A 72,089-nucleotide genomic window follows, 5' to 3' on the forward strand; every position below is an offset into this window, starting at 1 on the left:
ACAAAAATATAAGATTTTTGCCTGTAGAAAATGTAAGGATATGCTTGGAACATTTTTGCGCCAGAAAACAATGATTGTTATTATTATTATAATTTATTTATTTTTGGTTTTTTGTGTTTTTTTTTTTTTTTTGTTGTTGAAAGAAATGGTTTTAATAATATTGTCTTCTGGCACAAGAATGACGATCCAAAATAAATGCAAGATTTAATTTGTGGTTGAATATCCCTCCCTGAGGCATGAAACCTTGTAATCTGAATGAAATACTATTTGGAGCAGCAGCTTCTCCATTAGCACCAACTTGTAATATGTTCTACTTTGTTGACTTCATAAGACCACTTGCAATATTTTTTTTTTCAAAGCTCCAGAAAATAATTATCAAGGATTCGATAGGGCTGCAAGTCGAACCTCTTCTACGTTCCAAATTTTTTTTACTCGAATGATGTGAGATTAAGTTAGTTGACTATTTTGTTTTCTTATACAGGTAAAGGCAGTCTATGTGAAGAATTTACCAGAAAAAATTACTCAGGATACGTTAAGAGAATTATTCGAACATCATGGAGAGATAACAAAAGTGGTGTTGCCACCTACAAAGTCTGGACAGGAAAAGAGCAGATTTGGTTTTGTGCTCTTTGCCGAGAGGTGTAGTGCCATGAAAGCACTCAAAAACACTGAGAAATATAAAGTAGATGGTGATTATTATTTAATGGATCTTACATTGTTTTTTTTTTTCTATTTTTTAAGTGACTGATAGATGAAGTTGGTTGGGTTTTATTCTCATTGACAGGGCAACTTCTCGAGTGTTCTCTTGCAAAGCCACAAGCCGACCAGAAATCTGATGGAGGACTCAATTCGCACAAGCCTTCTTTGCTTCCAAGCTATTCACCTCGAATGGGGTATGGGTTGGCAGGTGGTGCCCATGGTGGTATGGGTGCAGGGTATGGTGGTGCAAGCTTTGCTCAGGTGATTTTTTTTAGCTCATTAACAAAAGTTGTAGCATAGTTTCTGTTTGAATGTAAATAAATAGTAACTTGTGATTCCACTTGGGACACCGCCAAGTGGAGTACTATTATGTGTTTTTTACACTTCTGATCTTGAATTATGTTTATTTGTAGCCACTGATATATGGCAGGGGGCCCACTCTTACTGGCATGGCGATGATGCCAATGCTTTTGCCTGATGGACGGATCGGATGTCCTATAAGCACGTAGATTTTCACTTTATTTTTGCATGTCTATTTATACAATTTATTACGTCTTATGCCTTTGCCTCACTCACTCCACATGAGAGAAATGTCTATAACCCAAGGGATTGATAGCGTAAACTCGTTTTTTGATGGGTATGTGAATGCATCTACCATCATACAGGTATTGGTTAAGCAATGGATGAAGGGGTAAAATCTGTACATGTTTATAATGTGGCAATGGATGCTCTAAAAGAGGCTGTGAAGAAGGTCACAGCTGCAAAGAAGCAATCAACAAGTGCATATCAGTGAAGGAAATCAATTGGGCCACTGAATCTATTTTCTCCTCTTATTTAAATTTTCGAGATTTTGTTCTTCAGTTATCTCTTTTTTTTTTTCTTTGATTTAATGTAAAGTTGCGTCTATTTCAATTTCAAAATATTAATTCATGAATATTGATTCAGTTTTCTCTTCTTTGTTCTTTAATAATATGGATGCCCATCATATTCTTGTTCTATGATTTTTCTTTTGTTTTTTATTTTTTTGATTTTTATTATTATTATTTCGTTCATTGTGATTGGTGAATTAGATTGTTTGTTAAAGTTCAAATTCAACGGTCATACTCTATGGATTTATTTTTTTTGTTTTTTTAAGCCCATTCTCTAATAATTTGATGGTCCAGGGCCGTCAAAAAAAAAAATTCTACAAGAGAATATTTGACGGGCATATTTGATGGGAGGGTTTGTCAAAAAATTTCAAAATTTGACAGGCTAAGACCGTCAAATATGGGCTTTTTTCACATAGTGAGAGCATGTTTGAAAGGTGTTCAGAGTCACTCTGAGTTCCAAGTGAAGGGAAGAAAAAACTCATAGAGACACATATTAAGACAGTGCCACTAATTTTGGACAGTTGGTCTTGAACAGAAGGCATTGATGTGGTCAGATCTACTGGGAGTTTTGAAGAAATTGCAAGAATAGAGAGTGTAAGGGAGTTGAGCGAGAAAAATCTACATGGTATCCATGGTTTCCTACGAAATATATCACAAACCATACATAGAAGACATACAAAAGTACCTACCGCTATGTATAGGCCAATTATTGGCATTGGAGAAGAATAATTTTGATCATTCCCCACTACATTCAAACAATTTTGGTTCTCCATTTTTCCTTCTTTGGATTGACCAAATCAAGTTGTGTCATTCTTCTTCGTCTCGATCCTTCTCATATAACTTTGCTTTCCACACGATGAAGCTTACAGCACAGTTTTGTTGTTGATTCCTTCGATGTAGATCCACAAAATTGGATTTTCTTAATATTAATCTTGAGGGCAATACCTGTGACCAGAGAAGTAATTGTTTTTTTCAAATTTAAAACTACCTGATGCCAACTGTTATAGAAAATATTATGCTAGCGTCCTCACTCTAAGAAGAGTTTTTTATCCCAACCAGCCAACCCTTTGGCTTTATCGCAAGCTATACTCATATTTTTGTTTTTAGAGTAGAGATCCGGTGTTCCGTGCCTAACCAAGGTCAGATGGCACCCCATTTTATGCCATGTGGCATTTTTGAGACTCACTGACCATATGGATATGTGATCCATCCTTAGTGAACCTATGTACCAAAAATCATTGTGTTTGATAACTTGTATCCACTAGATCTAAGCTCTTGAAAAAGAGTTTAAATCCAACAATTAAAAATCATTTTTAAGACAATGCTAAAATCAATGGATGTGCAACACCAATCTAACTGATATTTTGTGTGTAGATTCATCAAAGGATGTACCACATATCCATACGATCAGTGGGTCCCCAAAAATGCTACGTGGCATAAAATGGGGTGCCACTTGAGCTTTATTGGGAATGGACACTGCTTTGAACCCCCACTCTTGTTTTTAATGGGAAAATGGCTTTTAAGGCCATATCTATGTTTCTAGGCTCCGGTCGTAAAGTACGTACCATTCAAGACCTTTTGCTTGAAACGTTATCCTATGAAAGACTTTTTCCTAATTAACTTTATCATACTTATTAGCAAAAAGTACACACAATATCTATTTTAATTAATAGATCTAAAATTAGTAAGTAGTATTCAATAACCTAAAATATCTAAATGTATCTTGAAAACACAGAAGAGACGTGTTTTCCATTGCAATAGAAGTAGACAAAATTCAGAAATTATGTCCATGGTGTTTGGCACCAATCTCTCAGCAAAATCTAAATAGTTATGAATGTTGCTCCTTTTTTTTTCTTCTTACAATTGTTCACCCATTTATGTTTTTTTTTTTTTTTTTTTTTTTCTGCTAACCGAGTGTCTGGGCCAGCTTGCACAAAGTAGTTTGACCACTATAGTGTTTTGAGGATACATTTAGATAGTAAGGCAAGGATACATTTGTTAATCGGTAGATACCCGAGAATTGAAGAAATTGATGATTGATCGAGGTTTGTATTGAAAACAATGTCCTTAAGACAATTTTTTTCCTGCAATTTGGTACTAACGGATCTATGAACAATTGTCTTCTAAGATACAATGATCACGCGTGCAGAGGCAACATATCAATCTACACGTTTAGCAAACCGAACGCTAAGTTTGTATTATTAAGGAATGCAAATGAGAAATTTAGAATGCAAGTTAAAACATAAAGAAAAGTTTTTTGAATGAAATAACCAAGGTCAAAATGACCTATTTATAGAAAAGAAGAGACATGGTGTCTCTTGAAAAGATAAGGTTTCTAAGAGACATGATATCTCTTTAAAAAAGAAATGTGTCTCTTAAAAGACAACCTAAAATCTAAAAGAGGTGTCTTCTTGAAGACAGCCTTTCTAGATGAACATGCACCCATGGAAAACGTGATAGGAATCAAGGGGTGCCTTTTTAAAAGAAAATCCGAATTAAGCCCAAGCCCAACACTTAAATGGGCAAAAGGGCCTGTCGTGTACACCCATGTAAAGCCAAATTGTCAAAATTTGCACCCCTTACGTGCGCACACGCATTAAGGATTTTTTGGACCAATGACTTAAATCTTTCTTAAGCCTATGGGCCCCTTGCACGTGCGTGGGCTTACTTAAATCTCTCTCTCATATTCACTTAAGTGTTACGAGAAGTTCTATATAAGAAATACACAAATTTCTTATTCCCATCAGATGTAGGACTAAAGAGTTTCACTAACAAACTCAATAGTTCTACAAACCATATATAACAAACCATGGCTAGTAGGGGTTGTTTGGAGTCGATTTCTCATTCACCTAAAAAGAATTGTTCATAAATAAATAAATGAAATTATTCTCTTCAAAGAGAAGAATAAGTTCCCAAGTGGTCCCACCTCAAACAAAGTGTGGGCCCCACTTCCAACATAACACAAAATGACCCACTTGATCACAAAAATCAGCAGATTTTTTCAACAATCCTCACATGAATGAAAATGACGACAACTAAATGATGATAAAATAAAATAAAACAAAGAGAGTACAAATAGGAAATAAGCTACATTGGGATAGGTAGCTTGTGATTTTGAACCTTAAAGTAAAAGCTATAGGATTTATTAACTAAACAATGAACACGATATCTTGAACTATTCAACCTTAAGTGTAAATCAAGACAATAGAATTCACATAGTTTCTTTCCCTACATAGTCGGTTCTCATGGTTGTGTTTATTTTGGCCTTGAACAATCTTGGATTTATGAGTACTATAGAGAATTTTAGCTATAAATTCTCATGGAAGTAGTCTAACTTCACACTTCACATAGGTGATTCCTATTAAGATTACCCTGTTGTACCCTACTTGTGAATCAAGTTATAAACATCATTAAAAACAAAGCTTACCCTAAAAACTGTTATAGGCAACACCGTTATATCATAGGAGTGGGTAGAAGGGTTTATCTACTTAGTACTATTGGTGAGTCACACACAATAGTTATCCTGTTGAACCTAGATCTTAAGATTTCTAGTCAATTAAGTTGGGTTGCCATTATGATGACCTTTTTGTGTAGGCTTTAATCCCATTCCCCTCGATGTGCAGTATATTTGTTCTCTTGTTAAACCTTTAGTGAGCGGATCTGCGAGGTTGTCCTTAGACTTTATATAATCAATAAAAATAACTCCATTTAAGAGTAGCTACTTAATAGTATTGTGTCTACGACGAATATGTTAAGACTTATCATTATACTTATTATTTTGTGTCATTGCTATCGCTGCTTGATTATCACAATGTACACAAATGGCGGGCACGGGGTTTTGACCATAATGGAATATCCTCTAAAAAATGTCAAAGTCACTCAGCATTTTCTCCCACTTTATCCAATACTATAAATTCTGATTTCATCGTGGCTCGGGCTATACATGTCTATTTAGAAGATTTCCAAGAAACAACTGCACTTCTAAAATCTGATATCCAACTAGCATCATACATAGTCCAGAGTAAATTTTAAGTATCTTAAAACTCTGACTAATGCCTTCTAATGATCTGATCTTGGATTACTTGTATATCTACTCAGTTTGTTAACTGAGTAAGCAATGTTTGGCCTTGTGCAGTTCATGAGAAACATTAAATTGCCAATTATATGAGAGTACTCAAATTGAGAGATACTCTATAGACATCTCATTTTTGCACTCTCCTGATTAACCAATTTGTCAACTCGATTACGACAGTTCTCGATGATGGAGAAATATTTTAAATTTGTTTATTTGTTACTAGATGTGTTTCCTAAGCTTAGATAAGATATTTATGCAAATAAACTTTAGAAACAACATTATACTAGGAAAATATGACCAAAATCATAAAAATCATCATATTGAGAAAAAAAAATTTACAAGAAAAATCATCAAAAAATGATCAAATAATCAAAATACCCTTGACACCAAAACATCCCTAGAGGCTACCTTACGCTTAGGAAAACCCTTTCAAACAAAAAAAGCAATAAACTAAAATCAAATAAATTATTTCATCAATTTTCATAAAATATGATAAAAATACCAAAATGTCCATCATAGGGTCCACGATCAAAAACCCATAAGTTTCACAAACTAATATTCTCATTGAATTCCTTACAAAAAATTGATTCTAAAATATTTCAAAATGTCAAAAAAGACATCCCGACTCAAAAGTCGTCTTTGAGGGTAAAACAATAAATTTTCAAACTTAAAATTCGAAAATCGAAAATTAATAATTAAAATATTAATTAACATAAAGTAAAATTTTAATAAATTCAATTAATTAAGTCCATGGGTCAAATTTTAAGTGATGGCCTATTTATTCAAGTGAGGTCCACCTAGAATTTAATAAAGAACCCTCCATTGGGGGTCCCAAAGAATTCATAATAGTTTAATAAATAACCCTCTATTGGGGGATTCTCCAAATTTTAAAAATTCTCATTTTACGTAAGTCAAAAAATAAAACATAACTAAAAACTAATTAAAATCTTATCTAAACAATTTAACATATTAGTTAGAGATAAACCTTATATCTAAGAAACCTAATCAAACCATAATCTTATCAACAAAACACTTTAAAAAGGAGGCTCCACCACCAAATTTTTCATGTTAAGAGAAAACCAAGGTCAAAAACATTCCAAAACCTTCCCTATTAATGATTCCGGAACGATTCCAGATTTAAAATTTTGGAAATTTTTTAATTTATAAATTAATGCAATGCCCCTTCAATTGCAATAATAAATTTCAGCAAAATAGTGACCAAAACCTTCGCTCTTATACACCTTCAAAATAAATAAATAAATAAAAAATGAATAGAAAGAAAATGGATGAATGATTACAAATTCAAACTAGTTCACCTTTGTTACACACGTTGGGGGATTATTTATCAGATAAGCTTTTTGGGAGACAAATGATTGGTTTGACTAATAGAAGGAAAAAAAAAAAAAAGAATTCGTATGACTAATAGAAGTTTGATTGCCTCCAACAAGTTTCAGATCATATATCAATTGATTGGATTTGAATTATGCATTTGATAAATTCACTCTCAGATTGGTTGAAACTTCTTTGGACTTATTTTGCAAGTTCTCATACCTTGAATCTCTTTTGACTCTACTCTAGGTCTGCATCACCTTTAATTGTAGTAGTAGCCAATTCTAAATCTTCATCTTCCTACAAAAAAGAGAACACATTATATGAAAAATCAACATTTCAAAAGAAATAGAAAAAGTTTCTACTTCATAACATAGAAATCGAACTTCCAGATTTTCTTTCTATTTTTTCGACTGAACCAAATAGTGAAATCCCCAAACCCCGAAGTTGTACCTTTTTTGCCCCTTAATCCTACAATTTTTGCCTGGCTAAAAGTTATCCAACCATGAACCTTGATTCTAGACCATATTTTTCATAAATGAGACCAAATAGTATGAGCAAACGAGCAATGGATGAGAACATTATTGGTGTATTCATGGCATATTTACACGACAAGAAACAATCTTATTTGATTTGATAGAACAAAGATAAAAAGAGTTGAGCAAGATAGGAAAAAGGTATGGCTCTTTGCTAACATTTTGAAGAAACGAAAGATGCAACTAGATGAAACTCTTTAACTATCAAGGAAAAAAGAAAACTAGATGGAAATCTCAAGATTGTTAAGCTTAGGTTATATTGGCTGCAGAAGAAACATCAATACAAGAAGATTTACTATTGGTTCCCCTTTTGGTAAACCTAGAACTACAAGTTGGATATATGGGTCCAAATCAATGAATATATATTTAGACAAATATACACAACAATGTATTTATGAAAGAACAGCAGATAAATCCTTACTCACATTTTTAAAAAAAATTTCCCTTCCAGTGCGATTTTGAAATATTTAAAAGGAAAAAATCAATGAAGTGAGTAATCCCAGTATGAGCGTGGTGTTGTAACTAACTCCAAATTTGTTTCACGAGATCTATGCTTTTGTTTATTTTTCTTTCAAGAAATTGGTGATGTTGATTAAGCATTAATTAATTGACTATTAACACATCCACATCAACTCAATGTGAAACACAATGTATTGCACAATCACTTGCCTCAAGTCGAGACAAAAAATAGAAGGAAAAAAAGGGAAATTTCCCAAATAATTATAGGCATTTTTGTTTTTGTTTTTTTTTTTCTAATAGTGTTACAAGTTTGACAAAAATATGACATAGTGTTGACACTTTGAGAATTATTTGTTAGAGTATGTGGTAGGTCTGTCAACACATGTAACACTTTCGATATTTTTGAAAACTACGATAATTATTTGGGTAATTTCCCAAAAAAAAAAAAAAAAAAAAAAGAAAGAAAGAGAAAAAGAAAAGAATTAGGATAAACTAACTCGAAAAAAGATACTTAAATGTATGGTGGCAATGATCCAGATTTGTCTTGGTCTCCAACCTGTCTCAATCCAAAAAAAAAAAAAATAGAATTCAGATTTAATTTGGACTTTTGGTTTTTTTCAGATCGGATTCGAATCAATTCCAATCCAATCCATTAAAAATAGATCTGATCATTTTTCTAAAAGATAACCTCTTTTAATTTTAACATCTCATCTCCTTCTCTTAAATCAATCAGAGCATCCTCCTCAACACCCATGTCTTCAACCTATTCTTCTACAAGTATGCTCCCATGCTTCTCTCTTTTGTAGTCTCAATCTCTCTTTGGTTTCCTTTTAAGGGTGAAGTTAGAGATGAAGAGGAAGAAATGGTTTTCCCATTACGTGTAAATTGGAAAATTCGACATAAAAAATTGACGGGCCAAGGCCTACGAAATTTAAAAACTGAATTTTGATGATCTAGGATCGTCTAGAGCTGTCGAATTTCTCTTATCCTTCATTAATTTGATAGATTCGACTTGTTGAAAAAAGAATTGACAATGAAAAATTCGACCTCTTGGTCTGTCAAATTTGGGTTTTTTTCATATTGTGTCTTCGACATTGAGAGAAGATGTAGTGAAAGGGCATTGTTGCTGATGAAACCCTTATGTTAATCATTAGATCTGTGAATATGGGATATGCAGGGGAAACACGTCATTGTGATCATTGGTATCTTCCAACTCTGATCTAAGGCTACCAATGATCTCTTCTTCACTTTGGTACCATTGTCAGTTCTCTCTAGGGTTCTCCCAAACCCTAGGTATCTCTCCCCGAAACTAGATTTCACAATTGGATCAAATTGATCTAGGATTGAGAAAAAGCTTGATTAGATTGAATTCGTTTCAAAAAGTTATTAATCCGATTGGATCAAAATGGATTTGGATCATAAGACAAAGGTTTCTATCAGTAAAAGATAGATACTGATCTGATACCAAATGGATTAATTATCAGCCCTACTCAAATATACTCAACTAATGTGGAAAGTATACAGAACCATGGTTTTTTCCTTATGTATCTCAAAGAAAAACTTTATGGTTCTATGTACATGCCATGTTAGTTGAGTATGTTTGAGTAATTTATTTTTTTGAGTCAAGTTATCACAACTCAAAAAAAAAAAAAAAAACGTTCCTTTCTATACTCTCTCCTCACCTTTCTCTTATGGCACAAAACTAGTCGGGTTTGGGGCGGATCTAAGTATAGTCATATTCAAATCCAATTTTTTATTCGGATCCAGATCTGTCTCCAACTCACATTAAGTTAGCTAAAACCATATCCGAACCATTTTACTTTTACTAAATCTAGATCCGACCGAATTACTTGATTTTGGTCGGTCGGGTCAAATAATTTTGGTTCATTCAACACTTTTTCGTTATGTTTCTCTTCTAATTGGTATACCATGTTAGGAAATTGTTTTAATAAATTTTTTTTTTTTTTGTGAAGTTCTATTTCCAAAATTAGTCGAGTTTAGTCATTCTTGGTTCAAGAATTCTCTCAAGCTCAAAGTCAGAGAACAATACAAAGATTGAAGACAATTCGATTCCATGTTAGGATGGTAAGTGACTTAGAGAATTATTAGAACCTTAGGTGATTAGAAGTTTCATAAAACAAGAGTCCATAGTTCTTGTACAGGTCGATTTTGTGATAACTCAACCTCGATCATGATTTCATCATTAAATCCATAAAATAATAGAAAAGAGAGAACACAAGGGTTTATATGGTTTGACAATTGTGACTATGTCCATGGGCTCGAGGAGCCATTCTACTATAAATCTCAAGGTTATATGAAGTCCTCTGCTCGGTCTACCCTCCTTCCTCCTCCTTTTTTCCTTGATTTTTTCCCTCCTCATTTTAAATAGAAAAATCTTTAAAAAAATCTTAATCTTACTTAAATTATAATTGACCCTATTACCCCTTATCCAAATTAGTAATTACATAAAAGACAAAGAATCTACTTAAATTGGGATTCTCCCATAATAAGATAAAGTAATCTTCAAAGGATGTCATGTGTCTACCTCATGATACGTGTGGATGGTACGAATGAACTGTCTATATGGGAAATGATTTTATCCCTCCACAATTTTCATGGTTTTAAAACTCGTTTTGACATCTCGTCCGTGAACGAGACCGAGTCGTCTCGGATGAACTTTCCGATACGTTTGAGACATCTTGGTTAACAATGAGAAAAATGAACGTGGGTTTTAAATCTCGTCTGATACATTGATTTGTGGGTCCATCTCGTTGCTAGAAGATACCGAGATGACTTGGATGATAAATCTCGAAATCAGAAGAGTTTTGAATCCGTGATAGTTCTTGATTTTTTTTTATAGAAAGAAAACAAAAATTGATTTTCAAGTTCTTATTGTATACCAATCAATCAACCATAGCAGTCTGATCAATCAATATTGGCTAAAAATAGATCGATCAATTGGATAGAGCTATAAATCAATCTATTGACCCTTCCTTTCAATCAATCAATTGTATTTGTTTTGTTCACGTGAAAAACTTTAATTTTGAAAAAAAAATCAATTGTATAAGAGCTAAGTTAACTTCTTTGGTTTAACAACCTAAGTGGTGATTCTGCTCAAAATTGAGTAACTATGTAATCTCATGAAGGTGGCACTATTTTGCGATCCCCATTATTATATCTCTATGTGTAATATTTCTAGACAAACTTGGGATGTTCTTGTGGTGACATATAAAGAAACTACCACTGTTAAAAATTTTAAATTTCAAGTGTTAATTACTAGGTTTGAAATAATTAGGATGCATGACAATGAGACTCTTTTTGAATTCTATGCCAAATTCAAACACATTTCAATTCTAGTCACAACCGAGGATAAGTCATTCTAGAGTCCAAAGTGGTCAAGAAAGTTATGTGATATCTTCCTGAAAGATTTCTTCCAAAAGTCACAACTATAAACGATAGCAAGAATATCAACTCTCTAATATTATATGAGCTTGTTGGCTCTCTATTGACATTTGAATGAAATCTTCATGCCTCCAAGAACACAAAAAGTATTACTTTTTAAAGTTTAACAACTGAGTTTTAAGAGTCAGATGAGGATGACTCTATCGATGACTAAGAATTAGCTTATTTGAGCAAATATTTTAAAACAATCCTCATGTCAAGAATGGGAAGCCCTTTAAAAAAAGTTAACCTTTCAGAGGTAAGCCAAAACCCATGACAAGTCTAGAAAATTTGGAAAGAAATAAAATACTAAATCTAGAATTAAATCAGTGCAATGCTAAAAATGTCAAAAACACATTTCTACTGACTGCCTTTCTAGGAAGGGGAAAGGGAAAGGAAAGCCCAAGGCATTATACACTACATGGGACGAATCAACTCAAGAAAGTGATTTTGAAGAGTCGAACTCTAGACAGGAGGCACGTAATTTCATTGCATTTACAATCTCTATTGACCTACTAGCGAGAACTAGATTTACATCATTCTGGCCGAAGTCATTGTGACACTCGATTCTTGGGGACAACTTGAACTGGACTGACCTATTTGTTGTCAGAGATGGGGTATATAATACCCGCATTCAATAATTTAAGGACCTCTCCTCTGATTATCTCTTGCAAAACTAGATTTAGTCTTCTCTGTGGTTCTCTCGAAGGTTTGGAATTTTCTTTGAAGTAGATCTGATGTATAACCATAGAAGGACTGATGCCTTTTATATTAGCTATGGTCCAACTAATAACTTCTCGATATTCATGTAGAACGTCAAATAACTGATTTTCTTGTGATTTTTCTAGATTGGGGGAAATAATGATAAGGAAGGTCTCAACCTTTCCCAAAAACACATATTTTAGCGTGTCAGGCAATTGCTTTAATTCAAGCTTCGGAATTTATTTAACTGATGGAGATGACAAGAGAGTGAAGAGACTCTGGATTTTGGCCTGCCAATCCATCACAGAGACAAACTCAAGAAGGGAGTTCACCTCCCGAATGGATTTTTCTGTATCAAACTAAAGGTCGAATTGGCCAAAATACTTTGCTAGCGGATCTTTGTTTTCCACTTCCTCAAATGTGCTACTGACTAGGGTGTCGATCATGTTGACTTCTTCCAAATCATCCATGTCAGTGAATTGAAATTTATTGTGGAAGACATTCATTTTGACCTTCATGTCCCAAGTGCTAAGGTCATGATCCCATTGCGACATTTGATAACCGCATCATATGTGACTAAAAATTGTATTCCTAAAATGACTGGACATGAGTATTTGGGTTGATGATAGGTTCAGTGTCAAGAACCACAAAGTCGACAGAGAAGTAGAAGTCTTTAACTTTGACGATCACATTCTCCACTATTCCCTTAGGAATCTTTACTGATCTGTCTATTAAACTTAGAGTGATATCAGTAGGTTTAAGTTCCCCCCAAGCCTAATTGTTGGTAGACAGAGAACGGAAGAAGATTCACACTAGCCCCAAGATCTAATAGACATTTCTCAATCATCATGTCTTCGATGTGCACAAAAATTGTAAGACAACCAGGGTCCTTGAATTTAGGTATGATTGTCTGCTGAATCAGACAAGAAGACTGGACTGTTATCATAGTCTCTCTTGATACATGAGTTCTACGTTTTACAGTAGTAAGATCTTTGAAAATTTTAGCGTACGAGAGAATTTGACGGATTGCGTCAAGGAAGGGAATATTGATCTGAACGTTTTTGAAAACTTCTAAAATTCCTTCCAATTGTTTCCTTTTTTTTGTCTAAGAGTCTATACGGGAATAGGGCATTGGGAATAGTTATACGACTTTCGACTAGCAGAGGTGTTTCTTTGAACTGGTCCACTTTTTCTGTTGAAGGTGCACTAGAGGCTGTTCCTTTGGGTAGAACTTCCTCAGGCATGTCTACTTTATTGTCCACTATTTTATCGGATCATAAGTATGGATGGCTTGAACAGAATTAGATGGACCTGCCTAATTGGTTATTTCATACTGCCTCCTTAGGACAGTTCTTCCTGGATTAAGCATTGTTTGACTGGGAAATTGCCTTTTGTCTCTTTCCCCTATAAATGAAGCTAATTGACCCAACTGAACCTCTAGTTTGTTAATTGCTTGCGCATTAAACTGATTGATCTGAGACTGGTTCTGGTTGGTCTGAATTTGTTGTTGTATGAGCCATCATTGATTCTAATGTCGAGTTTGTTTGAGCAACAAGGGAGAGTAGTTGGTCATGGGATTGACAGCGATCGTCCATTGATCAAAATTTTGAGGTGAAGAGAAGGATGGTTGTGGAACCAAATATAGGTTCGCATTGGAATGAGCTTGGCAATTGTAATCTTTCTGAAAACCTAGATGACTTCCCGGTTGAATAAGTTCACTTTGTCGATATGAAAAATTGGGATAAAACCTATTTTCGAGATGGTACATTTGACTATAAGAGTTAGGATTGGATTTCCTGTATGTGCTGTATGTTCCGACAACATTGGCTTGCTCGGCTTGTGATACTGGCAAGGTGGGACAATTCTCTCTAGAATGATTGGAGTTCTCACAGAGTTGACATGATGAAAATGTATCTGTTGTGACTTGTAAAATTGGGGTGGCTTCTTGAAAATTGGTTTTGACACTGAAAGCGTCAAACTTTTTATTAAAACATTGTAAGCTACTAACAAGGCTAGTCATGACATTCTTGAGATCGGGATCAGATTTGATCTCATACATGCTCGGTTTCTTGGTTCCCAAGTTTTCTTTATCTAAATCTCCTAGGTTTGTGCTCCAATTTTGAGCATTCTCAACCAGCTTAAATAGGAACTCGTATGCCTGATTAGGAGTCTAATTTATGAACTTCCCTTGATGCATAAACTCTAGAAAAATACGTTAGGCTGTTGGGAGACCACGATAAAAGAAGTTGACTAATTGGGCTTTATCTATCTCATGATGGGGACATTTGACAAGAAGGCTGTTAAACATTTCCCACGTTTAGGAAAACTCTTCATCAGGTATTCCCTTGAAGTTCCTAATGGCATTTTTGAATTGTTCCGTTTTTGCCATTGGAAAGAATTTGACCATAAATTTTCTCGATAACTCATCCCACGTGGTGATAGAGTTAGAGGCCAAGGAATTTAACCATGCCGTAACATGATCTTCGAGGGAGAAGGGGAACAACCTAAGCTTGACATTCTCTTCGTTGAGGTGACCATTTTTGAATGTTTGACATAGGGTCAAGAATTTATTGAGATGATTGTATGGCTATTCACTCTCAAAATTATGAAATTTTAGGAGCATATTAATGGTAGCTGTCCTTATTTTGAACTGTGCCACATTTACGGCAGGTAAAGATATACAAGAAGGCAGATTAGCTGTAATAGGGACGAACAACTCATTGAGAGTCCGTTGATCTTCATGAAGATGATGAGGTAGAATTGGATGTGGATCCATTTCTAAGACTGATGGGGTGGGTACGGTATTGATTTATCTTCTAATCTTAGGTAGTGGATGAGATCTTGTGATTTCTAGATCAAATGATTTAATCAGATTTTTATGAGATCTCCTACCTAACATACACTATAGAATTGCACACAAGAGAGGGAGGAATTCACACGTAATCACTGGGTTCCTATGACTAGACAACTTCTACTTGGTTCAAAGGAATAATCTAAGCCTTCCAATCCAAATCTCTGAAATCGGAAATAGCTAGTTTAATCCCTAGTTGAGAGGTAGCGCACGATGCTGAGCAAAAACACTCTTAAATCTCCTATCGTGTAGAATAGACGTTGTCTATCTCCCGAATACACGTGGTACTACGGGGCAGGATTGCGCTTAGGCACTGTTTTCGATCAAAAAGTGCAATTGGTGTAACTTGGTTTAACTTTACTTAATGAGCTCGATGAGACTTAAAGTCAAGTCTAACCAATTTTAATTAATTATGTGGTTGTGAATTCAATATCCTAAAAGGACAAGATAGCGGTGATGAAATCCGATTCTTATCTTATGGTGCCATCTTCGTAAAGGTGCCCTTATTACTATATGCAAATCAAGGAATACAAATTAATCATTCAAAGTCAACACAGAAACTCACTAACAAGAGGTGCGTGAGTGGTGCAAAAATTACCTCCCATTTTAGATGGGGAGTGATCAATCCTGAGTTAACTAGGGCCATTGACACCAATTTTGGTGTACGAACCCAAGGGGCTGAGACAGTTTTGTCCTACTGTCGTCCTTCCCTAGAACTATTACAACTGAAGCCTTCTTGGATAATTAAAAAAAATTACAAGGAATCCTATACAAAAGTTTCTAAAACAAAAAAATAAACCTAGCTAAAGATTAAAGGAAATTGAAAGAAAAGAAAAAAAAATGTATCCTTACAAGGAGCAGAACAGAAATGTTAGCGGAAATGATAGTAAACAGACTCAAAAACTGATTCTGACTTATTAAAATCTTGCTAATTTTATCACATTTTAAAGAAAATTTCGTTCTACCCCAAATCGATATACTATAATAGTTAATTGGAGATCGGAGCAGAAAGTTACAATTAGTTTAATTTCTGCTGTCTGGGGTAAAAATACACAGGAATGACAGAGCATAAATATTTGTAGAAATGATAGTAAACATACTCAAAAACTGATTTTGACTTATCCAAATCTTATTGATTTTGTCACAATTTTAAGAAAATTTAGTTTTACCCCAAATCGATATACTATAATTGTTAATCGAAGATCGAAACAGAAAGTTACAGTTAGTTTAAGTTATGTTGTCTTCTTGGCAAAGAAGCCGATTCTGTTTCAAATTTCTCTCAGGTTCTTTCAAATTGAAAATGAATCCGACAGCTGAGCCAATTTGATCGATGCTATGTAGATTCAAAAAATATTAGAATAAAACTTGGGTAAGTAGGATTTGTTCCACAGGGACAATCGTGATTCAACTTTCTTTTTGAAACTGAACCAAAATAGAATTTTGAAAACAGATTTGAAAATTTGCAGCTAAATGTAGAATATAACTAAAATAGAAATTAAAATTAAAGCAATATAAAAGAGTAGAGATATCAATTTAACTTTCGCAAACCCACTTGATAGTCTAAACAATCCTAATTCGATCTCAATTCACTCAACAAATCATTGTTCATAGATCGGAATATAAATCAGTTAATGTTTTTGAAAACAAATCCAATGGTAAAGGTTATTAGTGAATTAAGATGGTGTTTTTGGATTCATATTTCAAGTGTCATTGAGCATGATCAAGCTTGATCTTATCTAAGCCTGGATCATCAAAATGAATACAATTGATATAAATCGGATAATCCGAACATAATAACTTCTCACAAGTACAATTAAAATATTTAGAATGAATTGTTTAAACAAATCAAGATAGACTCATTCTGGCATCATCGACCTCTCTATGGAGAGTCTAGCCAATCATCGTGAGAACAAAATTACAACAAAAGTAAAATGTAGAGAACATGGTAGAGAAGAGAATGAGATAAGTCTTTGTTGCAATTCGATTCTCTCTTGATGATCTTTCAAAGGAGTTACAAAGAGAAATTAAATAACAATGATGAAAGAAAAACACTCTTGAGATCTCACTTCTACAAGAAATATTTCTCTCAAAGAAAAAAGAATAGAAAATTACAAAGAATTAGCAAAAAGAAGAGGGACAAGAGAGACAAGAGGGACCCTTTCTCTAGAAATTGAGGGTTTATTTATAGAGAAAAATGTGTGTAAAGTCCAAAAGTAGCCTTCACTTTTTTTTGCATAAGAGGACAAAAGAGGAAAATATGAGTTAAGGATTAAGGCATTCCAAAGTGGGCCCAAATGCTTTTACCTTGAGATTTGGACTCCAAAATGCTGATTTTAACTCGAATCTTGAGGCATGATTTCTCGAGAAGGCTGCGACTCAGTAGGGTGATGTCACGGTGCGGTGACGTGGCAGATTTTGCTACTCAACTTTGGCTGGTTGCTTCCTTTTTACTCGCATGTTGTAACAAAAATTTGGTTGCTTCCAAATATGCCCTTTTTACTTGCAAATAATAAGAAATCCCTATTAGCTCCATTAATTCGGTAGTTTAATATAATTCACTATTATTTAAAAGGGACTAACACTTATACGTTGATAATCTTTGTGGAATTATGGTCCCAAAATTGGTTTATTGGGACCTTATCAGCACCCATTGACATCCCTACCCTATGTCCATCTAAGGGCTGGACGGGTTCCACACTTACTCTTGAGTGTGGTCTTTTATGAAAAATTAATTCAAATGACCTTTATACTCCTTATCTTCAAAATCTTACCAAAATATGGAGGCATAATTAGTGTAATATTTTTATGAAAGATTATACAAATGTGACAGCTTGTCTCAAAGGTGGAGAATTGAAGTTTTAAAAACAAGATTTATGTAATGGTTAGCACTGAGTCCAATTGGATTTTGTAACAAAATTGGTTCGATTAGTAAGCTGGCAATGCTCTAAGTGTTGTCTTTTCCATCAACATAAATGAAGAAAATTTAGGTAAAAATGACAAATTTTGTTAGATCCTTTCTAACAAAGATAAATTCATCCAACCAAATCAATGAGGGTCCAGCATGGGTCTAATCAATTTGACAATTTTTCTATCCCATCATCGGTTCCATTTTAAAAACAATGTGAAGAACAAAATGGAGAGAGAAAATTGAGTACTTACTCAAATTGTTTGAAGAAGTGATGATCTTATCACCTAAACTTGAGGTTGATAATCAAAGTTTTCAAAAGAAAAAATCGAGGGTTTTGACAAGAGATTAAAAACAAGAGTATTTTGGTAATCCATTTAGGCCAATCCTAGTTGCAAACATCTAATAGAACTCCTTTAATAGGGAGTTAGTCCTCGAAGATCTAAAGCAGACAAATTTCATTTGGTTTCTCTTTCACACCTACTGTTTTTAGTTTGCAAGGCTTTCTCAAAGTCTCAACCTAAGTACTATGAGTCTAAATCATGGAAAGTTTGTGATCCTTGTAGTAGCATTCATGTAGACAAGTTGATTTGGTCTCTTTGATCTTTGATGATCGGTGAACATGATACAATTTTGGTTAGATATCTCCACAGCATGTAACAATGTGCACCTTAAATTGTAACACAAATCATCTTCTATATTGTCAAGATCGGTTTCTTCTTATTTAAAATTTTAATTTTTTCAAGTTAGAAAAATGTAATTTTTAGGCATTTTATCATTTGTTATACACTTTTTATCATTTTCTATCAATGAGAAATGTTCATGATTACTTTATTATACTTATTTATTTAATTATTTTTTTAGCTATTTCTTAATGTTTTTAGGTGTTTAATAATCTAATATTTCACTTTTGGTTTAGACAATTTGATATCTCAAAACTGTATTGGTCTGGTTTGGCCCGACCAATCAATAGGCCAAAGATCGATTTAGATTTTTAAAAAATTGCTCTATTCGCATGCCTACACTCATGTGTGCAACATGTAGTCTTTTGCGTACAATATGTGTGACCATATCTTATTTATTAAGTTATGCCATTATTATGGTGGCCTTATAAACAAAAGTCCACAAGTCATGCTGGAGTAACATTAAGAAGGATATCAATTCAGACATTGTTGATATGGAGTTGTACACATAATTATAGTTGCTTTTCACTCATATTTTGATGAAAAGCATCTATGGCTTCAGAAACACATCCACATCAGCAATTTGTGAATTGATGTTGTTGACACCCTAATTTAAACGGGCCCCACTCAAAAAGATTAAAAAAGTCATTTTATCTTACTAGACTTTAAGAACTTAAAACCCTCAAAATAATGATTTTATTTCAAAGAAATGCCTAAGGTTCTTTGTTTGGCGTATGGACTAATAAATATTATGGACTACCCCTTACCACCTCACTTCTCTACTCTCACCACCTCACTTCTCAACCCAACCCAATCCTACACTAATCAAATCCAACCTAATTTCTAAGTGCCTTGGACCTAAAACCCAACCCAATTTAAAATCATTATCATAAGCCCAAGTTTCAACCCAAATCCAACAATCAACACCAATCACCACAATAACTCAAGATCATCACAAGTCGCACATGTCACCACATCCTCCACCCTCTTAAAAAAAATCTACAACTACTCCTTTACACCTCCATTCTTCTAACCAAAATCCACTTTGTTCAACTTACTTGACATTCAATCTAATTCTAACCAAAACCCACTCCATTCAATTCACCTAACACTTAACCTACAACCACTCCTTTACATCCCATTCTTCTTACCAAAATCCATTCCATTTAACTCACCTAATACTTAATTTACAACCACTCCCTTACACTCCTATTCTTCTAACTAAAACTTACTTCATTCAAGTCACCTAATACTCAACCTAAATAGGTTGAAAGATCCAACCCATTTGGATCATAAACAACTCATTTACACCCTCTTTCCAAAAATGCCTTTCCACTGCCATCAATTTGCATACACCCCCTCTTACAAGCCTTACACCATTATACCCATTTTCACCTTTTCATCATATTTTACCCCCAAAATTCTATAAAACCCCCCATTCTCAATATAATACCCCCAAATCTTGAAAATCTCTCTAAAACTTCAACTCTCCCATCTATCTCTCTCAACTCTAAAGACTCTCTCATCCCTCCCACATCTTTCTCAATCTCTCTAAAACCCTCTACTCAATCTTCCAAAGTCAAACTCATATTTTTCCCTTCAAAGGTCAAAAGACTAAGTTAAAGAAGATTCATTTCTCAAAGAAAAGAAGAAAATCAAGTCAAGAACAAAAGTAGAGTGAGAACTATAAAAAAGAGAAAATAAATAAAATCCCCTTTCACTCCCCTCCAATTTTCCCCTTTTACTTCTCCCTTTTCCTTTTTTTATTTTCTTTTTTTCTTTTTTTCTTTTTAGCTTCAAGATTGGGTAAAAAATCTCCTTTACCTCTGATAAATTGGTCCCCAACTCGGTTGAAAGAGTAAAGGTTAAAAGAAAACCTTTTTAAAATATTATTAAAAACCTTACACTAATACATATTAAAAAAGGTTTTGAGACTAAGGCCTTGGGCCTTTTTCCTATGAAAATGGGCCCTTGACCAAAAAGTCCATATTTTTCTAAATTTGCCAAAGGTATGGACTATAGAACCATTTCCTCAATAAGAAAACCCTTAATGATTCAAATTGAAATCAAAGTCCCTCACACTCAAGAGCACAAATCAGATTTTTTTGATTTTTGATTTATTTTCTATAATTAATCCAATCTGAGATCACTACTAATGGTGGAGGGACTACAATGCCTAACATCTTTCTTATTTCCTAATATGGACTTCCTTACCTAGATCTAGGGTAGACCAATAGACCTTATCTGTACGAGAGTCATTACTAAATGATTTTTTACAAAATTACTTTTTAGGTGCCCATTCACATATTTTCTAAAAAAGAATAATGGCGAATCCAAATCCAAGTAGGAGAGATTTTCCAGAGAAGAAAATTTCATGTCTACAGCTTGACGACTCCATTGGGAAATGACATTTGTGGGTTCAACCCTTTTTCCGATTCGATAATTTTTTTCAAAACAAAAACACGTGTTTTCATTTGTTTGCTTATCTACTAATGTTTGTTATGTTTTTTTTTTTTTTTGTTGGGGAATGCATGTAATATTTACTTTTTTTTTATTTTTTTATTTTTTTTATTTTTTCAAACAAGTAATATGTAAGGATCGATACACTCTAAAATTGCTTCTCGACAACTAACACCTTAATCCTTGTTATTACGAAAAAGGTAATTATCCTCGTATACTCCCTTTTATACATGATGACTTGTAACAAGTAGAAAAAATGAAATGCATAGTCATTCTTGGGGATGTGATGAGAAATATGTACATCACGATTGGCTAATCTCCAAAATTGCTATTTATCAGTGGTGCTCAGGGGCAGACAACGTCGATTGGCTAGAAGTATAATGTAACAAGCGACATGTACATGCCAATTGGTAGTCTCCAAAGCAACTATTTATCAGTGGTACTCAGGGACGGACAACGCCAACTGGTTAGAAGTGTCGCGTATTTGAAGTGGTTATGTAATTGACATTAACATTAGTTTAAATAAAATTTTGTTTCTACTAATTTCTTGTTTTTATTTATGTTATAATCATATTTTATTTTGGATTTAAGTAATATAGAAAATGCCTTGAAAAAACAATTACAAGTGCACAATGAAAAACTATATTAGGAAGGGTATTACACTACGTGAAAACTAGAAAATTCTGCAGAAAAAATTGACAGGCCAAGGCCCATGAATTTTAGAAATCGAATTTTGTTTAGAACTGTTGAAATTCTTGGTGTTCCCAGATTTGACGCCTTCGAGTTGTCAAATTTATCTCATCCTTCATTAAACTAACAGATTCGACCCGTTGAAAAAAAAATTTGACAATGAAAAATTCAACGCCAATTCAACCTTTTGGTTCGTCGAATTTTATGAAATTTGACGGCCCAAGATCATCAAATTTGGGCTTTTTTCACATTGTGTTAATGGTGCGGTACATGGAATGAAGTATAATATATATGATATACAACTGTAATGACTCACATTAGTATTTGAGCGAATATAGTATTATATTATCTAATTGAATATTAGGTTTATTGACAAGATTTCAAAATTCGTGATCATGTGTAAAAATGATTTTGGTTATAGAATTCTAAATTGAGTCCTTTTCGAAAGCAAACTGTTTTGTAAAAGAAAATTGTACTTTTACAAAATTGGTCTAATGGGCCAAGTGGAAGGATATTATGAACTCAATAACGTGTGGCTCAATTGATTTACACATTTTTAGTATTCGATTTGCATAAGGATTCTATACAAGTAGAGATGTTAATGATTAATAGAAAATCTCAATTAAATTAGAAATAGAAATAACTCTTTAGGGTTTAGAAGGAAACCATAATGGATAAGAATCCTACTATACTTAGATTAAGTGTCTACGTGGCACAATTATATTGGATTTCAAACTTTCTTGAGCTGCTAATCAAGCTGTGAGAAAGTACAACAAATACACTTTGGAAATTGGAATGTGTGGGTATTTTGGTAAAAAATAAAATTTTAAGGGTATTTTCGATACAAAATACAAATTCCAAAGTGTATTTATTTAACTTTAGGTTAATCTATTTTAATCTTCAAACCCAAAGATTAAGAGAGAATTTTTTAGGTTTAAGATGATGAGAATTTTTTTAGATGGAAGGAAAATTCGAGGATTTTCTACCGAGAAATCTAAAGAATAAGAGAGGATATTTGATTGAGATACTGGAATTTGAAAATCTCCTAAAACTAAAGTCCAATTCTTGGTATTATTGTTTGGAGAACTCTCCCTTCTCCAATACAGTTCAAAGGATTCTTGTAACCTGTAAAATGGAAATAAAAAAAGAAAATATCAATTAATCAGAGCCAAATTAGTCGCATTGGAACTCTCTCTGAGCCTACATACCCTTGAAGAAGAGAGAGAGAGAGAAGCTGAAAGAAACCCTATTTTTTGAGGGCTTTGGGATTTTGACAGAGAAGAGAAGTGAAGGTAAGAGATGAGGGTTTTGACAAAGAAGAGAATTTATTTATTTTTTTAATTAAAGTAGTTACAACTTACAAGGGAGGATATTTTCATGGCGTAGTTAGCAGCCCAAGAAATTTTAAAGTCCAACAATAAAGTGCCACGTAGACACCTGATCTAAATATAGAAACGGGACCATTCTTGATCCCCACTCTTTTTTTACTTCTCTGCCACGTGTCAATTTATGAGCGCATTGTAAGAAATATATATATATATATATATATATATATATATATATATATATATATATATATATATATATAGGGTCCCGTTCGCCACCCTTAGTTTTACCACACACTTTAACAAACGCGTTTTGTCTTACATGGGTTAGAAGTTTCGGAATGAGCTGATTTTTGGTGAGGATGATCTCTATGGTGAGGAGATCATCCTCACCAAAAATCAGCTCATTCCAAAACTTCTAACCCCATCAAAATTGATTTACAAAAAATGGACGGTCCACGATTTTCCAACGTGTAAACATGGGGCTAAACATTTCGGAATGGGCTGATTTTTGGGGAGGATGATCTTCTAATCATAGAGATCATCCTCACCAAAAATCAACTCATTCCAAAACTTCTAACCCATGTAGGACAAAAAACGTTTGTTAAAGTGTGTGGTAAAACTTAGGGTGCTGAACATTTTCCATATATATATATATATATATATATGGGTCCCGTTCGCCACCCTTAGTTTTACCACACACTTTAACAAACGCGTTTTGTCTTACATGGGTTAGAAATTTCGGAATGAGCTGATTTTTGGTGAGGATGATCTCTATGGTGAGGAGATCATCCTCACCAAAAATCAGCTCATTCCAAAACTTCTAACCCCATCAAAATTGATTTACAAAAAATGGATGGTCCACGATTTTTCAACGTGTAAACATGGGGCTAAACATTTCGGAATGGGCTGATTTTTGGGGAGGATGATCTTCTAATCATAGAGATCATCCTCACCAAAAATCAGCTCATTCCAAAACTTCTAACCCATGTAGGACAAAAAACGTTTGTTAAAGTGTGTGGTAAAACTTAGGGTGCTGAACATTTCCCTATATATATATATATGGGTCACGTTATTACGACCCCCTTTTGGACCCCCTTTGCGACACACCTTTGTCTTATATGGGCAAAAATGTTTGGAATGGGCTGATTTTTTGTGAGGATGATCTCTATGGTGAGGGGATCATCCTGGCAAAAACTCATCCCATTCAAAAACTTCTAGACCGTCCGATTTTTGTTGAAAAATTATAGACCGTCTAATTTTTGTAAATCAATTTTGATGGCGTTAGAAGTTTTGGAATGGGATGATTTTTTGCCAGGATGATCCCCTCACCATAGAGATCATCCTCACAAAAAATCAGCCCATTCCAAACATTTTTGCCCATATAAGACAAAAAGATGTGTCGCAAAGGGGGTCCAAAAGGGGGTCGTAATAACGTGACCCTATATATATATATATATATATATATCAATTAACGAGATTGGTGGCCAGTAAAATCAGTAGGCAAAGTAGGTTTTGATCCTACGTCGTATCGATAACCAACGCCTTTTCCTTTACCTCGAACCATAGAGGTTATGAGTTTTCAAAAGGGAAGAGTACCGATTTGGGGGCATCAGGTGAAACCTCCCTTGAATTTTCTTCCCCAACTGCAAAGACGATCATCGAAAATTCGAAGAGAAAAACAAAACAAAACAAAAAAAAAAACAAAAAAACAAAAACAAAAAAACAAAAACAAAAAACGAAATTTCAGTCTAACCTGGATTCCTTGTGGACTATGAGACTTGTGAAACAAAAATTGGATTTTTTCTAGGGACTTTAACTTAAAAAACGATCCCAACATTGGACCCTCCAATAAGCATGAAGTCGAGGCCCACTTCAAATAAAATATTAGAGGCATTCTAATACCTCATCGCCTTGAAGTTTGAAGAATTTAAAAAGCTATTTTATTTGTTTAGGAAATTCTAGAAATGTTCAATTTCTTTTTCAGTCTTGTGTAAATCTATTTGCTTGTTTAGCAACATATATATATATATATATATATATATATATAGGGAAATGTTCAGCAACAAACATTTTGACAAACATTTTGGCAAACAATTTGGTACCGTTGGATATAAAGAGATTGGACGGCTCAAACTGTATCTCGCACATTTAACGTATAACTTATAAGTTATACGTTAATTACAACGCCATCCTTATATGTTTCAGTAATTAGTGCGTCCTCCCTGTGTATGTTAAAATTGAATAAAGAAACAGAGAGTGAGAACTCTCTCATTCTCTCTCTCGACAGAACCCTCTCTCTCACGCTCGTTCTCAGAGATCTCGCTCTCGCTCTCTCATTCTCTTTCTCACCCTCTCTCTTTTGTTGCAACTCCATCCCCCCCTCTCTCTCTCTCTCGTTGCAACTTCTTCCCTTTCTCTCGCTCGCTCGCTCACTGCAACACTATCTCTCTTATGAGTTTCTTGTAAGTTGGAAGAAGGCCCTAGACAAAAGAAATCTCTCTTATGAGTTCCTTGTGAGTAGGAAGAAGTTCCTTCTGAGTTATAGGTTTAAAATTTTGTAGATTAGTTTATTATTCAGTAAATAATTTGGGGATTTTTGAAAATTTTAATGGCTTCTGAGTTCTACCTGTGTGCCTGTGTTTAGATTATATTTCAATGTTGCTGCTTTATAGAATTAATTTTACCTAGAAAGCTAAGATTCACTGAAATCTAAGCTTCTTGCACCACCAATTTGCGATACGCCACCTCACTTAACATCAAAGCTTCTTTAGTTTTGAAAATTATTTAGTGGTTCAACTTCAATTTGTTTTCTAATTGCTATTTAATATGTAGAATTCAAATATTATATTCCAGCTCATTGATCAAATTAAAAAAAAATGAAATCAAGTAGACATTAATTGTAAGTTTTGATGCATATATATTTATTCAATGCTACATTGACATTCAATCCATGGGTTTCCGAAAACTTGGATGGATTTTGGGAAGGAGTTCTGTTTTCTAATACAAAGAAGAAGATATGCATATTGATCAGTGGTATATTTTATTAGGTTTGAATTTTAGACTCTGAATTATTTTAATCTTAGAACAGATATGGGTGGCATGTTTTCATGGGTTGCGTATCGTTCTCTTACGACATCAAATTTTATTTTTTTTGGTAGTGTGGTTTATATTATTACTTTAGTTAAAAGTTGAAAATTGAAACTTGGATGCAATGCATGGTTTAGTGCCTTGTTTTTTGTGCAAATCTTGAGCAATTGTAGTGTTCTGATTATTTTTATTGTATTTATGGGATAACAGATCTCTTATTGTATATTGTTCAAACCTAATTTGGTAGTCTGAAAGTAAAATATAGGAAATCTAGTCAGATGAAATAGCTGTTCAAGTGACCAAAACAGTTTAAATATTTTAATAATGCAGTGTTTAGTTAAGATTCTGATTTCTTTATATATAGCTTTGTGTGTGTCTGTGATTGTTTTTCTGCTGAATGGAGTCATTCTCGTAAGGAGTAACATCATGTTATTATAAGTGAAAGGAATTTGACGCAAACGATTGTAAGAATATGGCACATACTTTAATGTATTTGTGTTGTTTCCACTATCTTGCAGACATGTGTGGTTGAGTCTTTCTATTTAAACTAATTTTCTCCTGGAGTATATGGCATTCCCTAGATATGACTTCTGATTACTATTTTTAATGAACCTCATTGGCATCTAAGAAGATACCATTTTGGGTGCTTTAGCTGGACACTACGATTAATTAATTACCATATCAGTTGGGGTCGCAGAATATTTGTAGATAGTGGTAGTTGTGGAGGTCATAAACTTGGTGCTATTATTTCAATAGGATTATTTACTATATGTTCCATGTCTTGCATCTGTTGTGAATATTGTATATTGAGCTTCTGATGTTATCTAAGTTCTTATTCATTTGAAATGCTATATTTGACATCTCATATGAGTACTGCTTTAATTTCGTTATGTTTTATGTTTTGGGGGAGAGCCAATATGACAACATACTGGTACGGCGTAATCATGTCTTGGGGCTTGGCTGAATTACAGAATCTCGGCCGAGTTGTACGAAGTCTGATTCCCACTAGATGTATGATCCTATCATTTTAAAATACTAGGAAGAGGTTATGAGTATGAATCAGGTAGAAGTTTTATTATGTTTGATGCTTAGCTCTGAATTATATTAATATTAGAATAATATAAATATGAATATTTTAGATGGGCGGTGTATTGTTTTCTTATACACATCTTCATTTTAAAATGTGGCGAATATTCATGTAGTTGAAAGTTGAAATTTGGATGTGATGGATAGTTTAGAATCTTGGTTTAATTATAAAGTTTTTGTGAAGGCTTGCACGTGAAAATATTTTATGGAATTGGTTTGCATCAATGAGCTCCTCCGGTGTCTTGAGGTTTGGCTGAATTACAAAGTATCAGCTAGTTATCTGAAGTCTCATTTGTAATAGACTAATCCATTCGATTCTGGTTGTTGAGGCAGAGAGGAAAAACATGGATTTCTTAGGAATCACCATGTCTTTTGTCTAGGGCCGTTTGAGGGTTGGGACCACCATTCCTTAGAATCCAGGAGATGAAACGACCTATCTTTTTTTTTTTTGGAAGGTAAAACGACCTATCTTTGCTGGTAGTGGTGTCCTCAGCGTCCTCAGAGAGGGTATTAGACGATGGATCTCATCCCTCCATGCGTGTTGTCGATGTACATCACATGCAGAACACTAAGCTAGGTCGTTCATGACTCGTGGGCACAAATGCAGTTACATAAGCTTGTGTGATCCAACATGCTAACTACTAGTTTAGTTAGATAATAGATAGGGAATTTTGTTTTGATTTTTACGTGTTTGGAGCACAAACACAATGGAAATGGTTATGTTTTGTATTTGTCCGAATCTGAAAATATTGCCATTGTGGTTTCTTTTCTACAGGTATGATGCAGTTATGCAGAGCTGGCAAATCTTATTTAGTTGGGGCCAAGAGGAATGTTCTTATTGTTGGCAACCCCAAGAAATTGAATTAATAGCCCACCAAGACTTGACAGATGTTGAGCATATAAACAGGAAGGTTTCTTAGGAGATGTTTGACAGCATTATTCGTGAAGTAGATGAAGAAGTTGGAGTACCCTACGCACTCTATGGTTAATTTACATGACTCATTTTAAATTGTGTATATTTTCTAGTAATACATTGAAAAATTAAATCTGTAGTAGTCCACTTCTGATGTTGAATTATTGAACTTTCGAATACAGAGCAATCCTGTTTGATTGGCATAGCAACATCATTAGACACATTAAGATGGAAGAAACTATATTTATTTGTTGATGAATTAGATTTATTTGACACCATGTATCAATTTTTGGACACTTGTGCATGTGTCCATGTTGTTACAAAGATGAAAATTTTCTCTCATTTCTCTTTTACTTTCCAAATTTTGAACGGCCAATATAATTTGTACTAAAGGACATGCATTTGAATGGTGCGTGTTTGGGTAAAATTACCCAGACAGTTTAAAGGTGACAAGCTCCTTACCAAAAAAGGTTATGGTACTCTATAACCATATCTGCAAGATAATAGTGAGTTGCTTTGCAATCCCCTGAGCGTATTGAGTGCGTTTGTCGACCCATCTAATGACTTCACCAGCCTTGTGAACGTATTGAGTAGTCATGTTGTTGGCAAGGGCCAAGGTGCCATACTGCAGACAATTGGCTATTAAATGCAGCGATCATTGTAGAAGGTTTATCCCCACTCCAACTGACCTAGCAATGTTTTTCTACAAATTTATCTTCAATGTTTTTCTACAAATTTATCTTCAGGGTTCGTTCGATCATACACTTTAAAATTAAAAAAGGCCTTATGGTTTGGTTTAAGAATGATGTGCCAACTCCCAACTCCTTTCCATAAAACTACAAAATGGACATTGATTGGTGAAAATGGACATCAACTCACATGCACGGGTGTATACACGCGCACAAAAGGACCTCAAATTCAATTGTTGGAATTCACCTATCAGTCTGGCTTTTGTAATGCAGTTCCATTGGGTGGAGCCAACATTGACTGCTAATTAACCCAAAAGGTGTACATGCATGGGTCCTAGGATTTAATTACACAAGGATTAATCAACCAATATATATGCTAACACCCTCACATGTCCACCACATGGAACCATCTCCAACACAGATTACCCCACACAAGCAAACAGATGAACTTGAACTTCCATCTCAAACTCTACAAAGAATAAAATCAATTCTACTTTGTTTCTTCCTTTCATGACAGTTTGAATCCGACCCAAAAACAGGATGTAGCTGGCTTCGATATCTAAAGTCAAAACTGAAAATTACAAAATAAAATATGAAAATCTAACCATTCATACTAAACATCATTATAAAGTTGATACAACTTGATTGATAAAAGAGGGGAGAAAGGCCACTACAATCATCACTATCTTCTTCCACTTCTTCCCAATGCCACCAACAGGCTTCAAGGAGCCCAAGTTCTGACCATGTGAGGCTCCATCTTCGACCATCTACACATCTGTTACAATAAAGTTTTACGAGGTTAAGGTTTAAATCCCTGAAAGATGAAGATGCTAACAGAAGTGGGGTTATGACTGAAATATAATAGCATGTGAATTCCTTTTACAGTATGACTGAAATAAACACCTCAAAATAGTAATAGAAACCAAGCAAACCAAAGCAGCCCACTCATACAAAGCCAACCAACACACTCATACAAAGCCAACCAACAAAAATAATCAGAACACTACAATTGCTCAAGATTTGCACAAAAAACAAGGCACTAAACCATGCATTTCATCCAATTTTTAAATTTTCAACTTTTAACTAAAGTAATAATATAAACCACGCTACCAAAATAAAAAACAATTTTTTCGTAAGAGAACGATACGCAACCCATGAAAACATGCCACCCATATCTGTTCTAAGATTAAAATAATTCAGAGTCTAAAATTCAAACCTAATAAAATATACCACTGATCAATACGCATATTTTCTTCTTTGTATTAGAAAACAGAACTCCTTCACAAAATCCATCCGAGTTTTCGGAAACCCATGGATTGAATGTCATTGTAGCATTGAATAAATATATATACATCAAAACTTACAATTAATGTCTACTTGATTTCATTTTTTTTTAATTGGATCAATGAGCTGGAATATAATATTTGAATTCTACATATTAAATAGCAATTAGAAAACAATTTGAAGTTGAACCACTAAATAATTTTCAAAACTAAAGAAGCTTTGATGCTAAGTGAGGTGGCGTATCGCAAATTGGTGGTGCAAGAAGCTTAGATTTCAGTGAATCTTAGCTTTCTAGGTAAAATTAATTCTATAAAGCACAACATTGAAATATAATCTAAACACAGGCACACAGGTAGAACTCAGAAGCCATTAAAATTTTCAAAAATCCCCAAATTATTTACTGAATAATAAACTAATCTACAAAATTTTAAACCTATAACTCACAAGGAACTTCTTCTAACTCACAAGGAACTTATAAGAGAGATTTCTTTTGTCTAGGGCCTTCTTCCAACTCACAAGGAACCCATAAGAGAGATAGTGTTGCAGCGAGCGAGAGAGAGAGAGGGAAGAAATTGCAGCGAGAGAGAGAGAGAGAGGGGGGGATGGACTTGCAACGAAAGAGAGAGGGTGAGAGAGAGAATGAGAGAGCGAGAGCGAGATCTCTGAGAACGAGCGTGAGAGAGAGGGTTCTGTCGGGAGAGAGAATGAGAGTTCTCACTCTTTGGTTTTTTTATATTCAATTTTAACATACACAGGGAGGACGCACTAATTATTGAAAAATATGAGGATGGCGTTGTAACTAACGTATAACTTATAAGTTATACGTTAAATGTGCGAGATAGAGTTTGGGCCGTCCGATCTCTTCATATCCAACGGTAGCCAATTGTTTGCCAAAATGTTTGTTACGTGGTTGGGCGCCGAACGCCTCCCTATATATATAGGGTCCCTATCCGTGGCCAACAGTTTGGCAAACATTTTGGCAAACACTTTTTCAAAACATGGGTTAGAGGGCTTGGAATGGGCTGATTTTTGGTGAGGATGATCTCTACGGTGAGGAGATCATCCTCACCAAAAATCAGCTCATTCCAAAACTTCTAGCCCCATTTTACAAGTTGAAAAATCGTGAACCGTCCATTTTTTGTAAACCATTTTTGATGAGGTTAGAAGTTTTGGAATGAGCTGATTTTTGGTGAGGATGATCTCCCCACCGTAGAGATCATCCTCACCAAAAATCAGCCCATTCCAAGACCTCTAACCCATGTTTTGAAAAATGTGTTTGCCAAAATGTTTGCCAAACTGTTGGCCATGGATCGCTACCCATATATATATATAGGGAAATGTTCAGCACCCTAAGTTTTACCACACACTTTAACAAACGTTTTTTGTCCTACATGGGTTAGAAGTTTTGGAATGAGCTGATTTTTGGTGAGGATGATCTCTATGATTAGAAGATCATCCTCCCCAAAAATCAGCCCATTCCGAAATGTTTAGCCCCATGTTTACACGTTGAAAAATCGTGGACCGTTCATTTTTTGTAAATCAATTTTGATGGGGTTAGAAGTTTTGGAATGAGCTGATTTTTGGTGAGGATGATCTCTATGATTAGAAGATCATCCTCCCCAAAAATCAGCCCATTCCGAAATGTTTAGCCCCATGTTTACACGTTGAAAAATCGTGGACCGTTCATTTTTTGTAAATCAATTTTGATAGGGTTAGAAGTTTTGGAATGAGCTGATTTTTGGTGAGGATGATCTCTATGATTAAAAGATCATCCTCCCCAAAAATCAGCCCATTCCGAAATGTTTAGCCCCATGTTTACACGTTGAAAAATCGTGGACCATCCATTTTTTGTAAATCAATTTTGATGGGGTTAGAAGTTTTGGAATGAGCTGATTTTTGGTGAGGATGATCTCCTCACCATAGAGATCATCCTCACCAAAAATCAGCTCATTCCGAAACTTCTAACCCATGTAAGACAAAACGCGTTTGTTAAAGTGTGTGGTAAAACTAAGGGTGGCGAACGGGACCCATATATATATATATATAGGGTCCCGTTCAGCAACCAACATTTTGGCAAAACATTTTTCAAAACATGGGTTAGAGGTTTTGGAATGGGCAGATTTTTGGTGATGATGATCTCCTCACCATAGAGATCATCCTCACCAAAAATCAACCCATTCCAAAACTTCTAACCCATATAAGACAAAACATGTTGGGCAAATTGTTGGCCAAAATTTTGGGTGATGAACATTTCCATATATATATATATGGGAAATGTTCAGCAACAAACATTATGACAAACATTTTGGCAAAACATTTTTCAAAACATGAGTTAGAGGTTTTGGAATGGGCTGATTTTTGGTGAGGATGATCTCTACGGTAAGGAGATCATCATCACCAAAAATCTGCCCATTCCAAAACTTCTAAACCCATCAAAAATGATTTACAAAATATGGACGGTCCACGATTTTTCAACTTCTAAACTGGGGCTAGAAGTTTTGGAATGGGCAGATTTTTGGTGAGGATGATCTCCTCACCGTAGAGATCATCCACACCAAAAATCAGCCCATTCCAAAACCTCTAACCCATGTTTTGAAAAATGTTTTGCCAAAATGTTTGTTGCTGAACGGGACCCTATATATATATATATATATATAGGGTCCCGTTCGCCATCCTTAGTTTTACCACACACTTTAACAAACGCGTTTTGTCTTACATGAGTTAGAAGTTTCGGAATGAGCTGATTTTTGGTGAGGATGATCTCTATGGTGAGGAGATCATCCTCACCAAAAATCAGCTCATTCCAAAACTTCTAACCCCATCAGAAATGGTTTACAAAAAATGGACGGTCCACGATTTTTCAACGTGTAAACATGGGGCTAAATATTTCGGAATGGGCTGATTTTTGGGGAGGATGATCTTCTAATCATAGAGATCATCCTCACCAAAAATCAGCCCATTCCAAAACTTCTAACCCATGTAGGACAAAAAACGTTTGTTAAAGTGTGTGGTAAAACTTAGGGTGCTGAACATTTCCCATATATATATATATATATATAGGGTCCCGTTCAGCAACAAACATTTTGGCAAAACATTTTTCAAAACATGGGTTAGAGGTTTTGGAATGGGCTGATTTTTGGTGAGGATGATCTCTATGGTGTAGAGATCATCCTCACCAAAAATCAGCTCATTCCAAAACTTCTAGCCCCAGTTTACAAATTGAAAAATCGTGGACCGTCCATTTTTTGTAAATCATTTTTGATGGGATTAGAAGCTTTGGAATTGGCTGATTTTTGGTGATGATGATCTCCTCACCGTAGAGATCATCCTCACCAAAAATCAGCCCATTCCAAAACCTCTAACCCATATTTTGAAAAATGTTTTGCCAAAATGTTTGTTGCTGAACATTTCCCATATATATATAAATAAGAAAGGATTACATATAGAGCCAATTATATATATACACACACACATTATCAATTTGTATAACATAAGGTTCTATTTTATACACACTTATACAAAGATCTCAAAAATAAATAAAGCTGTCATATATGCATTAATACCAAAAGGTAGCATCCTTTAGCGATTGGAGAAAATATAATGGAGCTTCAGAAATTTAATAGGAAAAGAAAATGTGCATAACACCAACACACTATAGGTTAAGAGGAAAAGAGACATAAACAAGGAAAGCTATGAGATCACAATTATGAGATCACACCAACCTACTATGTTTAGGCACTTGGACTTCTTACGTTCCAATCATATATGTGGACAGTTTAATGTCCCCTTTCTTCTCATCACCTCTAGAAGGCTATGAAGCATCTTCAAGACATTGTTCCATCAAAATATTTACCACAAAAATTAATTAAGGGCACAACTAAAATTAATCTCTATTTTTATATATTTTTTATTTACAATAGGTGATATTTATTATTGATGGAAAAGAAAAAAATATTAATTAAGACTGTTTTACCAAATTATGCACTGAAAATTTGCAAAAACCCCAAAACAGTAGACTATTCATTTTAATTTCGAAAACAGTAAATTACTGTTTTTGGAATTGAATTTTTTTAGTAAAGTGGGGAAAAAGAATTAGTGTTTTAGAAAACATAAATTTTTTTTAAAACTATTTTATAGAATAGGAAAAAATTTCTTACTTTAACCAAAATGTTTTAATTACAAAACCCATAATTTATCATTTTTTGAAATAAAATGAAAGATTGGGAATTTTTCAATTTTTTCTCTTACCTTTTTGTGAATTTTCCCATGAAATAACAAAGTATATAGGCAATGCCACTTCGAAAGGAAAAGAAAAAGGAAAACTTTAGATATTAAAAAATAATTTGGGTAGTTAATATTAAAAATATAGTGAATAGAGAAACTTACCAAGCAATTTTGGATTCCAATTAATTTCAGTTGTATAAGATGTAGATATGTTTGGATCCCATGTTAAAGAGAAGAGTTTGCTAACCATATAGATGACCAACTATAAATCAAATTAAGTTCATAGTCAAGAATTATCAATAAAAATGGATCACGAGGAAGTTGTAACACAGAAAAAGACGTTCCAATATACATGAGGCAGATTCTTTGATGAGGACTAACCTAATGTCCTACCACACTCCACAGTCTCAGAAAATGAGGTGGATGATTTAAATATTAATTAACATGTAACATTATATAAAATTAAACCAGCTAAACGCGCAGTTTAACTCAGCCGATATTAGATGACTCCAACGACTCAAATTGTTTTGGCCCTTTTCAAGATTGAGTTGACACATCCTCTTCTTGGACATCTCAAATCCTTAAGATTGATTTGCAATTTTTAAATTTGTAACGTTGGTATTTTTACGATAGGAACAGTTATATATATTTCTCAAGAATCCAATTTGGTTCTTGGTCTTGAAAAGAAAAAGAACAAAGAACAAAGAAGAAAAACAAGCTACTTTCCTTACCCAACAATGTAAGTATTGATTCCTTACCCTAACCCTTACTCTTCACTACCAACCCTGAATTATATTTGAGGAGAAGAAGTATAGCAAAACTTAATCTGGTGAATCCAAAGAAGGAAAAAATGGAGAAAAGAGGTTGTTTGAATGTAACGTTGGATGATCAAAGGTATTCATCCCCAATGCCAATAATTGGCCTATACATAGCGGCAGGTACTTTTGTATGTGTTCTGTTTATGGTATATGATGTATTTCATGGATTATGTCGTAGGAAGCCATGGACACCATGTAAGTTATTCTCACTCAACTCCCTTACGCTCTCTCTTCTTGCAATTGCTTCAAAACTCCCAACAGATCTCACCACCCCAATGCCTTCTGTTCATGACCAACTGTCCAAGGTTAGTGGCACTGTCTTAATATGTGTCTCTATGTGTGTTTTCTTTCCTTCACTTGGAAGTCAGAGTGACTCTGAACGCCTTTCAAACATGCTTTCCTTGAGCATCTTCGTAGTAACTGTTGTTGTGAATGTTTGCATGCAAATGGTCACAGGAGTGATCTTCTTGTTCATAGTAGAACATGTCATAATCATGTCATTCATGCTACTGTTGTCTGCAGTGTTGTGGTCTGCTTCGGATTTTGGCAATGCTATGTCTACTTCCTCCTCTTCTAACCCCGTTGATGAACTTATAAAAGGAGATCCTCAAAGTTCAGAGAATAAGAGTATGATACATATATTGAAGTCATTTTATACATCTAGTTCTAAACGAAGCCCGGAATTGGTCCTCATAGGTTCTCCTATGTGCTTAACTGTGTGCATGGTTTCTACACTTTCTACACTAGTTCTATTACAGGTTATACTTCGATCATTTGTTCTTAAGAAGGTGGAGTTTCGATGTGGAGTTTCTGACTATAAATGGTCAATGTTGATGGTGGTTGTGACTCAGATTCTCACTGTTTTAGTAGGGAGTATAACCAACATATTTAGAGGGTGTCTGTTTCTCATAGAATCTGATATTGCAATTGGTAGTAAAACGAGTGCTTTAGAAGTTTTATCAGCTTTGTCAAAGTTTCACATTTTTTCTACTTGGGTTTTATCAACTTTATCAAAGCCTCGCATTATTTCATTCTTCAAAATCTTTAGAATAGGTTTCATGATCCTCTTTCAAACCATTGAGAGGAATGTTCTTATGGTATTGTTCATAGTGCACGTGATCATGTCCCTACTGGCTTTTCTCTTATATCAGATGCTCAAGATACCTTTCATCTGTGCCAATCAAATGATCAAAATCTGCTTTGGTGAAAAAAGAAATGATGAAGGCAGAGCCCATATGTCTATCGCAGAATGGATAGAGAGAGACTGTGAGGTAGACATTGATAGATGGATGGAGAAATATAAAAGGAGTTCCCCAATTGATAATCTCATCCAAGTTCTTTCCAAAACTGCTAAATCTGAAGTGCCATTTACCAATAAAGTATCTTGTCTGTCAGTGGTAATATTTGTCCGAATAGCCACAGTTGCATTACCAAGTTCCCTTAGTGCTACTCTAATCCGCACATTAGAGGAAGCCTTTGAAATAATTTATTTCATTCAAAAGAAAGAGATTTCCACGAGTGAAGAAAAAAATAGCCTTGTAGTGGCTAAAAGTCTGTGGATAAATAAGAACAATACCTGTCATTGGTTCCATAGGAAATTCATTAAACCGTCGGTAGATAAATTTTGTTCACATTTGTCTAAGGAATCTAATGATGGGTGTTTTGAGTGTCAACCTAAACCTCAATTGGACTTACGTTGTGCACTTGGGTTTATTGAAGAATTAAAAGAAAGATGTCATGGAACTTCCTTTTGGACATTTGAAGAAGGTTCTTATGCAGTTAGTGAAATACAAAACGTCTGTGAATTGATCATCAGACAAAGGCCACAGCAAACATACTCATCAATCGACGGACTATTCAAACACATGGAGCAACTATTTGTGGACATGTTACACTTTTTCCTCTCTCAACTCCCACTTTCCATATTCAAGCATCTTGTTGAGAGCACTGTTAAACAACGTGAGGAAAGAGCAAGACTTGTGTTAAAATTCCTTTGCAAACTGGAACCATTAGAGTACAAAGTCCATTGGTCATTTCCTGACAGAACTGGTATCACGAGCTTGATAAATACTCAAGTTCCAGTCTTAGTTACTCAAAGTACCGAACAAGTGGGAGGCAATGTAGATGATGCAGATGTCGTTCAACATGTTGCTCGTCGAGCAATTGATAGTGATGAAATTGAGGAGCTCGTTTAATAAGCATGGAATGTAAGTACCTTTTTTAAACTTATATCCTATGATTAGTTTAATGATTAGTTTTTTTTATTGTCTTTAGAACCATTATTTTGAATAATTTCTTTTCTAATTAGGAGAATCAAAAGAAGGGGAAGGTCTTGCTCTGATTTGAACTCTCCAATAAGCATGAAGTCAAGAGCAACTTCAAGAAAATATTAGAAGCATTCTGATACCTCATCGCCTTGAAGCTTGAAGAATTTAAAAAGTTATTCTGCTTGTTTAGAAAATTCTAGAAATGTTCAATTTCTTCTTCTAGTCTTGTGTAAAGATCTCTGCTGTAATCTGTTATAATTAGTTTTACAAATTTATATTATAAATTATATCTATTTTCTTGCTTAGCAACAAAAAAAATATAAAGTAAGAAAGGGGAAGCCCTTAATTTACAAGTCCAAAAGAAGGCAAAGACAGAGACTTTTCTGACTTCCCTCCATAATCCCCAATTCATTAGACACCAAGGAATGTTCTTACCCTTTAGACTCTCCACAATCAGCTTTAAGTCCAATTCAATAATTAAATTTATGCCACAAAGATTGATTAATTCAAGAGCTGAGACCACAGTACAACATTCAGGAAAACTGTTGGTGCCCAAATAAGAATGCTTGAAGGTAGTCTTATATAGACCATCTCGTTCATAAAGAGTCCACTGGGCAGTCGACCATGAATACATTTTCACCCAAATGTAATCATTTTAGTTGTCGGCCGCTAAATTCCAAAGAAGTCTCCATTTAATATTATGAGATCCTTTTATTCTGACTGAAACTTCAAGCATTTGTTTTCATTTGCTAGTTTTTGATAAATACTCAAGTTCCACTCTTAGATACTTAGATTTAATGTCTACGTGGCACAAGTATATTGGACTTTAAACTTTCTTGAGCTACTAACCAAGCTGTGAGAAAGTACAATAAATGCACTTTGGAAATTGGAATCTGTGAGTATTTTGATAAAAAATAAATTTTTAAGGGAATTTTGATACAAAATCCAATTTTCAAAGTTTATTTATTTAACTTTAAATTAATCTATTTTAATCTTCAAACCTAAAGAATAAGAGAGAATTTTTAAAGTTCAAGATGATGAGATTTTATTTAGATAAAAAATTCAAGGATTTTCTACCGAGAAAACTGAAGAATAAGAGAGGATATTTGATTGATATTCTGGAATTTGAAAATCTCCTAAAACTAAACACCAATTCTTGGTATGATTGTTTGGTGAACTCTCCCTCCTCCAATACAGTTCAAAGGATTCTTGTAACCCCATTTTTTGAGGGCTTTGGGATTTTGGCAGAGAAGAGAAGTGAAGGTAAGAGATGTGGGTCTTGACAAAGAAGAGAAAGAAGGTACGCTGATTTTTTATTTTTTATTTTTAATTAAATAAGGTACAAGAAATTTTAAAGTCCAATAATAAAGTGCCACATAGACACCTGATCTAAATATAGAAACGGACATATGAGAAAACATATGTAAAAACAATGTAACATTAATAAATTTTCAAAATATGGGTTAGAAATTTCGGATTGAGCTGATTTTTTGTGATGATGATCTCTATGATGGGAAGATCATCCGAAAAAAAAAATCAGTCCAATCTGAAATTTCTAACCCCATTAAAAGTGATTTAGAATGTAGACCATCGATTTTTTATCAATTTTTGTCAATAATTTGTAAATCACTTTTGATGGATTTAGAAGTTTCTTTCAGCTCAATCCAAAACAAAAGGTTCTGCTTTATACACATTTATACAAAAATTTCAAAAATAAATAAAGCTATCATATACGCATTGATGCCAAAAGGTAGCATCCTTTAGAGATTGGAGAAAATATGATGGGGCTTCAAAAATTTAATAGGAAAAAAGAGACAGAAACAAGGAAAGCTATGAGATCACAATTGTGTAGTTTAAACAAATTCAACAACAATTTAAACCACCAACCTGATCAAGACTATGTTTAGGCACATGGACTTCTTACGTTCCAATCATATATGTAGACAGTTTAATGTCCCATTTCTTCTCATCAACTCTAGAAGGTTATGAAGCATCTTTATGACCTTGTTCCAACAAAATATTTATCACAAAAATTAATTAAGGGCATAACTAAAATTAATCTCTATTTTTTTTATATTTTTATTTACAATAGGTGATATTTATTATTGATGGAAAAGATATATTAATTGAGGCTGTTTTACCAAATCATGCAATGAAATTTGCAAAAAACCCAAAACAGTAGACTAGTCATTTTAATTTTGAAAACAGTAAATTACCATTTACGGAATTAAATTTTTTTTGTAAAGTGGGGGAAAAATTTACTCTCTTAAAAAACAGAACTTTTTCTTAACTATTTTATAGAATAGGAAAAAATTTCTCACTTCAACCAAAATGTTTTAATTACGAAAACTGTAATTCACTACAAGAAAATAGTGAATCTGGAACCAAATTATAAAACGGATTTTATCCGTTTCAAATTAAAAACGGGTTTAAACCGTTTTACCTATTAAAGCCGTTTTAATCGTGTTTTAAATGTCGCATTTTCCGTCTCAACGAGCCACTCTCTCTGTCTCTCTCTCTCACTCTCTCTCTCACGGTCGATCCCTCAACCACTCAATCTCATCTCTCTCTCTCAGTCGCTCCTTCGATCGACCTCTCAGTCACTCTCTCAGTTGATCCCTCAACCACTCGATCTCATCTCAATGTTAAAAGCCGTTTTAATAGATGAACATCGAAAGAGAAACATTCTTTGGATCCTCATTCTAACAGGAACGAAGAAGATGGCTGAACCGTAAGAGCCTGAGCAGTCTCCCTTCTTCATCTTCCATCTTCGATCGTCACATTCGGGCTCTCATTTTCACAGAAACGAAAAATGGAAGAACCATAAGAGCTCGAGTAGGTTTGATCTTCCATTTTGACATTCCATCTTCAATCTTCACACAACCCTAACTCGATCTTTTCGATTTCATTCACAAAATCCTAAATCTAATTTCGGATTTGTCTCTCAAATCCTAAATCGATCTTGACAAAACCCTAAATCTTATTTCGGATCTGTCTCTTAAGCACAAAATTGATCTTGTTGATTTCTCTGTTTTCATTGAGATTTCAATTTCAACATTGAAATTTTCAGAGAAGACTTCAATTTTTCTGTTGGTGTGTAACACTAATCTCTATTAGTTTAAACACCTTCTCTCGTTACAGACCAAGTTATTCACATTATATCTTTGTTTTTTTTATCTTTAAGAGATAACCAAACAATAGTATAGCAACAGGACTTGAAAATGATGGGTTACATTCATTTCTTTGATAAATTTCTATTATGAGCAATAGTATAGCAACATATTGCTTTGGTAGTTATGACGATAGTATAGTAGGATGGTTTTTGATTTTGTATCCCAATGTAACTTTTGCAAGTCAAAAGCCTGGACCTGGCAGGTACTTAAAAAGTTCCTATTTTCTTGAATATATATGCATAAAAATTCTTGATTTTCTATAATATGTTTCCTTCTGTGTGCAGCAACAGTTTAGAAATTTCCATGTGATGCTAGTTCAAGCTATGATGCAATAGGTTTGGTTCCCTATTTTTCCATGAGCAAATTCCCATGTAATGTGTAGTAGATTATCCACTGGTTTAAATTGCTTCCCTGTTTCTCCATGAGCAATTTCCCACGTAATGTGCAGTTTTCAATTGGGTGGAAACAACACTTGTGATCTTACATTTGTTACGATTCTACAAATTGATCATTCTGAACTAAAATCATGCTTTTAAGTGTCAAAATCACATTATATAAAATAGCCTGACCCCCAAGAGTTACATATAAGTATATATAAAAAAATAAAGGGACGGTGCCCATTATGTGCAGTGTACGTGTGGGATGAACCAAATTCTTATTGAATTTTTTACTTTTATCATTAATTATAAGGAATGCATGCATGTTTTTCAGTACACACCATTGAATGCTACACTGCTCTTCAAATTACTTAATCTTAGCTGAGTCAAGAAGATGACTTTTTGTATTACAATGTTGGCATACAGTGATCTTTCCTACAACAACTTCTCAGTAGGAAACTCGGGGGCAGTTGGTTGTCAACAGCGGAATGTGTAAGAATACTCCTTTAAATTCTGGCTTCTTTATAGTTTCTATCTTCATATGGTTAATTATCTTCTTTCTAATTCGATACTTTTTTGTTTTTTGTTTTTTACTTTGGATTATTTTCTTTAGAAACTTATTTGGAAGTTCTTCTTTGGGGAATAACTCGTAAGTCACTAATACATCTTTTTATTGTGACATTGCATCATAATAAATTTCTTAGATTATCAAAGCTGTTTATGAAAATCATCTTCAGTTCATTTCTTTGTTATATATAAGCATGCGCAATCTAATCTCGTAATGCTGACATGCTTTGGACCTTTTATATTGATCAAGAAGTGGAGTGGTTCCATGTTTGAGGAGCTTTCGTTGAAGAATTGGGATATATAAGCACATCCGTTTCAATTTGATTGGTGTGAGTGATCAGTATTTTACAGAATTCATCTTGGAGCCCCCCAGCCATTGCGATCTGTAATTCAGAACTGTTGATCTTCCTAGGATCAGTAGTGGATACAATAACAGACTCCATCAATTGTTGGATCTCATCGACAGCACTTAAGCATCGATCTCCTTCTTGTTGATCGCTATCAAATATTGTACATTCTCTTGCTTCTACCAATGCTACGGAATCCCGTTTTAAGATGAGCTTCTCTGCTGCTTCGAATTCTATTGCTGCATTCTTCTCCAACGATTCCATCTTGGGATCGAAAAACATTTATTAGATCGGTAAAGCAAAAAATTTAATGTAAAGGTAGAATTTGTTGATGTTGTTTTTGTGAGAGTGATTACTACTGGTTAAACTTGGACTACAAACAACAATTATTATTATTATTATTTAATTTTTTATTATTAGAAATTATGATCTAGCTAGTAAGTTGTGGTTTTGTTTCAATCTTATTTCTTGAAGCATTTTGAAGATCTCTTTGTGAGTGGCGGATCTTTTTTGTTTTTTGGTTAGTACCTGTAGGCTGTAGCACATAGTAGAGATGTCCATTTTGTTTTCAAACTGATGACATGCTCCCTTGACCTAGGTCTTCTCTGAGAGAATAATTTAAATGAGTTATATAACCTCATCTTTTTATAAGCCATGATTTACGAACATGTCACTGTTAGATTCTCCTGCCTCAAGCCCAACTGCCAGCAACACCAACATCAAGGGGTTCACTTACGTGAGGCCTGCTACTTTTTTTCTTCAGAGGAATGACTGAATTACCTCCTATTTTCTTTCTTTAAATTTAATTAGGCGCGCTGATGTGAGTTGGTGGTGGTTCTCACCAGTGAATCTATATATGCTAACAGTGGTTATGAATGACAATCATCCTATTTTGTGTTTCCATTTTCACGTTGTGGTGTTGACAATGGCATTATTTATCCTCCCCTAATATCAACAATCTTCAGATGCCTTACCATTTGATTGCTCTGGCCAAACTCTTAATCTATTTGTGGTTTAGAATTTGATGCCATGTAACAAAAGGCCTGTCGAGAAACAAAATCCAATGGTCATTTGATGTCTGTATGTTGCTGGTACTGGATACCGACCAAGAACAATTCGTTGGTGGACTAGAGGGCTTTACAATAAATATTTATTGTTTTTTGAAATAAAAATGAATGGTCTTCTGTTTTGGGAATTTTTCAATTTTTTCTTTTACCTTTTTGGGAATTTCCCGATGAAATAGCATAGAAATTAATATTTGTATAGGCAATGCCACTTCAAAAGGAAAAGAAAAAGAAAAACTTTAGACATTAATAAATAATTAGGGTAGTTAATACTAAAAATATAGTGAATAGAGAAACTTACCAAGCAAAAGAGAAAGCTTAAAGAAAGAGAGTAAATTAATTCCTTTTTAAAGTAAAAAGGAACTGATTAAGAACCAGTAATTGATACGAATCTAGAATTGGAGCTGTTTAAAGTAAAAAAAAAAAAAATTGATGAGAACAGTAAAATTTTGGTTCCATTAATTTGAGAACTAAGAACAGTAACCAAAATCAATAAAATTTAATGCTTCTGTCTTGATTTATGAATCAAACCAAAACAAATTCAGTAACACCTCTAATTTAGGAAAAATAGATGATAAGAAGAATTGTTTGTTGAACCCAAAGAAATGTAAATGACCAATCATTCAATAAATTTTATGAATAATGCTGTATTGACCTCAAAGATTGACCTCATTTTGTATGCTTCTGATGTGGAAGTGTGTACAAACCATATCCATTCATTCCTTATCCAACAATGTAAGTATCGATTCTTTACCTTAATCCATACTCTTCACTACCAACCCTGAATAATATTTAAGGAGAAGAAGAATAGTAAAACTTAATCTGGTGAATCCAAAGAAGGAAAAATGGAGAAACAAGGTTGTTTGAATGTAACGTTGGATGATCAAAATTATTCTTCCCCAGTGCCAATAATTGGTCTATACATAGTGGCAGGTACTCTTGTATGTGTTCTATTTATGGTGTGTGATGTATTTCATGGATTATATCGTAGGAAGCCATGGATACCATGTAAATTATTCTCACTCAATTCCCTTACACTCTCTCTTCTTGCAATTGCTTCAAAACTCCCAACAGATCTCACCACCCCAATGCCTTCTGTTCATGACCAACTGTCCAAGCTTAGTGGTACTGTCTTAATATGTGTCTCCATGTGTGTTTTCTTTCCTTCACTTGGAAGTCAGAGTGACTCTGAACGCCTTTCAAACATGCTTTCCTTGAGCATATTCGTAGTTACTGTTGTTGTGAATGTTTGTATGCAAATGGTCACTGGTGTGATCTTCGTGTTCATAGTAGAACATGTCATAATCATGTCACTCATGCTACTGTTGCTCACAGTGTTGTGGTTTGCTTCGGATTTTGGCAATTGTATGTCTATTTCCTCCTCTTCTAACCCTGTTGATGAACTTATAAAAAGTGATCCTCAAAATTCAGAGAATAAGAGTATGATACATATATTGAAGTCATTTTATAAATCTAGTTCTAAACAAAGCCCTGAATTGGTCTTCTTTGTTTCTCCAATGTCCTTAACTATATGCATGCTTTCTACACTAGTTCTATTACAGGCTGCACTTCGATCATTTGTTCTTAAGAAGGTGGACTTTCAGTGTGGAGTTTCAAACTATAAATGGTCAATGCGGATGGTGGTTGTGACTCAGATTCTCACTGTTCTAGTAGGGAGTATAGTCACCATTTTTAGAGGTTTGTTGGTACTCAAAGAATTTGATGTTTCAATGGGTAGAAAAACATATGTTTTACATTTTTTACCAGCTTTGTCAAAGTTCGACAGTTTTTCTACTTGGGTTTTATCAACTTTGTCAAAGCTTCGCATTATTTCATTCTTCAAAATCTTTAGAAAAGGTTTCATGATCCTCTTTCAAACCATAGAGAGCAATGATCTTATGGTATTGTTCATAGTGCACGTGATTATTACTATAGTGGCTTATCTCTTTTATCAGATGCTCAAGATACCTTTTATCCTTGCCAATCAAATTATCAAAATCTGTTTTGGTGAAAAAAGAAATGATGAAGGCAGAGCCCCTATGGATATCGCGGAATGGATAGAGAGAAACTGTGAGGTAGACATTGATAGATGGATGGAGAAATATAAAAGAAGTTCCCCAATTGATAATCTCATCCAAGTTCTTTCCAAAACTTCTAAATCTGAAGAGCCATTTACCAATAAAGTATCTTGTCTTTCAGTGGTAATCTTTGTCCGAATAGCCACAGTTACATTACCAAGTTCCCTTAGTGCTACTCTAATCCGTACATTAGAGGAAGCCTTTGAAATCATTTATTTCATTCAAAAGAAAGAGATTTCCACAAGTGAAGAAAAAAATAGCCTTGTAGTGGCTAAAAATCTGTGGATAAATAAGAACAATACCTGTCATTGGTTCCATAGGAAATTCATTAAACCGTCGGTAAAGAAATTTTATTCACATTTGTCCAAGGAATCTAATGATGGGAGTTTTGAGTGTCAACCTCAACCTCGATTGGACTTACGTTGTGCACTTGGGTTTATTGAACAAATAAAAGAAAAATGTGATGGAACTTCCTTTTTTACATATGAAGAAGGTTATTATGCAGTTAGTGAAATACAAAACATCTGTGGACTGATCATCGGACAAAGGCCACAGCAAACATACTCATCAAACGATGGACTATTCAAACACATGGAGCAACTATTTGCGGACATGTTGCACTTTTTCCTCTCTCAACTCCCACTTTCCATATTCAAGCATCTAGTTGAGAGCACTGCTAAACAACGTGAGGAAAGAGCAAGACTTGCGTTAAAATTCCTTTGCAAACTGGAACCATTAGAGTACAAAGTCCATTGGTCATTTCCTGACAGAACTGGTATCACTAGCTTGATAAATACTCAAGTTCCAGTCATAGATACTCAGAGTACTGAACAAGTGGGAGGCAATGTAGATGACGCAGACGTCGTTCAACATGTTGCTCATTGAGCAATTGATAGTGATGAAATTGAGCAGCTCGTTTAATAAGCATGGAATGTAAGTGCCTTTTTTAAACTTATATCCTATGATTAGTTTAATGATTACTTTTTTATTGTCTTTAGAACCATTATTTTGAATAATTTCTTTTCTAATTAGGAGAATCAAAAGAAGGGGAAGGTCTTGCTCTGATTTGGACCCTCCAATAAGCATGAAGTCAAGAGCAACTACAAGAAAATATTAGAAGCATTCTGATACCTCATAGCCTTGAAGTTTGAAGAATTTAAAGGTTATTCTGTTTGTTTAGGAAATTCTAGAAATGATCAATTTCTTCTACTAGTCTTGTGTAAAGTTCTCTTCTGTAATCTATTATGGGTATGCCCCTTAAATTTAGTTTTACACTTTTATATAATAAATTATATCTATTTTCTTGCTTGGCAACAAAAAAAAAAAAAAAAAATTATAAAAGCTTAAAAAGGGAATGTCCCTTAATTTACAAGTCCAAAAGAAGGCAAAGCAAGGTAATCTTCAAATAAAAGCTTTCTTCGCTAGAAGACCGCTCTTCTCCAGAATTCGAAAAAGAAAGAGATGCTTCTGACTACCTTCCATAATCGCCAATTCATAAGACACCACGTTACCATCGCTTTGCATACGTTTCACTTCCCAAACAATATCCGAGTGAGCTCTTCGAATACAGCAAAACTACATATCAAGACACCAAGGAATGTTCTTACCCTTTAGATCCTCCACAATCAGCTTTAAGTCCAATTCAATAATTAAATTCATGCCACAAAGATTGATTAATTCAAGAGCTGAGACAACAGTACAACATTCAGGAAAACTGTTGATGCCCAAATAAGAAAGCTTGAAGGAAGCTTATATAGACCATCTCTTCGATAAAGAGTAAACTGGGCAGCGACCATGAATACATTTCCACCCAAATGAAATCATTTTAGTTGTCGGCCCCTAAATTCCAAAGAAGTCTCCATTTAATACTATGAGATCCTTTTATTCAAACTAATTATTCAAACTGATTATTCATGCGTTTGTTTTCATTTGGAAATGAATTTGTCAATCAAAATAAGATCCATTCAAGAAGCCTTATCCAAAAGAAATGTGGTCACGACAATGACCAAATCAAACAATTATCAACAAACATTCAGCAGTTATTTTGTTGAACGCATGGTAGAGAGAGAGAGAGAGAGGAATTCCAAATAATAAAGAAATAAAAAGTAAATGGATTCGGAAGTCTTTAGCCAAAATGACTAACAATTGTTCTCAATTCAGCCAAGAAATAGCTAGTGAATAATTTCCATACAAGAAATAATAATAGCAAATGACAAAGATTACATAATAGGATGAGAAATTATATTTCCCCAATTAATAAAACAACCAATGACCATTTTCTACACAAGAAATAAACATATAGCCATAAGAATCATATTTTTCCAATTGAAGTGATTCAAGTAAACTAGGTCTAATTATTAAAATGAATCAGAACAAGAACTAGAAGGTCTAATCATCCACACTCAATCAATATGTAGGAATCAAATATTAATAACCAAATAATAGACAAATAGTAAAGCAGAATAAAGTGGATCTCATGTTCACAAAATAAATCAGAGATTTCCAATACTTCAAACAAGCAAAAATAACTCGTAAGTATCCCAAAATCAACCAAAAAATTCAATCAAACACATTGAAAATCCTACAATCCAACACCACATCCCTCAAAGTAACTTTGAAAAATATAAAGGAAAACAATGCTCCTACTGCAGAAGCAGTGGTCTCAGGGGATGTTTTTACAACCATTTTGTCTTCAGGTTCAACTTTGATGATTGAAAGGTAAGTATCAGAATTGCGATTGCAAATGAAGAAATTGTCTCTAAATGTTCTTTTTTGTCTCTACATCTCCAAATTTAACATTTGTTTCGAGAGGATTTATATTGCTAATGATTTGATTATTACATTCCAACAAAAGATGTCTTTCTGACCAATTTTGATGAAAACTTTAAAGGCTCTGTCAACATCTCCAGATTTGGCATACATTTCTATAAGAGCAGTCCCTACTATTACTCCCAATTGAAACCAATCTCTTATCAGAAAAAAATGTACCCATTTTCCAAACTCTAGAGCACCTTAATGGGCGGAAGCAGACAGAGCAGAAACAAACGTAAACCCATCCAAATTTACACTTTCTGAGTGCATCCGGACAAATAGATCCAAGGCTTGTTTATATTTCCCATGTTGCATGTAATTTGAAATCATAGAATTTCAAGAAACCACATTCCTTTTGGGCATTTTTTTCAAAAAATCTTCTCGTCGTCTCAAAGTCTCCTGAACTAGCATAGGCTCCAACCATGGTAGTCCAAGGCACAATGTTCCTCTCTGGCATCCGCTCAAACAAATCTCCCACATTTTCCACGTCCCCAACTCGGGCATAGCATGAAACCATTGAATTCCAAGAAACAACATCTCTTTCAGGCATCACTTCAAACAATATTCTTGCACTCTCAACTTCGCCTAGATTCACATAGAAAGATATCATTTGATTCCATAATTCCAACGGTTTCAGAATCATACCGTCAAAAATCTTCCGGGCATCACATAATTTCCTATTTCTCACAAAATAACAAAAAGTATCTATCTTTATGTAGAAATTTAGAAGCGAATTTGCAATAGAAGAGATTCATTCGAATCCCACTTTAATAATCTAACAATGTACCTTTCTCCCATCACGTATGGGCTATTGAAAGCATAAACTCTGATCATAGCATTCGAGAGAGTTGTCTCTGGGTGAAACATTTGATCCATTTGGGAGAAGATGAGTTCGGAGTATTCCATCCCTCCAAACTCGGTACTTCGTCAAAGAAATTTAGATGAAATTTCAATATTTTGGTTTAGAGAGGTTGTGATCAGAATGGCATGTATTTGATTCAACTGTTTGAAACTGCATTGCTGCAAAATATTTGAAATTTTGAAAACTATGGGAGAAGGCATAAATAACGGCAATGAGAGTTTGACAAGGAAATATTAGAAAGAGAAGGGTTCAATAAGTAATTTTCCCTAATTGTTTTTCTTATCGAGAAACTTATCTTGAGAAAGACCATTTTGTTAAGTGGTAAGACCTTGTGAAACTTATTCTAAGGTCTTAGGTTCAAACCTCTTGAACGCCTTATTATGCTAACCACAACTAGGGGTGTCAATGGGTCAGCTCCGGTTCGGTTCCTATGATATATGGAGCTATAAACTTTATATTTTATTGGTTTCGATTCCGATTTTAAAATAAGTGGAACCGAAATTGGAACGATAAAAAATCACAGGTACCCGTTGGTTCTGGTTTTCAATAATCGAATGAGAAAAATTATTTCAAAACCATTATAATATAAAATTTCTTCTAAAAAACAATATATTATTTGTAAAGTATCAACTTAATAATAATTTGTTCAATTAAAATGATGATTTAATAACTTTTATTTTCGAACATTAAAATGTATTCTTTACAAGTAATAAATTTAAAAAGAAATGACTCTTCTTAAATTCAAATATGTAGTTTATATGAAATTTGAAGAATTTTATATCATATATGTTAATTTTAAAATATAGGATTACCTTGAATCATATATAATGTAAAAATAAATGATAAAATAAATCGGTTCTGACTACTCACGGGTACCCATCAGATAGAACCTAATGGTTCCGGTTCCTATCTGTTCGGTTCCATATTAGACTCGACTCTAATCAATTCCAATAAAAAGAGAACCGGAATCAGGGTTTTCGATTTCGATTCTGGTTCGGTTCTAGGTAAATGGGTACCCATTGACACCCCTAACTACAACCCCCACTAAAAAAAAAAAAAAAAAAAAAAAAAAAAAAAAAAAAAAAAAAAAAAAAAAAGAGAAACAAGTTTGGTAAACTACAACCCCCATAAATGCATAAAAAATTTCACCTACAAATATCATCATGTAATTTGGTAAACTAGTTGGCACGTGCGCTTTTAGAAACAAGTTGAAAAAAATTTAGTAATTTAAGGGATTACTTTAAAATTTTCAAATAAATAATCTAACTATATAAGATCTTTTTATTTATTTATAATTAATATAGGCAGAGCATAAAATTTGTCTCTAGAAATCTACCTAAATTAGTTTTATGGTATTAAAATAGAGTATAGACTTTGTCCTTCACATCCTTGATAAATCGAAAATAAGCGAATCTCCGAGTCCTCTTGAATGCCAAAACACCAAACACACCCCAAAAGCCCACCAGGACTCCAAGTGCATTGCTTATATAAAAGCTTTCCATTTCAATCCAATGGGCATCTTTACCATCTTCTACTCCATCACCATCATCAGAATCTCGAGATGCTTCACCTCGTGTGCAGTTCACAATGAATAGAGGTCCACAAAATCCTTGGTTACCCATATAGCTGGACTAGTTGAAGCTTTGGAGCTGAGTGCTCGATGGAATTTTACCTGACAAGTTATTGTTTGACAAGTTTGAGACGACAAAAAGTCCACAAAGTCCTTGAGTGAATTCATGACACCAATCTTCTCAGGGATTTTCCCTGTCAAACAATTATTAGACAAGTTTAAGGATATCAGTCCCAAAAGATTTGTTAGCTCTTCAGGAATCTCTCCCGACAAATTATTGTTTGAAAGGTCTATGTTGGGCCCTCAAGGTGGTTTGACTGCAAGAAAATTGATCTAGTTGTGGGAAATGTTTAGAAAGGAAAATTGGTTAGACAAATTCCAAAACCAAGTGGGAATGGTAACTGAAATTCCAGGGTCAGATTATCAAGTGATCTGAGGAACTTTGGAATGCGAATTCCACCAAGATAATTAAGGCTTATGTCCAAGTAATTCAGATATTTCAACTCCAACAGAGAAGGACTTAATGTACCACCCAACGTTGATACACCTCTTAGGTTTAGGCCAACAACAAGATGGGTGGTGTTGTGGCAATGTACATCTTTCCATGTCTTACAACAATCTTCACCAGAAGACCAAGAGGAGAGCAGATTTGAAGGATCTTTGAGACCTTGTTTGAACCTCAACAGAGCTTGTCTCTCTCTTTGTGTGCAAAGTACATCTAGATATGAAAATGAACCGAAATTGGACTTGATATTGGTGTTGGCAATGAAGAAAAGCCCTAGAAGAAGAACTATGGATGTATCCATGATGAATAACTATTACTAATTAGAGACATGAGAATGTCTCAATAAGATTAGTATTTAGTCCTATGTATAGGCTAAAATGTTCATATATACAACTGTTGTATGTTTACTCAGAAGGACTTTCATAGTCTCAAACATGAGAGAAAAAAAAAAACGGGAAAACATAATTTCCTGGGGATTAGTAAAAGTCTCCCATAGGAATTAAATCTAAAAGCATATCTTTAGATAATATTCAGGGACATCACAAACTAGGGCTCGGATTTTATCCGAAATCCGAATCTGATTTTTAGCAGATTTGGTTTCTTCAAGCATATCCAAATTAAAATATGGGCTGATATCCCTAGACCCGAGTTTGATACGGACCTATCCCTATAGTCCAATGATATATTATTTTGTATATTGTATGTTATATTTTTATATTTGGTTAGTATATCATTCATCAAACAAATAAGTATTTGGTGTAGTGGTTAAGGCTTATTCTCAAAAGGGGAGAGCTATTGAGTTCAAATCACATTTAAGCCACATTTTTAATAAATTACTTTATAATGGTTTGAAATTATTTAACCCAAATAAATTAATTCAGTCGGATTGGATTCGGATATGGGTTTAATGAAAGAAAAAAAAAATCGGATATGATTTGATCTAGTCGGATCTGGATTCAAACCCGATTAAAAAATCCGGATATGGATATAGGTAAACACATATCCGGCCCGAACCCGACCCATTTAAGCCCTATCACAAACATTTTGAATGGAGTAAATAGAACATTTTCCATTTGCTACGGTCCTTGTACACTTGAAAGTCACTAGAATCACCCTTTAATTTTTGGTCAGTAGTTCAATATATTGTCTTTAGAAATTGGTTTCGTCCTAGCACAAGAATCATCTTTCAGTAAGAGCTATTTGATTCTTTTAGTCATCTCTGAGTTGTTACCAAATTATCATTTACTATGAACATTTTATGCTACTGCATATACATACTTTGTCAAAGATATCTTCCTTCTCTATATTAATTTCTCAACAACACAAAATAAACCATCATTATCCCTTTTACATAGAGAGAGAGAGAGAGGGTAGCTTTATTTTGACAAAATCCTAGAAAACATTTTAGACAAGGTATTTTGTCTTATATGGGTTAAAAGTTTCATAATGGGCTGACTTTTTGTGAGGATGATCTCTATGTTGAGAAAATCACTTTGACAAAACATCAGCAAATTCTTAAATTTCTAATCCTAGTTTATAAGTTGAAGGATCGTGAACTGTCAATTTTTTACCATTAGTTTGTAACCACCTTTCATGGGATTAGAAGTTTCAGAATTGATTGATTTTTTGTGAGGATGATCTACTCACCATAGAGATCATCCTTGCAAAAAATCAGCCCATTCCGGAACTTTTTAGTCATATGAGACAAAACTTTGTCTACAATTTTGTCAAAATAACCTGACCCATATACATGGATCAGGAACACTGTACACATTTATCTACTCATATATCTACAACGTGCTTTGTCTTATGTGGTCTAAAAGTTTCGGATTGAACTTATTTTTGGTGAGGATGATCTCTATGATGAGAAGATCAGCCTCCCCAAAATCAGCTCAATCTAAAACTTTTAACCTCGTCAAAACTGGTTTACAAAAAATGGACAGTCCACGATTCTTCAACTCATAAATATGGGGTTAGAAGTTTTAGAATTAGCTGATTTTTGGTGATGATGATCTTTTCGTCATATAGATCATCCTCACCAAAAATCAGCTCAATCTAAAACTTTTAGCCCACATATGACAAAACATGCTGTAGATATATGTGTACACAGGTCCTAACCCTATATATATATGGGACACGATCCATAGACAATATTCTATATAACGTTTTTTCCTATATGGCAAAACAGTTTTGGAATGGGCTGATTTTTTGTGGGGATTATCTCTATGGTGAGTAGATCATTTTTACAAAAAAATCAGTTGATTTTAAAACTTCTAACCCTATGGAAAGTGGTTACAAACTAATGGTTAAAATGAATAGTACACGATACTTTAACTTGTAAAATGGGGTTAGAAATTTCAGAATGGGCTGATTTTTTGTGAGGATGGTCCCCTAACCATAGAGATCATCCTCACAAAAAATCAGCCCATTCCAAAGCTTTTTTCCCATATAAGACAAAACACGTTGTCTAGAACATTGTTTAGAATGTTTGTCTACAGATCTTGGCCCTAGATATATTAATTTCTTTTTTTTTTCTTTTAGTAATTTTTGTTAAATGAGCATTTAGCCTTTTTTTACATATATTTTTCGATGTTTTACGGTCGTAGACACTTAAAACGAATTCTCTCTACTTACCCATTTGAACTACTATTAGATTTACTTTTGTGGTAGCTCAGGAAGATCTAACTATCTAAATTATTATAGAGAAATTTACCAAAATGGAAAAATTTTCAAACTTATTTATCAAAGCGGAACACTATGTATCTTATTTACTAAAGTAGTAATTTTCATATTTTTCTTCTTCCAAAAGTGAACCAATTTGGGACCAGAATTTCTTCCAAATGTTAGCAATTTTTCCAATGTTCCATAATGTTGTTGAATTGTAAAATGAGCTTAAAAACCAAATAAGAACACAAAATCACACAAAAATATAAACCAAACTAAACTTAAATAAAAACAACTAAAAAACTCTAAAATTAATAAAATATTATACCTAAAAGTGGTTAATTCGTAGGAATAAAACCCACTCATAAAATACCCCCAAACTTAACATTTTGCTAGTCCTCGAGCAAAACAAAAACAGAGAAAAACCTAACTAAGGGAAAGAAATCTAAAACAAAAAAACACAAGTGATGATATTGATCTGACTCTCCACACTTGCCTCAAAGATTACGCAAATTTCACAATTATCAGAAAACTTTAGAAATTGAAACAATTTATATTTTCAACCCCAAATGTCACTCAACCTCACCTTGAACCCCTTCATATGTGCAAACAAGCCCTTATCACTTAATTAGTTTTCACCCCAAATCAGTTTATGCAATCAAGAGTAAACACAGTTGAAAAATTCTTGGAAGTTTTTATGGATGATTTCTTAGTGTTTGGATCCAACTTAGATGGTTGCTTGACCACCTCGAGAAAATCTTACCTAGATATCGAGAGAAGATTTTAGTGCTCAATTGGGATAAATGTCACTTCATGGTAACCTCCTAGATCGTCTTATAACACATTGTCTCAAAAAAAGGAAAATCAAAGTGGATAGAGCAAAGATTGATCTTATTGTTAATCTACCTCCACCAAAAAAAGTCAAGGAATTTTGATCATTTCTGGGACACACAACATTTCATCAAGGATTTTGAAAAAATCACCAAACCTTTGTGTGATTTGTTAGCCAATGACACAACCATTGTTCTATCCACACCTTGCCTGGACACTTTGAGAGGCTCATAATTGAATTAACAACAACACCTATTATTCAACCACCCAATTGGGTTGTGCTTTTGAAGTGATGTGCGACGCTTCCCATAAGTGTTTTTCTAGGACAACGAGTTGACAAATTCCCTCACATTATTCAGCACAAAAGCAAAATGCTCAATGATACCCAACTAACTATTATACCACCAAAAAAAATTACTAGTAGTTGTTTTCACATTGAACAAATTATGATCCTACTTATTTGTGTTTAAGGTGGTGATTTTCAAAGACCATGCTACATTGAAATACCTTCTTACCAAGAAGGATGCCAAAGCAAGGTTAGTCCGATAAATCATATTACTTCAAGAGTTTGACTTCAAAATTCAAGATAAGAAATGATGCAAGAATGTGGTTGCAAAAACCATGTCTATGCTAGTAGTTGAAATAAATTTAGATTCCCTGCTAATCTTCAAAATTTTTTCTAATGAGCAAATCATGTCAATCTCCAGCCTTGACACACCTTGGTATGTGTAGACACCCCATTTTTTGCACTCGACTGATTAATCAACTCGTCAACTTGATTGCAGCGATTCCCGATGATGGATGAATATTCTAAAGTTTTTTATTTGTTACTAGATGTGCTTCCAAAACTCGAATGAAATATTTCATGCAAAAAACCTTATAAACCATACTATGCTAGGAAAATGTGATCCAAAACATAAAAAAAATCATTTTGAAGCTAAAAGAAGTTTTACAAGAAAAATCATTAAAAAAATCAAATTACAAGAATACCCCTAATGTCAAAACACCCATAGAGGCTACATTACATTTAGGAAAATCCTTTCGAATACATAAAATAACAAACTTAAACTAAATAAATTGTTTCAATAATTTCCACAAAAATTGACAAAATTACTAAAATACCCTTCGTGGGTCCATGATCATTTCATTCAAAAATTCATAAGAGACACTAACCAATATTCTAATTGAATTCCTTATGAAAAACTAATTCTGAAACATCCCAAGCCATCAAAAAATAACGTTCCGACGCAAAAACCCTCTTTGAGGGCAAAATGATAATTTTTCAACCCTAAAATTCAAAAATCTGAAACTAATAATTAAAATATTAATTAATTTAAAGTGAAATCTTAATAAGTCAACTTAAAATTTTTAATAAATAAATTCAATTAATTAATCCTATGTGTCAAATTTCAAGTGGTGACACATTTATTTAAGTGGTGCCCACATGATATTTAATAAAGAACCCTCCATCGGAGTCTCAAAAAATTTAAAATAATTTAATAAAGAACCCTCCATTGAGGGTTCTCCAAAATTTAAAAAATTCATTCTATATGAATTAAAAAATTAAAATCCAAATAAAATCACTTGAAATATTATCTAAACAATTTAAAAGATTAGTTAGAACTAGACTCTATCTTAAAGAGCCCTAATCAAATCTTAATCTTATCAATAAAGCTCTTTATAAATGGAATTCTACTACCAAATCTCGGAGGTTTTGAGAAGTCCTAAAATACAAAGGTTAAAAACTTTCCCAAAACCTTAAATCTAGAATCCCCGTACCCATATCTCTTCATAGTTTTGTGTTTCTTTTCTGTTTAGAGTCATCTTTACTTCCTAAACCATAAAACTGGGTGGTGACTCTAAAAAAAAAATTGGATCCCCACCCACTGATTGAAACCCTTTCAATGGCGACTCAAATAGGACTTTGATGATCAAATTTGAAATTCTAAAAGATGGTTGCATTGCAAAATTGCTTAAATATTTTTTTGTCTTATTTGACTTTGATTATTTTTGTGTGGATGATAGTGTTGGTATGCCCTTATCTATTTAGTTTTCTTTATTTTTGGACATAATGGCGAAATCGTGTTTGGATTATTTTTTTCCTATATTTTTGTTTCCACTAGGTCGTTTTTTAGCTACCCAAAATATTTAAAGGTCAAATTTTTGAGGTTGTAATTGATAAAAATGATGGATTTCGTTATTGCTTAAGAGTGAATAACAATAAAGAGACAGGGAATAACAAAGTGAATAAGGAAAATAAAATAGAGATGGTGCTGCGTCCAATTCGGAAATTCTTGTGTATGTAATACGATTACAAATTTGGAAGTTTTTATACATGCAATATTTTTACCAATTTGAAGATTTTTACCGACTTTGAAATTTTATGCATGTAACATGGTTATTGATTTGGATATTTTTATGCATGTGATATGGTTGCTAGCTTGGAAATTTTGATGCCTATAATATAATTTCATATTTGAAAATTAATTTGAATGTGATGATATGTTTACCAATTTGGAAATTAATTTATATGTGATAATATACTTAACAATTTAGAAATAAATTATGTGCGATGATATTCTTATCAATTTGGAAATTTTTTTATGCCTGTAACCTTTATCATATTAATTATGCATGGGGTGTGTTAATTGGATTTGTCAATTTTCATAAGTCTTGCACGTGACCTCTAGACATTGTATGATTCAAGCTTTTTTAAGTTTATCCTCCCATTTATGCGAAACTCGAGGAATTATATAATTTGAAGGGAAATTTTAGCCTTAGAATTTATTTAGTCAATTTGGCATAAAATGATGATAATGGGTCCCCAAACTGGACCTCCGAATCGATTTGGAATTATTTTGATTCCTATACCTAAATTAAGTGGCGACTCCACATTCTCACAAAAAAAAAAAAAAAAAAAATCGCTCAATTTATTCGAGATACTTTTATTTTTAATAAGTAAGAAGTGTCAAGGTGCTTTCAACGTGATATTGATATGGGCACGACCCCTCGTGGACTAACTTGTGGTTCCAAGCAATTTTTCATTGTAAAGTTGCTTCACCTAAAGATACTTAATTGTTAGAGCAACAAATCCTTTACTATGTTGATCAAGCTATTGAAGGAAGCACTTCCAAATGGTGAGACCCTACCCAACTCCTATTGCAGGGCTAGAACAAGAATTTGAGACCCAAGGCTTCACTATGTGAGGATTCATGCTTGCAAAAATGATTGTGTCTTATTTTAGGAGGAAAACGAAGACAAAATAAGAGTGTCCATAATGCAAAGAGCCAAGGCACTTGGACTTCTTATGTTCCATCATATATGTAGACAATTTAATATCCCCTTTCTTCTCATCACCTCCAGAAGGCTATGTAGCATCTTAATGACTTTGTTCCAACAAAATATTTACCACAAAAATTAATTAAGGCCACAACTAAAATTAATCTCTATTTTCTTATATTTTAATTTACAATAGGTGATATTTATTATTGATGGAAAAAATATATTAATTAAGGTTGTTTCACCAAATCATGCACTGAAATTTGCAAAAACCCCAAAACAGTAGACCATTCATTTTAATTTCGAAAATAGTAAATTACCGTTTTTGGAATTGAATTTTTTTAGTAAAGTGGGGGAAAAAAATTTAGTGTTTTAGGAAACAAAACTTTTTTCTAACTATTTTATAGAATAGGAAAAAATTTCTAACTTCAACCAAAATGTTTTAATTACGAAAACCCTAATTTATAATTTTTTGAAATAAAATGAATGGTCTACTATTTTGGGAAATTTTCAATTTTACTCTTACCTTTTAGGGAGTTTCCCCATGAAATAGCATAGAAATTAATATTTATATAAGCAATGCCACTTCAAAAGGAAAAGAAAAAGGAAAACTTTATATATTAATAAATAATTAGGGTAGTTATTCTCCATTCATGAAGGGATTTGAGATGTTAAAAGGTACAGGGAAGCTTCTTCAACTTTGGGCAATCTCTTATAACAAGTGTTTGTAAGCATGTCATCATTCCCTCCTCTCTATCACTCAATTCCTCCAGCTCAAGCAAACCCCATATAATTAAATATTTTATTTTTGGAAAATTTAATCATCCTTTATTGCTAGTGCCACCCCAACCAATCTGTCTTCCCATATACATGAGGCAGATTCTTTGATGAGGTCACTAACCTAATGTCCTACCACACTCCACAGTCTCAGAAAATGAGTTGGATAATTTAAATATTAATTAACATGTAACATTATATAAAATTAAACCAGCTTAATGCGCAGTTTAACTCAGCCGATATTAGATGACTCCAACGAGTCAAATTGTTTTGACCCTTGTCAAGATTGAGTTGACACATCCTCATTTTGGACACCTCAAATCCTTAATATTGATTTGTAACTTTTAAATTTATACCATTGGTATTTCTACCATAGGAATAATTATACATATTTCTCTAGAATCCAATTTGGCTCTTGGTCTAGAAAACAAAAAGAAGAAAGAAGAAAGAAGGAAACCAAACTACTTTCCTTACCCAACAATGTAAGTATTGATTCTTTACCCTAATCCATACTCTTCACTAGCAACCCTGAACTATATTTGAGGAGAAGAAGTACAGCAAAACTTAATCTGGTGAATACAAAGAAGGAAAAATGGAGAAACAAGGTTGTTTGAATGTAACGTTGGATGATCAAAATTATTCTTCCCCAGTGCCAATAATTGGCCTATACATAGCGGCAGGTACTTTTGTATGTGTTCTGTTTGTGGTATATGATGTATTTCATGGATTATGTCGTAGGAAGCCATGGATACCATGTAAATTATTCTCACTCAACTCCCTTACACTTTCTCTTCTTGCAATTGCTTCAAAACTCCCAATAGATCTCACCACCCCAATGCCTTCTGTTCATGACCAACTGTCCAAGCTTAGTGGCACTGTCTTAATATGCGTCTCCATGTGTGTTTTCTTTCCTTCACTTGGAAGTCAGAGTGACTCTGAACGCCTTTCAAACATGCTTTCCTTGAGCATCTTCGTAGTTACTGTTGTTGTGAATGTTTGTATGCAAATGGTCACTGGTGTGATCTTCTTGTTCATAGTAGAACATGTCATAATCATGTCATTCATGCTACTGTTGCTCACAGTGTTGTGGTCTGCTTCAGATTTTGGCAACGTTTATTTCCCCTTTTCTAACCCTCTTGATAGACTTAAAACAAGAGATCCTCAAAATTCAGAGACTAAGAGTATGATACATGTATTGAAGTCATTTTATAAATCTAGTTGTAAACAGAGCCCTGAATTGGTCCTCATTGTTTCTCCAATAGGCTTAACTATATGCATGCTTTCTACACTTTCTTCACTAGTTCTATTACAGGCCGCACTTCGATCATTTGTTCTTAAGAAGGTGGAGTTTCGGTGTGGAGTTTCTGACTATAAATGGTCAATGTCTATGGTGGTCATGACTCAGATCCTCACTGTTCTAGTAGGGAGTATAACCACCATATTTAGAGGGTTGTTGTACCTCAAAGAAGTTGAGAGTGAAATTGATAGTGAAACGGGTGTTTTAGAAGTTTTATCATCTTTGTCAAAGTTTCATATTTTTTATACTTGGGTCCTATCAACTTTGTCAAAGCTTCGCAATATTTCATTCTTCAAAATCTTTAGAATAGGTTTCGTGATCATCTTTCAAACCATTGAGAGGAATGTTCTCATGGTATTGTTCATAGTGCACGTGATTATGTCCTTACTGGCTTTTCTCTTATATTGGATGCTCAAAATACCTTGTAAGTGTGCCAAGCAAATTAGCAAAATCTGTTTTGCTGAAAAAAGAAATGATGAAGGCAGAGTCGATATGGATATCAAGGACTGGATAGATAGAAACTGTGAGGAAGACATTGATAGATGGATGGAGAAATATAAAAGGAGTTCCCCAATTGATAATCTCATCCAAGTTCTTTCCAAGTATCTTGTGTTTCAGTGGTAATCTTTGTCCGAATAGCTACAGTTGCATTACCAAGTTCCCTTAGTGCTACTCTAACTCATGCATTAGAGGAAGCCTTTGAAATCATTTATTTCATTCAAAAGAAAGAGATTTCCACGAGTGAAGAAAAAAAAAGCCTTGTAGTGGCTAAAAATCTGTGGATAAATAAGAACAATACCTGTCATTGGTTCCATAGGAAATTCATTAAACCGTCGGTAGAGAAATTTTATTCACATTTGTCTAAGAAATCTAATGATGGGAGTTTTGAGTGTCAACCTCGACCTCAATTAGACTTACCTTGTGCACTTGGGTTTATTGAACAATTAAAAGAAAGATGTCATGAAACTTCCTTTCTTAATTTTGAAGGTCATTATGCAGTTAGTGAAATACAAAAGGTCTGTGCTCTGATCATTGGACAAAGGCCACAGCAAACATACTCATCAATCGATGGACTATTCAAACACATGGAGCAACTATTTGTGGACATGCTGCACTTTTTCCTCTCTCAACTCCCACTTTCCACATTCAAGCATCTTGTTGAGAGCAACGTTAAAAACCGTGAGGAAAGAGCAAGACTTGTGCTAAAATTCCTTTGCAAACTGGAACCATTGGAGTACAAAGTCCACTGGTCATTTCCTGACAGAACTGGTATCACTAGCTTGATAAATACTCAAGCTCCAGTCATAGATACTCAGAGTACCGAACAAGTGGGACGCAATGTAGATGCTGATGTCGCTCGACATGTTGCTCGTCGAGCAATTGATAGTGATGAAATTGAAGAGCTTGTTTGAAAATCATGGAATGTAAGTACTTTTTTTTTTTAGACTTATATTCTATCATTAGTTAGATAATTTATTTTTTTATTATCTTTAGAACCATTATTTTGAATAATTCCTTTTCTAATTAGGAGAATCAAAAGAAGGGGAAGGTCTTGCTCTGATTTGGACCCTCCAAGAAGCATGAAGTCAAGAGCAACTTCAACAAAATATTAGAAGCATTCTGATACCTCATAGCCATGAAGTTTGGAGAATTTAAAAGGTTATTCTGTTTGTTTAGGAAATTCTAGAAATGATCAATTTCTTCTTCTATTCTTGTGTAAAGTTCTCTCTTGTAATCTGTCATGGGTATGCCCCTTATATTTAGTTTTACAATTTTATATTACAAATTATATCTATTTTCTTGCTTAGCAACAAAAAAAATATAAAGGTGATCTTCAATAAAAGCTTTCTTCGCTAGAAGACCTCTCTTGTCTAAAATTCGAAAAAGAAAGAGACGTTTCTAACTACCCTCCATAATCGCCAATTCATCGGTCACCAAATTACCATCTCTTTGCATACGTTTCACTTCACAATTTGAGTGAGCTCTTTGAATACAGCAAAACTACATATCAAGACACCAAGGAATGTTCTTACCCTTTAGACCCTCCCCAATCAGCATTAAGTCCAATTCAATAATTAAATTTATGCCACAAAGATTGATTAATTCAAGAGCTGTGACCACGGCATGACATTCAGGAAAACTGTTGCAGCCCAAATAATAATTAAAATAAATAAAATTGCTCCAATAAAACCTCCATTGTTGCTCCTAAAAATACATCCCCAGTTGCTCCTTTACAATGCTTTTGGCTAATTCCAATGTTGGCAAGTCGATTCAGCTCTTCCAATGAGGTCTTTTTCGACAGGTAACAAAGAGCATAAGTTCGAAGAACCATTTACATGTTGAAGCTATGGTCGAATTCACTAAAGGTGTAAAATCATAAAAAATTGCAGCATTCCTCATCAATTAAGTGACCCATAAAATCACCCAAGGAGTCGCCTTAACTGCATGGGAATATTGGGAGCCAATGGACCCCAGCCAAAATGAGTATGAATTTGATAAGGAAGGTAGACATCTATCTCTCAATTTAGTAAGAAAGAACTTCCACAGCTCCTTAGAGAAGCTAAACTTGAAGAATTAGTGATAGAAGTTTCTTCATCATTTTAGCATAAAGCACATCTTCCGTAAAGAGTCCACTGGGCAGAGACCATAAATACATTTCCACCCAAATGTAATCATTTTAGTTGTCGGCCCCTAAATTCCAAAGAAGTCTCCATTTAATACTATGAGATCCTTTTATTCTGACTGAATCTTCAAGCATTTGTTTTCATTTAGAAATGAATTTATCAATCAAAATAAAGATCCATTCAAGAAGCCTTATCCCAAAGAAATGAGGTCATGACAATGACCAAATCAGGCTATCATCAACAAACATTCAGCAGTTATTTTCTTGAACACATGGCAGGGAGAGAGAGGAATCCCAAATAATAAAGAAATAAAATGTACGTGATTCGGAAGTATTTTTTGCCAAAATGACTGACAATTATTCTCAATTCAGCTCAACTTTAACACTAAAGGAGGGAAAAACATATTAATTGAGCTATTGCCGTCCAATTGATAAGTTTGAGATGGATAAGTGGCACAACTACGAAAAAAATAACTAGAAATGCCTTATAAGTGAATGAATTAGATTGTTTGAGATATTCTGATCAACATGCAAAGATATTCATTGACTCCAAATATTTCTATAGCATTGTTACGATGATGAAATAGCTAGTGAACAATTTCCATACAAGAAATAATACGATAAACAAATATTGTTGAGCATACAGTTTACGTGCAATTTCAAGATTTAGGAAAGCATTCAAACACTTCCAATAGAAGTGATTCATGTAAACTAGGTCTAACAAGCAAAAATATGAAGGAAAACAGTGCTCCTACTGCCGAAGTAGTGGTCTTGGGATTTTTTCTCCAGGTTCAACTTCAATGATTGGAAGGTACGTATCAGAATTGCGATTACAAATGAAGAAATTGTCTCTAAATGTTCTTTTTTGTCTCTAGATCTCAAAATTCAACATTTTTTTTTTTGTTGAGAGGATTCATATTGCTAATGATTTGATCATTACATTCCAACAAAAAATGTCTTTTTGACTAATTTTGATGAAAACTTTAAAGCCTCTGTCGACATCTCTACATTTGGCATACATTTCTATAAGAGCAGTCCCTACTATTACTCCCAATTGAAACCAATCTCTTATCAGAAAAAAATGTATCCATTTTCCAAACTCTAGAGCACCTGAATGGGCAAAAGCCGACAAATAGACCCATCCAAATTTACACTTTCTGAGTGTATCTGGACAAATAGATCCAAGGCTTCTTTATATTTCCCATGTTGCGTGTAATTTGAAATCATAGAATTCCAAGAAACTGATAGAATCAGCTACAATTAAAATTATAACTAAAGAAAGTATTCATTCCTTGCTTCCTTCCTTCTCACACCTTTTACAATATAAAGATGTAAAGACTCAATGGTTCCTAAATCTGCTCCTCAACAGAAGGGATGAGGTTATTGATTTAACAACTTCTCCTGATACACAGGTATTGACTCAACAGAATGATGACTGACTCAACAAAATTAAAGATAATGACTCAACAGAATTGAACTAATATAAGGGCTGATGACACATGGGCTGATGACTAGCATGAGGATCGTAACATTACACACCTTGCGATTTATTCGACTTGTCCTCAAGTCGTGAAGTGCGGGAAACAGGTTACAAAATCGTCATAGATTTCCCAAGTTGTATCCTCGGGTGACTGCCCTTCCCATTGGATAAGTAACTTGGTGATTGCCCGATTGTGATGTTTGAAACTGCCACGGTCTAAAATTCTAGCCGGTTGCTACCCTTATGCCTCTATGTCAACCATGGAAGGAATAGTTTGGCTGGTACTAACAGAGTTGCCCACCTTTCTTTTCAATAAAGAGACGTGAAAAATTGGGTGGATTCGTGATTCTGGTGGTAGAGCAAGTTTGTAAGCTACTTGTTCAATGCGGCTAATGACTTGGAATGGCCCATAAAAACGTGGGGCAAGCTTGTAAGCCTTTTTTTTGCTCAATGATCCTTGACGGTATGACTGAAGCTTTAAAAAAACCCAATCGCCCACATAAAATGTGCGTTCTGTGTGATGCTTGTCAACTTGCATTTTCATCCGATTCTGGGCTAAAAAGAGATTTTCTTTTAACATTTGAAGGAGCTTGTCCTCATCTTGTAGTGTTGTATCCACCATGTGGACATTCGTCGTACCCGGAATATATGTATCAATTGTTGGCGGAGTACGACCATAGATGACCTGGAATAGGGACATTTTAAGTGAGCTATGGTATGAGGTGTTGTACCAGAATTCTGCCCAAGGTAACCACTTAGTCCATTGGTGAGGGTGGCAGCCTACAAAACATCGCAAATATTGTTCCACGGAGCGGTTTACAACCTCGGTTTGACCATCTGATTGCGAATGATAGGCAGAACTCTTGCGTAACTTTGTGCCTTGCAGTTTGAAGAATGCCTCCCAAAATTGACTGGTGAAGATCGGGTTGCGGTCACTAACAATTGATCGTGGCATGCCATGTAATTTAGCAATGTCACGCATAAATGTTTCAGCCACACTAGATGTTGTGTAAGGATGAGCTAATGGTGAGAAATGTGCATACTTACTAAATCGATCAACTACCACCATAATTGAAGACATACGACTGGAGAGAGGAAGTCCATTGATAAAATCCATCGATATGTCAACCCAAACTTCAACAGGAATTGGTAAGGATTGCAGCAGTCCGGGTGGAGCCATTGTTTCAGCTTCAGCACATTGACAAATATCACATTCAGCCACATACTTATTTGTTGCTTGCTTTAGCCCCTTCCAATAAAAATTTACGGAAATCCGTTTGTCGCTAGGAAGGAACCCGGAGTGTCCCCCCATCGGGCTAGTGTGGAATTCATGTAGGATTTTGGTACACCATGGAGAAGTTGGTGGAAGTACTATAAATCCTTTGCAGCGAAGGATGCCATTTTGGAGTGAGTAATGTGGAACAGAAGAAGGGCTTTGAAGCACCTGATGAGCAATTTTGTTGATGCTGTCATCTTTGGAGCAATCTGCAAGAATGTCTTTCATGGAATTGAAAATTGGAGTAGAGATGACTAGTAACTCGGGTAGGCGTGAAAGGGTATCAGCAGTAGTGTTTTCATTGCCTTTGTAGTAGATTATCTAGTAGTCGTACCGAAGTAGTTTTGTGAGCCATTTTTATTGTTTCATGGTGGTCAGTCGTTGATCCATAAAATATTTCAATGTACGATGGTCAGTGAGGACCTTGAAGTGTCTGCCCAATAGATAAGGATGCCATTTAGAGATAGCAAAGACTATTGCAAGCATTTCTTTGTCATAGATCGAGAGTTTCTTGTGCTTTTCGACCAATGATTTACTAAGATAAGTTAATGGTTGACCGCCTTGTGTGAGTACTGCCCCAATGCCCGCACCAGAGGCATCACACTTGATGATAAATTCCTTAAAGAAATCAGGCAATGATAGTGTAGGAGTAGTGGATAAAGCTTCTCTGAGAGCTTCAAAGGCTATTTCTGTATTAGGTGATCAGCTAAACTAGTCCTTTTGTAACATATGAGTTAATGGTGCAGTGATCTTCCCATAATCCTTGACAAACTTTCGATAATACCCAATAAGTCCCAAAAAACCACGTAGTGCCTTGAGGGTAGATGGTTTAGGCCATTGCTTCATGACTTTGATTTTTGAAGGGTCCACCCGCACTCCATTGGCTGAAATTATATGGCCAAGATATTCAACTGAAGATTGGGCAAAAGAGCATTTTTCCCTCCTGACAAATAATTGATGTCTGTGTAAGGACTGAAATACTTGTTTGAGATGATCTAAATGCTCCGTCAAACTTTTGCTATAAACGAGGATTTCGTCAAAAAATACCAACACAAACCGTCGAAGGAAAGGCCGAAAAACTTCGTTCATTAACCCTTGGAAAGTGGCCGGTGCGTTGGATAAGCCAAAGGGCATGACGAAAAACTCGTAATAGCCTTTATGAGTAAGCAGTTTTTGGAATGTCGGCTTCAATTACCCTTATCTGGTGATATCCGGATCGTAAATCTAGCTTAGAGAATACGGTAGTTCCATGTAGCTCATCAAGCAGCTCATCTATGATTGGGATGGGATATTTGTCCTTTACAGTAATTTTGTTGAGAGCACGATAATCCATGCACATTCGCCAATTGCCATCCTTCTTTTTGACTAAGAGAACCGAAGATGAAAAAGGACTTGTAGTAGGCCGAATAATACCAGAGTCGTGCATTTCTTGCACGAGCTTTTCAATTTCATTTTTTTGGAAATGCGGGTACCGGTATGGCCGAATGTTTGGTGGTGAGCTGCTGGGTAATAGTCGTATGTGGTGGTTGTGACTTCTAGATGAAGGTAACCCGTGTGGTTGCTTGAATAGAGTTGAATACTGCTGTAACAAGGAAGAAACCTCTGGACATAGTTCTTGTTGTGAGGTAGACTGAAATTGCATGAGGTGGATGTAGAACCTGAGCCTTTGCTTCAACACTAGCTGGTGAAACTCATTTGAGTTCTTGACTGTACCAACAACAGGTATTATACCAGTTAAAATGAATTGTTGCTTGCCTTGGTTGAAATCATCTTCATTTGGTTAAAGTCCCACGAGATAACTCCGAGTGAACGTAGCCATTCAACGCCAAGTACAACATCATAACCACATATAGGTAGTAGGAAGAAATCTGGATAGAATGTATGTCCTTGTAATCTTAGCATGACACGATTGCAATGCCCAGGACTCTGTTCCATAGTACCATTGGCTACCTAAACCGATATAGGTTTGGATTGTGCAATCTCCAACCCGCAACGTTGTGCAAGCTTTGGGTGGAGGAAATTATGGGTTGCACCAGAATCAACTAGAACCCTCAAAGAATGTCTTTTGATATTGCCCAAAATACACATAGTTTATGGACGGTTGTTACCACATAAGGAATGAAGGGAAATTTCCACAGTTGACTCTTCCGTTATGCAAGTGGTAGATGCATCGAGGAATTCAGCATTATCATCAACTTCTAAGAGTAGTAGCTGGGGTTTTTGACAACGGTGACCAGGACAATACTGCTCATCACAGTTGAAACATAGGTTTTTGGCCCGTCTTTCTTGTTGTTTAGCAACACTAAGGCGCTTAACTCCAGGTGGAATGTTTGTTGATGGGGAAAGAGTAGGATTTGTCCACTTAGATGGAGGTTGTGGGAGTGGTAGTGGAGGTGTTTGAGGAGAAGGTGTTTTGTTGAATGACATTCTGTGGGTTTGCCTTTTAGAAACAGTAGAAACTATAGCATTGGTGGCCTTTTCTTGTTGTTTGGCGATGGTATAGGCTTGTATTAATGTGCAAGCGTTTAGCAATTTCACACCAGCTTGGATATCGTCATGTAAGCTAGAGATAAAACAACGGATGAGAAAGGGCTCAGGCAAGATGAGACTTCGGTTAGCTAACCGTTCGAATTTAGTTTGATAGTCTCTAGCAGTAGTGGTCTGGCACAGTTTAGCTAATGACCCTTCAGGATCCTCATTGTCTGTTGTCCTGAACCTCGCGCACAAGGCTCGACTGAAATTGATCCAAGTGGGTCATCCAACAGTTTTAACCAACCACTGGTACCATGGAATGGCATCCCCAAGCAAGTGTGTTGATGCTAATTCCACCATATTTTCGTCAAGGATTCCATTGAAACCTTGGAATTGTTGGGTGCGAAAAACCCAACCATCGGGGTCAATGCCGTCGAATGTAGGAAAATCCAGTCGCAAGGGTTGCCCTTGGAAGCCATTGAACGTATGTTGAATTGGGCGTGGTGGTTGTCTGGGAATTTGAAAAGGGATTTCAACATGTGGGGGTGCTAGTGGGGGTCTGGGCTGTTGAAAAAAATTGGTGAACTAAGATCAGCAACTTCTTTTCTGTGGAATTCTAATTCTTTTTGTAACTCATCGGTTGGGTGGGGATTTGGGTTTGCAAAGCCTGGTGGTGGTGTCTCCATAATTGTAGGGTCGATGCTCTGATACCAAAATGATAGAATCAGCTACAATTAAAATTATAATTAAAGAAAGTATCCATTCCTTGCTTCCTTCCTTCTCACACCTTTTACAATATAAAGATGTAAAGACTCAATGGGTCCTAAATTTGCTCCTCAACAGAAGGGATGAGGTTATTGACTTAACAACTTCTCCTGATACATAGGAATTGACTCAACAGAATAATGACTGACTCAACAAAATTAAAGATAATGACTCAACAGAATTGAACTAATCTAAGGGCTTAGGCTCCAATCTTCTCATCGTCATCAAACAAATCTCCTGCATTTTCTACTTCCCCAACTCTAGCATAGCATGAAACCATTGAATTCCAAGAAGCAACATCTCTTTCAGGCATCACTTCAAACAATCTTCTTGCTCTCTCAACTCACATATAAAGATATCATTCGATTACATAATTCTATCGATTTAAGAATCATACCGTCAAAAATCTTCCGGGCATCAATCAATTAATTTCCTATTTCTCACAAAATCATAAAATGCATCTATCTTTATGTAGAAATTTAGAAGCGAATTTGCAATAGAAGATATCCGTTCGATTCCCACGTTAATAATCTGACAATGTACCTTTCTCCCATCTCTATGGTTTCTGATTTCTCCAAACAAGTTCAAGACATAGGGGTATGTGAAATTGTTGGATTTGAGTCCTCTTTGGGTCATTCTATCGTACATATAGATGCCTTTCTCGTATGGGCCATTGAAAGCATAACCTCTGATCATAGCATTCTAGAGAGATGTCTCTGGGTGAAACATTTGATCCATTTGGGAGAAGATGAGTTCGGAGTATTCCCATCCTCCAAACTCGGTACTTCGCCAAAGAAATTTAAATGAAATTTCAATATTTTGGTTTAGAGAGGTTGTGCTGAAAATGGCAATGTATTTAATTCAACTGTTTGAGACTGCATTGCTGCAAAAAAATTGAATATTAAGAGAGAAGGCATAAATAACATTAATGAGATTTTGACAAGGAAATATTCAAAAGAAAAGGGTTCAATATGTAAAGTACTGTCAAATTATAAATTACTTTGTGAATTGATTCAAGACTTGCAATCACATTATAAATTCGATGTAGGGATTCCTTTCAAGTAGGAAGTCGATACAAAGTGAAAAGTCCTATCTTCGTAAAAAACCATCTTAGAGCACAAGTGCTAGTTGTGGGAAACTATCATTTGGTATTAAAGACTGGTAATTAGATGGATTTGGAGAACATTTTTTATATTCCTACTATATCTAAGAATTTGATTTTTTTTATCTAGATTAAATAGTTTAGGTTATTATGTTTCTTTTGAAAGTAGACAAATAAAATTAATTTTATATTTAGTTTTAGTTAGCTGTAGGATATTATTTAATGGTTTATATAAAATTAATTTAAATTATAATTATACCCAGTCTTTAGTTATCTTTCATTCGAATAATAGTTTGAAACGTGGTTTGATAAATGAAAATTTAGTTATCTTGTGGCATAAATGTTCGGGCATATCTCAATATCTCAAGAACTAGGATAGAGAAATTAATGAAAGACAAAATTTTGGATAATTTGGATTTCACAGATTTCTCAGTATATGTGGATTACATTAAAATAAAATAAATCAAATATACTAAGAAATGAGCCACAAGAAGTAAGAACTTCTTGAGATCATACATACTGACATTTGTGGACCATTTCCCGCTATTTTATTACATTTATAGATGACCTCTTTAGTTATGGTTTTGTTTATTTAATACATAAAAAATCTCAATCAGTTGATATCTTTTAGATATTTATAATTAGGGTAGAAAGACAATTATATAAGAAAGTTAATATAGTTAGGTGGGATAGAAAAGTAAATAGTATAGTAAATTTAATGAATCTAGCCAGAGTCCTAATTTCTTTTTTTCAGACTCTTAGAAAAATAGGACCTGTGTGGATTGACTCTTCTAAGTACTTCTGACTTTTGCGATGAGTCAGAAGCACTTTAAAGGTGTTTGGACAAATAACTCTTGGAAAGAACTACTTTACTGTGGAGTCATTTTAGTACTTTTTTATGGAGTACCGATGGTGCTACTTCTCTAAACTATTCTTGCGTTGAGCCACAAAACACTGTCAAAATGACAAGATTGGGACAAGTATGCCCCTCATAAATTTTAAAAATTACAAATCTACCCTCAAAAAGGCAATTGGAATAATATTATATTACTATCCATTGATATGGTGGTAGCATTTTGGTGTAACATTTGGGACAAGTATACCCCTCATAAATTTTGAAAATTACAAGCATATCCTCAAAAATGCAATTGTAGTAATACTATATTATTATCCATTGGTGTGGTAGTAGATTTTTGGTATAGCATTTGGGACAAGCATACCCCTTATAAATTTTGAAAATTACAAACATATCCTCAAAAATGCAATTAAATAATATTTCATTATTATCCATTGATATGGTGGTAGACTTTTAATGTACATTTGAATTTGGATTTCTATCTCCCCCAATTGCTTACTCAATGATTTATCCATGAGCATTCCAACCATGGTTGAAATTTTCTTATCTCAAAATTGATGTGAACAATTACACACAAATTTACTATCCATTGATGTGGTGAAAGCTTATTCATATTTTTAGTGGTTGTATATATTTGCTCACAATATCTTCTATTTTTTTATAATTGTTGGGTGTTTATATTAGTTTTTATGGATAAAAACAATAACTTTTATTTCTTTTGAAGAATAATTTGTTAAGTTATAATGTTAAAAATAGTAATTGATACTTATAAGGGCATTTTGATCATATTAACAGAATCCAAAATAGTTTTTAAACACAAAACTCTATTAAAAGTACTTCTGATAGTACTTTTCAGAACCTGCATTCAAACACACAACAGTTATCCACCTACTCCAGACAGTACTTCAAAAAGTACTTATGTTCTAATGACTTTTGGCTCTTGTATCCACATGGGCCCTAAGCATTTGCGCCTATAAACAATGTCAGGTATGCCTCAACAAAATGGTGTGGCTGAAAGGTGTAATCGTATGCTTGTGAATATGGTTAGAAGTATATTGAGTCCTTCAACAACACGAGAATTCTTATAGGAAGAAGCATTAAAGACCGTAATGTTTATCTTAAGTAAGATTTCTATTAAGGTAGTTTTCAAAACTCCTTTCAAGTTATGGATTGGTAGGAAATTTAATTTAAGACATTTACATGTTTGAAGTTGTCCAGCAGAAATAAGGATCCATACGAAAATAAATTGAATCCAAAGACCATTTTAGAATATTTCATTAGTTATCCAGAAAAATTTAAAGGATATAAGTTCTATTGCCTTAATCATAATACAAGAATAGCTAAAACGAAAACACTAGATTCTTAAAAAAAGGTGACATTAGTGGGAGTGTTGAAACACATAAGTAACTCTTGATGAAACAAAAATGGCTATCCTACAACACCTTAATCTTCAAGAAATTGTTGATTCTCAGATTGTTCAACAACTTGAGGAAAATGGACAACATTTAGACCAAGTTAATTTACCACTTCATAAGGACTCAATTATTATTGTTGAAGATTCACCATCGATAATTTTGAGAAAATCTCTCAGAGAAAGGAGACATGCCATTTTTATATGATTACATGGTGTATTTATATGAATTTGATTATGATATTGGGATAAATAAAAATCCGATTATGTTTTCACAAGCAATGAAAAGTAATGATTCTTCTAAGTTGATGGATGCTATGAAAGAAGAGTAAAAATCTATGGATTGGAATCATGTTTAGGATCTCATTGAGTTGTCTTTTAAAAGTAAGAAAGTCGGTTATAAATGGAATTTCAAGACCAAGTATAGCAAAAAAGACAATGTCAAATGATTTAAAGTTAGATTTGTAACCAAAGATTTTACTCAAAATGAAGGCATCGATTACACTT

At 34.3% G+C, this 72,089-nt stretch overlaps 3 protein-coding genes, 2 long non-coding RNA genes and 1 pseudogene across 5 annotated transcripts; 5 read left to right on the forward strand and 1 right to left on the reverse strand.

Moving 5' to 3' along the window:
- The first annotated feature begins 478 nt into the window (after window positions 1–478).
- LOC147382350 (heterogeneous nuclear ribonucleoprotein Q-like) lies at window positions 479–1,537 on the forward strand. The gene is made up of 3 exons (XM_086427121.1): window positions 479–689; window positions 785–960; window positions 1,113–1,537. Exons 1-3 carry the CDS (start codon window positions 650–652, stop codon window positions 1,206–1,208), a joined length of 312 nt encoding a protein of 103 aa, XP_086283247.1. The 5' UTR covers window positions 479–649; the 3' UTR covers window positions 1,209–1,537.
- A 23,512-nt stretch (window positions 1,538–25,049) lies between these two features.
- On the forward strand, window positions 25,050–28,475 carry LOC147382351 (uncharacterized). Its single transcript, XR_015174092.1, has 2 exons — window positions 25,050–25,540; window positions 27,976–28,475. It is a non-coding gene; the product is annotated as an uncharacterized LOC147382351 (long non-coding RNA).
- Window positions 28,476–35,659: 7,184 nt separating this feature from the next.
- Window positions 35,660–37,632, forward strand: LOC147382352 (uncharacterized). The gene is made up of 2 exons (XM_086429238.1): window positions 35,660–37,335; window positions 37,437–37,632. The coding sequence occupies exon 1, from the start codon at window positions 35,683–35,685 to the stop codon at window positions 37,321–37,323; it is 1,641 nt and encodes a 546-aa protein (XP_086285364.1). The 5' UTR covers window positions 35,660–35,682; the 3' UTR covers window positions 37,324–37,335; window positions 37,437–37,632.
- Window positions 37,633–39,889: 2,257 nt separating this feature from the next.
- LOC147382353 (uncharacterized) lies at window positions 39,890–42,989 on the forward strand. Its single transcript, XR_015173218.1, has 3 exons — window positions 39,890–40,230; window positions 40,853–40,903; window positions 41,372–42,989. It is a non-coding gene; the product is annotated as an uncharacterized LOC147382353 (long non-coding RNA).
- A 477-nt stretch (window positions 42,990–43,466) lies between these two features.
- Window positions 43,467–46,267, forward strand: LOC147382354 (uncharacterized). Its single transcript, XM_086429237.1, has 2 exons — window positions 43,467–45,934; window positions 46,034–46,267. Exon 1 carries the CDS (start codon window positions 43,769–43,771, stop codon window positions 45,884–45,886), a length of 2,118 nt encoding a protein of 705 aa, XP_086285363.1. The 5' UTR covers window positions 43,467–43,768; the 3' UTR covers window positions 45,887–45,934; window positions 46,034–46,267.
- A 1,205-nt stretch (window positions 46,268–47,472) lies between these two features.
- Window positions 47,473–49,098, reverse strand: LOC147382355 (pentatricopeptide repeat-containing protein At1g59720, chloroplastic/mitochondrial-like; annotated as a pseudogene).
- Between the last annotated feature and the right edge of the window lie 22,991 nt (window positions 49,099–72,089).

The sequence above is a fragment of the Akebia trifoliata genome, chromosome 16 (assembly GCF_017979445.1).
Source record: "Akebia trifoliata isolate Shusen 1 chromosome 16, ASM1797944v1, whole genome shotgun sequence".
NCBI lineage: Eukaryota > Viridiplantae > Streptophyta > Magnoliopsida > Ranunculales > Lardizabalaceae > Akebia > Akebia trifoliata.

What these genes read in the sequence shown, in the direction of transcription:
- LOC147382350 (XM_086427121.1), top strand. Translation starts at nt 650, where the DNA reads ATGAAAGCACTCAAAAACACTGAGAAATATAAAGTAGATG. An exon ending in TGAGAAATATAAAGTAGATG is followed by an intron (nt 690 to 784) that starts GTGATTATTATT and finishes TCTCATTGACAG; the next exon opens with GGCAACTTCTCGAGTGTTCT. An exon ending in GTGGTGCAAGCTTTGCTCAG is followed by an intron (nt 961 to 1,112) that starts GTGATTTTTTTT and finishes GTTTATTTGTAG; the next exon opens with CCACTGATATATGGCAGGGG.
- LOC147382352 (XM_086429238.1), top strand. Translation starts at nt 35,683, where the DNA reads ATGTCTACTTCCTCCTCTTCTAACCCCGTTGATGAACTTATAAAAGGA.
- LOC147382354 (XM_086429237.1), top strand. Translation starts at nt 43,769, where the DNA reads ATGGAGAAACAAGGTTGTTTGAATGTAACGTTGGATGATCAAAATTAT.